This window comes from Chanos chanos, chromosome 10, assembly GCF_902362185.1.
Source record: "Chanos chanos chromosome 10, fChaCha1.1, whole genome shotgun sequence".
NCBI lineage: Eukaryota > Metazoa > Chordata > Actinopteri > Gonorynchiformes > Chanidae > Chanos > Chanos chanos.
The window spans coordinates 3,242,677-3,314,765 of NC_044504.1; the positions used below are offsets into that span (position 1 = coordinate 3,242,677).

Genomic DNA, 72,089 nt, shown 5'->3' on the forward strand with positions numbered 1-72,089 from the left:
TAATTCCTGAAATACCCCTCTGTCACTGGCCATCAGTGGCCAACATAACATGGGTGTGCAACCAGTTGCTTTCTGCTGAATCCTCATCTACAGCTGACAAACATAGCACAACTGGACGCTGTGTGAGACAGTACCTTGGGTAGATAAGATCCCCTAAAACCTTGTTCCATTTAAAAATAAAAGACCTTTTTTGCTTTAACTGGCATGACTCCTGACTTGTGGGTAGCCACATTAATCCCACTCTGAGTCATTGTGCTAATTGTCCATGGAAGTTCAATGGAAACTGCTTATAGTGAGCACGTCTGTCTGGGTATAGTAATCAGTATTAATTTTTTTTTTTCTTTTTCTTTATCTCTCATGCAGATTACCATCTAATTGAGATTTGTACATTTATTACATGATTATAAAGTAATGAAATGGACAGCATCACTATTTATGGAATTTTATGGACTCTTTCAAAATACAGTAGGCTTACAGCTGTTTCAAACGCTTTTCAAATTACAGTACCGTACAGATCAAATTACTGAACTGTGTGTAATTCAAATACACTATGATGCAGTACAATACTGTATGTAAAATATAGCTTATTGTATTTCAAATTATAATTAGGCGATAGCCTAAAATGTAAAAGTATTGTAAGTAGACTACTTGATTACTATAAGCAAATTATACAGTACTGTTCTTGTATAGGACTGATTCTGTCCCAAGCTTTTTGATCCATAAAAGCTGTTGATCAGTATGACTGTGATCAATATAAGCATTTCCACTGTATATTGATGAAAAACATACGTCTGGTTAACTGCGTCTTTGTCTGTCTGATTCCTTTCTTTTACTGATTTCAATTTTGTTTGTGTGTGTGTGTGTGTGTGTGTGTGTGCGTGTGTGTGTGTGCATGTATTGGTATCTTTCTGGGGAATGGTAAATCCCCAGTAAAATAGCATAATCTGAAAAAAGTAGGACAGCACAATCTAAAAAAAAAGCATGCTGGTCCCCACGAGGAGAACAGCGATTTTCTAAGCTATATTGTTGTCACTGATAAGACAAAAAGTGTCAAAACACTTCTTTGGTTAGGGTCAAGGTTAGGGTTAGGGATAGGTTAGTATTTTTTAGTTACAGGATAATAGGAGTCAACAGGAAGTCCCCACTAGGATATGAGTACCAATGAGTGTGTGTGTGTGTGTGTGTGTGTGTGTGTGTGTGTGTGTGTGTGTGTGTGTGTGTGTTTGGGGGGGGTGTCCGTACCTTTGGCTCATTCCTTGTTATCCTCAACTCTCTTTCCATCCACTGACCCCCTCTGCCCACAAGGTGTGAACTTTCACACTTTCCCTGTCATCACCCATTCCCTCTACTCTCAATGTGACATTGAGCAGCTCCCTGCAAACCAAAGGGCTCTCCGCTTACTGCTACAGCTCCCTGCAAACCAAAGGGCTCTCCGCTTACTGCTACAGCTCCCTGCAAACCAAAGGGCTCTCCGCTTACTGCTACAGCTCCCTGCAAACCAAAGCGCTCTCCGCTTATTGCTACAGCCTCAGCAGCCTCTCCACCTCGCCTCGCTCCAGATGAGGAGTTTTACGGCCACACACAGGGCCGGGAGGAGGTGCCCCCAGCCAAACAGACCGTGGTGGCTTCATCTGAGAAGCGGTAAATTCGGCCGGCGCCTTGGGAACGTCTCCAGACGTGGCTTCGAGGGAGGGAGAGAGGGAGAGAGGCGCTGGCCAAAACCATGGGGTCAGCAGGTAATAAAAGGCAGCCGTTTTCATGGGCCCCCACCCTGCCGCGAAGACCTCCCACTCTACTCCAAGTCATTAACTCCTCTTTATTGCCGGGGCAACGGAGCCCCCATAATCCCTCCGTGCTACCTTCACCTGACCTTCCAAGTGCCTCAGGAGAGACAGAGAGAGAGAGAGAGAGAGAGAGAGAGAGAGAGAGAGAGAGAGAGAGAGAGAGAGAGAAAGAGGGTGAAGGGTAGGGGTCTTTTGTCACGGTCGCAGTTTGACAGTGTATCAGCTTTATAGCGGCCAATCCGTGGCAAAACTTCAGCCTGACTTGGTCAAAGAGCTGGCAGTTTCCTCCTGGTGTCCTCATAATATGAATTCAGTCATGACTACACCTCAGCGTTCATGCTGTTTGCATTCTAACTCAGCTCTCTCCTCAGTGATTTGAGGGCTGTTAGGAATTAAAGGTAATTTCTCTCTTCTTCTTCCACTTTGTAAGTGAAATTTACCTGGGAGATTTGTGCATCCTTTCTGCAGAACAGCAACACACTGTAGTTCACTGACACTGACTACAGACACCTGAAATGGAGAGCTCAGGTTTACTAATATTTAGACTTAATAGTGTCTTGATTAAACAGAAATAATAATTCTGAAACGTCGAAAGACAGTAATGTTAACTAAAAAAAAAAAAAGAATTTCTCTCCATTAATAGCTCCCCACAGTTCCTGCACTTGTGTTAATTTTTCATGTGAGACTTCACCATCTTATCCTGCTTGCATCAGTCTCAGTCTCCCATGGCATGGTTTCTCAGCAAGAGCTGTCTCCACTCTGCCAGCGCGATAAAACAAGATTATAAGACCCACAGTGCCTTCAGAGGTTCACTGAGGCTCCTCCATTGGTATCAGAGACACTGCAGGGGTTTGGCCTGAAATTAAAACCCTACCAATACTTTTGAGAACATTTCAGCCTGTCAATTAAGGCAAACGTGATAATGACGTAGCTCTCTGTGGGTGGTATCTCACGTGCTATAATCGCCACACACACACACACAAAAAAGCTGTAAACAAAAAAAAAAAAAAAAAAAAGAAACTCTCAGCTCTCTTTCATGTCACAACACGGTCTCCTCACAGCGCAGACACTGTGTGATAGTCTGTGTCCATCGTGTTCTTCTAACATTTCTCTCTCTCTCTCTCTCTCTCTCTCTCTCTCTCTCTCTCTCTCCCTCCCTCCCTAACTCCCTCACACGCACACGCACACGCACACGCACACGCACACACACACACACATTCACTCATTCATTCACACTCTCCCACTCACGTTCACACACACACACACACACAAATTCATTTGCTCCCTGTGATCTCTCTCTCTCTCTCTCTCTCTCTCTCTCTCTCTCTCTCTCTCTCTCTCTCTCTCTCTCTCTCTCTCTCTCTCACTCTCACTCTCACTCACACACACACACACACATTCATTCACACTCTCACACTCACGTTCACTCACACACACACACACACACATACACACACACACACACACACACACACAAATTCATTTGCTCCCTGTGATCTCTGGCGAGACACATGTTTGAGCAGATCCTCGAGCGAGGAGGTATACGTAGACAGCCATAGGGTTGACTAGCCCGATTTGCCGGTGGCATTATTGAATTGGATGGGAGTGCTGACTCTTATATCTCTTTTACTAAAAGAATCCAGCCTCCCACGCCGACAATATCAAGCTGTAGTTACGGTTTTTCATACACGTTTTTCACAATGCTTATGTTTAATGTACAACTAGTACTCACGTTTATTTGACGATTTAATTTGATTGTGACGGCTCCGAAGTCTTGCTTGTGTGCCTGGAGGCGAATACGGTTATGACCTGTTTTTTTAAGGAAAGAGAGAAAAGAGGGAGAGGGGCACGTCATATGAATCTAAAATTTGTCGTTGGATTCCGGGGATTATTGCCTAAGTCTCTTATCATATCATAAATGGATGGATTGGTTGAAATCCGATCAAATAAAACACTCTATCAGCCAGAAAATTCTGTCCGCGGTCCATATTTGGGGCTCTGTTCTGTCAAGAGTATAATCCCTTTTTTAACACATCATTTTGTTTATATGCATTTGTGCTCACTCTCATCTTGAAGAGTTACTCCACAGAGCTACTAGTTACTAGGTTTCCGGGTATCTGCGATCAGTCAAGTACAATCTTTGGCAACCTAACATTCAAAATCGAACACTTGCATAATGTTTAGTAGGCTAAACAAAGGACTTGCTGATTCACAAAGTCTTCTTAGGAGTGTTGAAGAATGCCGTAGACTAGAGTCAAGTAGTTGCTGACAGTTGTTTCAGTCCAAACACGGCCGCAATCATCAGACAGTTTTGATAGTGTTCACCAGTGCCAGTGCTACTTGTATTTATGCGTGCGTCAAAGCTTTTAGAAAGTTTTAAGCTTTTATGGTTTTATTGTTTGTTTGTTTTGTTTTGTTTTTCAGTTCAGAGACATGAATTTAAATGTGTGTTTCGAGAGACTGCCAAATCATATCCATCAAAAATAATTATGCGTTCGCCCTCCGCGAAAAAAAGTAAAATAAAAAAAAAAAAAACTGAAAAGTATTACTGATCATACCCCCGTGCTAGGATTATGCCACTATTACGATTCAAATATCCACGTATGATCATTTCATATATTTCAGCATTGAACTGGATGAATCTGTGATATACTAAATATATTAGACAGGCAGAGGGACAGACATATGATAGATAGATCGATAGATAGACAGATAGATAGCGCCTTCAGGAAATATTGTGAAAGTTGAATGTATTTATCAGACAGAGCTCACTATATCCTCCTTTTGCTGATGTAGAACAAGCTTGATGTATTTCATATCGCATGCTCATATTGCATGAGAAATGCGCCTTTAATTGCCAAACTACTGTTATTACTTCACTGGTATTTGGCGTTGTCTCTCATAGACTGTTGCTTATATAGGCTTTCGTAAATGCCATTTTGTCATTAATGTCAGTGTTAGAGGAAAACCACTATAAGTTAATGTGTGGCTGCCTCCACCCGAAAAAAAAAAAAAAACTTTGTCAGTTGTTGTGGGTGAAAGGAACCACAGCTCCCTCTGGAGGTCAAATGAGGAATAATTTATTGTTAAGAAGATTGGGTCAGACTAGTGTTCGCAGCTGCTCAGGATCACGGCGAAGTTATTAGTTTCAGGTGTGTAGAATTTCGAGGCGTGTGATTGGTCGTTTATCATACAGTGGTTGATCTGAATTGAGATCGCTGGTGATTGATTGCTTCAGACTTAGGGTTACATGTAGTACAGTGTTGAAGTTTGGATAGCGACCCCTTAAAGCAACGTTCAAACCATAAACATTTAAATTAGGCCATGGATAAAAGCGACATTTCAGTTCTTTAGGAGGAGGGCTAAAGAGCGAGAGAAAAGATTGAGATATGTTTAAGATATCCCTCATAACAGATCCTAGATCAGTTTAGTCTTAACTGTAATGGGGATGTAATGTAAGAATCTTCAATAAACTGGGAATTGTTCTCTGCCTGGATACAGTGTACCAGTGGCTGGATAACTACACAGTGACAGACAGAGCTGTGTTTAGCAGCAGGGAAGTGGTAAAAAAAAAAAAAAAAAGAGAAAGAAATCATGGCATAATGCAGACACTTTCATACAGCTATGGTGAGTGTGAGCTCTCCACCAGACAGGCTCGTTCACTGTGGAGACGGAGACGCAGGGAACCAGCCTTCGCAGCATGTCGACATTGAGTCACCATGAACCAAATGCAGGGGCTGGACTTTCCACACGGCATCTGTCCATGCTGCATTTCTCATGAAGTGAAGTCTGTTTTTTGTTTTGTTTTGTTTTGTTTTAATTCCTGTTGTGATTATATCTGGTTTTGCAGCCTCTGTTTTTAGTTACCCTACGTATGTGTCGGGATGATGTTGCTGGTTTTGATGGTTTGAAACAATCAGAGGTTGTGGTGACACCTGTACATATGTCTGTAATAAACTTTTTGTCTGTTTGTCTGTCTGTTTGTTTTTTAGAAGGGTACGAGAAGTTGATTGCTGGGCTCCGATATTATGCCTGGAAATGATGATGTTTTTGCAAACAATAAGAAAAAATATTTGAGCATGTCTGGGTATTTTACATTTCTCTCTGTCTCCTCGCGTATATTTTAGGGAATGACAGAGAACGGTGAGGGGGAAAGAGTATTTTGAGACTCACTTTTTATATTCTGACACACGACATATTTGCAATGTTTAGAATATATTTGGTTGTCAGCACAACTGAGTTCTCCAGATCTGTTCTTGTACTTTGTGTGTGTGTGTGTGTGTGTGTGTGTGTGAGTGTGTGTGTGTGTTTCCTTAAACTTGCATATATTTTTGAATAGTTACTCACTCTTGCTTACATTGAATTTTACAGTATAGAGGTTTAGTGCTTGCATGTCTGAATGTGTGTGTGTGTGTGTGTGTGTGTGTGTGTGTGTGTGTAAGGAACTAGCTGACATATGGCAGTGATTTGGAAACACAGAAATAGAAATACACATGCACATTCCTGGGAAATCCCAGAGGACACTGGGACTGATGACGGGTTTGTTAGTGACAAACAATGATGTCACACCACAGTGACATAACCAGTACTGTTTTAGATGAATAACACACATGAACCCACACTCCTCTCCTCCTTTCAAAGGCAAAAAAATAAATGAATAAATGAATAAAAAGCAGCCAAGGAACTGTAGATTTGAGAGGTCATGATCTGACAATCTGTTTTAATCTAAAATGTACATCTTTAAGTTATACATTATAGATACATACATTATAGATAAGCTATTGAAGGCTTAAATGACAACCCTACGGGTTTGCATTACAAATATGTGTTATTCACATACATTTAAAGCTTTCCAAACAAAACATTCAAGTTACAATATCGCAGAGTGACTGAACTTGGTGCTGTGGTCAGTAAAAGGGCACTGTTTAAAAATACATAGACGTTAAAAGTTCCAGGGTTACAACCCGACAGAAGCAGGAGGATCTCAGAGGGATGTGAGGAGAGGGCCAATGAAAAAGGTTCATTATGAAGCATTTTTGGCACGTCTTCTACAACTGGAACTGAGTGTGGTTCAACACACACACACACACACACACACACACACACACAAAGACAGTCACTTGCCGCAGTCCAGAACTGATCTCTACTACCCCGGTCGGTGTTCACTGTGGCTGGCGGCTAGAACCAGCGTAGGGGGTTTGATTTATGGACAGGAGCATGGAAATAAAACGCATCACTGATTATAACAATAGATTTCTTCATTTTGTTTGTTTGTTTATTTGTTTGTTTTTTAATAAACGCAGTGTCCAGCAGTTTCGCCAAAACTCAGTGCAGAGACCAGAGAGGTGGAAAGAGGATCTTACCATGTGAAGTGAACTGGGCATGCTGTCCCTGGGGCAGCTTATGAAACAACCTCGACAAAACACACTGAGGCTTTTTCAATATGGAAAAAAAGTCTGACAGTAAAACACAGCCTATGTATTCAAGCACATGTGCACGCACACACACACACACACACACAGACACACAGACACACACAAACACGCACATACATACACACAAATGTGTACGCGCAGACACATGTACACATACACACTCTAAGGTCCTGAACAGGCAGCTGATCAGTCATTGGTTTCCATACACTCCTCTAGAGTATACTATACATCAACAGAAAAACACGAGACGACATATGAAGGCTGGACATCCCTACTGTTCAATGGCTTTCCAGATGAATATCACTGTCTGTTTGTCTCATACATGTACACACACACACGCACACACACACACACACACACACACGCACACACATGCATTGCATTGCTCTCTTTCTTCCTGCTCCGTTGCGGGCACCTGTTCCTGCCTTCTCTCCGTGGGAGCTCTTCATCTCTGTCTTCCTCGCATCTGCGTCTGATCGATGAGAGGGCACGACAGAGGTCTCCAGCCGACAGCGCTGTGTTTTATTTCCACACCCATCGCCCCAGCAACCGGAGGGGGGGGCCCCCCCCATCTCAGAAGCCTGAAGATGACACCTACAGATGGGACACAGCAGGTTATGGATGGTGTCCATTTGTCAAAGGACTCCTGACAAAGTCCCCAACTGCACACTCAACTCCCTGTGTGTGTGTGTGTGTGTGTATCTTTTGGGTAACATTGTCCCTTTAGTCAGAGCTGAATGAGTGAAGCTCAAACCTTCATCGGGTACATGTGCAGTTGCCTAAATAAACACCTGAAAATGTGTGACTTTTATTTTGACGACACCAAAGATAATTGCATAACATTTAATGAGGCCTTGGGAAATTTTTGCCCCATCAGTAGAAAATGTACAGACGTTAAGGTGTTTGTGTGAAGTTTTTAGAAACTAAATCATGTGTAATCTCTTGCATAAAGTGCTTCTGTCAAAGATGAGCTACCCCTCGCAAGAAGGTGCTCATAAAATTAAAACAAAAAACATTCACTTTCATTTTTTCTTTAACTGAGAGGTATTTATGTTTCTCAGTTTAACATGCAATTGGTAATGTTGTACTAGATGGAAATTATAACAATTTCTACTTCATATTTAGCATTGATAATGCATTGATAATGTAGTTCCCTGACAGTCCGTAAAACATTGCATTGACTCCCATTTTCAGTGTAATGTGAAAGCTCACTTTTAATTGATTCTAACGTGGTCTCATTCACAGCCACTTTAATTCAGACAAGTCCTTACTAAAAGTGTAATTTGTGGTTATAATTAATGTTTTTTTCCCATGTTTGTCAGAATTTGTGTGACCAAGTTATATGTCTGTTTCTAAAATTCCATGTCCAGAATCTTTTAAATGTGAGAGAACCATTTGAACATATAAAACTAGAACAACGGTGATAACGCACCTGTATAAGTCAGCCATTACGGTCAATATTATTTCCCCAAAAAACACAGAGCCAAATTAATGAGATATTGATGTTGCTATTCAAACATCATAGGAAATTAACTAACTTAAAACATTGCTCTGGGCAAGACCATATCAATTACATTCTGTTTACTTTTCACCGTTCAGTGGAATTATCCAGATCATGAAATTAATTGGGTTTAAAATTGTGTGTGCGTTTGTGTATGTGTGTGTGTGTGTGTGTGTGTGTGTGTAGAGTCTGCAGAATATTGTTCGGATAATTGATGGCCAGAGGGGAAGGGAGTTTGCATACTCCTGTCTGAACAGCTAATAAAGACTGAAGCATTTGACTGAAATCAAGGAACATCGTAGACCTAACGGGCCGGACTCAGAATAGAGTTCATTTTTTAAGTACTCATGAGCGCTACAAAACCCTGCGTCCACATTCCTAGACCCAACTTTTAAATCTCACATGTCTGCCTCCTTATGTATCCAACAGTTAACACGGACTAACACACAGACCACCAACGCAGACCACGAATGACTGGTAACACATTCTTTTTTTTTTAACTAGCAGTGGGTCCCACCTGTAGCCTCAGCCCTCCGATCCCTGATCAGAGAAAGTGAACTGCCAGTAGACTTTGACAAAGGTACTTAAATGCATCACTGATGCGGGATCAGTTCTTAAAGCATAGGTTTTAGTCTATCCCATTGTTTACCTAGTTCTCCACCATTTCACAGCCAGTCAGGCATTTGGAGAAAGAGTACTGATAAAGTAAGTGAGATAAGTGTGAATAAATGAGTGCAAAAAACACTGAGAGAAACAGTATATATCAGCGAGTTTTTTTTCTCACTTAGCACTGTTTCAAATTCTCTAAAGTCAGAGTAAACTACTTTTTACAAAGCACAAACTCACAGTCTCGTCATGGGTTGAGTCACAAGCCTGTTCAAATTACGGAAATCATAACTCGAGTTGAACTAGAGTCACCAGGAGTTTCACCCAAAACCAAATGGCAATTTTTCATGTAAAACCGTAGCTACGTCTCAGCATTGTTCTGGAGAAAAAGTTCAAAGCTTTTTTCATGTGTATCCCTGTACTGAACAGCATTTTAATTCTGCTCTCCGTTTCTGTCGACTTTTTCTTACGTCTTAGTTCCTTTAGGGGTTTGTTTTTTTTCAAACTTGTTTCTCAGACACCCAAGATTAGAATAAAGCCCCCCTGGCGCTGGGCCTTTAGTGTGTATGGATCAAAGTTTACAATGTGCTGTGAAAAGTAACTGTTCTCCTCAAAAAAAAAAAAAAAAAGAGCGTATCTTCATGGCACATTTCAGTTACCGCGAGCAGGTTAGGTGAAGAGACAGGCTCCAATGAAATGATGTAACACAACACACATAAAATAATAATTTAACAGCTTGAACTCTAGACTTTAAGAAGAGAGTGGGGTTATCTTCACCCTTTGCGTCAGTAAAATCACTCTGACCTATTTATTCCGTTTGATGGATGGACCCGAGTCTTCAGAGCTGCCTGATTATCTTTCCAGGAGCCAGAGACGATCAGCAGCTCATCAGATGTGGCAGGTGGCCAATAAGAGATTTGATTGGGGTTTGCCACTGCGCCGCACTGGTGCCGAAAAGTTCACATTAGCATTGTGAAGAAGCACCAAATACACCTGTTCCCTCTCTCCCTCTCCTCACAAAGGTGTGGGGAGGTGTGTGTGTGTGTGGGGGGGGGGGGGCAAACTGGCAGAGAGGAGCAGAGCATTACATTCTCTCCTCTCTGGTTTTGAAGTCTGACAGAGAAGAGGAAAAAGGAGGGCATCTGGCCAACAATTTATTTCCTGATTCTCTGAAGTTTCCTTCATATATTTTTTCCCCTCCTCCTCTTCCCTGCAAACAGAGGGAGTGTTTTTTTCTGTGCCTCGGCTCACATTTCCAAAGCCTGGCCTGTGCTTTCTGTCAAGGCTGATGGTCTAATTGCACTTCAGACAGGAGCGCTATTGACAGGTGGCTCATTAGCAAATACCGTGTTGGAGAATTGAGGCATTGCAGTATTACAACAGTTCCTCAGCATTGTTTATCACTTTATTTATTTATTTGCTTGTTTGTTTTTATTTATTTATTTATTTGACGCAAGCAGAGAGTTCAGAAACAGAGGCCCCTAATGATGTCTCCAGTTCTGTCCTTCCAGGGATGCGGTTGCCATGGACACGGAGGTGAAGGGTCATGAAGTGAAGAGAGTTGTCTGGGAGATTTACAGCTTCCTTTCTTAGCTTCAGAATGCCTGAGAACACATGGGAACTAAAAAAAATATATATATATGTATAAATATGATCGATAAAAATATGAGGTCAGGAAAAGCTAAAAGCATCCATATTATGATTTTAAAAAGTAAACTACAAAAAAAAAATATTTTGATCTTTGTTTGAGAAAATGTGTTGACATTTGAGATCATTTTGGGAAATCAAGCCGTGAGGGGGCGTGTCAAAACAAATGAGGAGTATGTCAGAATAAATGAATCTCTGCCTGACTTCTGAGAGAGATGAGAGAGTCACTCTATACACTAAGAGCGGATTCTGCATCCCGCTCCACAGGCTGAAAAGCTGTACTTGCATTTAGATGGTGGAAATTTCTCTGTTCTTATTTCCCAAATGAGTGGATTATCTCTGACTTGTTATTACTGCAGTCACATGAAGTTTTCTACCAGCTTAATTGAGCTTTGGTTTAATACAAAGCAAGGAGGTTCACAAAAGTTCTGATATTGAACAAGTTATGGAGATACAGCTGACAAACTTATTGATACCTCAGCATAACACAACACTGGCTGTCTAAACAGTATGTGTACTCTCATGAAGTGGTGAACAGAGAACATATGAAACTCTCATGAAGTGGTGAACAGAGAACATATGTAAACTCTCATGAAGTGGTGATCAGAGAACATATATAAATATGCAATCCATACACAGTAAATCTGTAAATCCTTTTATTTGAATAAAACAGCACAAGCAGAATCTTCAGAAAATGACACGCCTGCGCATCAAGGCAATACAATCTATTTTAACAAGGTCATTCTTCTCAAAATCTTGTTTTTTGGGGGATATTTTGTGACTTTTCATGTGAACTTACATGTGTGCTCTTTATAAACAAGCTCACATCATGGGCAGAGCCAATCTGATTGGACAAGAGAATCTGGGCATGTGGACAGCTCCTTCATATCAGTGACCAATGAGGAAGCAGCATGCATCTTACTGACTTTTCTTTTTTTTTTTTTTTGAATACAGGATTACAAAATATGAAGTACAACAATGCATCACAATGAAAACAAGACAAACTAACAAAATGGAAAAGACAACAACAACAATGACATCAACAACAACAACAAAAAATAGACAAAAAAAAAGCAAAGGGAAACAACAAAAAAGGAAAGGAAAAAAGAAAAAAAGAAGAAAGGAAGAAGGAAAAAAAGAAAAAAACACAGGGTTGTTGAAGCATATAAGAGGCGAAAATAACTAAATAAATAAAAGTTGAAAAGAATAGTAATGTTAAGGGTCATTTGTGGGGAGAGGGATCAGTGTTGGAGGTGGCATAGAAAAGGGGACCAGGTGTCTTCATGGGATTAAATGTTGTTTTTCAAGTTTCAAGTGTTATTGTCATTTACTAAATAACAATGTGGACATCATTATCAGAAATGAAATTCTTGGGCTCGGGGGCCAGCTCAACTTGCAAAGTGTAGCAGTTAAATAAAAATAATAATAATGAAAGAACAATAAAGGTAAATATAGGGGTAATATAGGGGTAGGGGTAATAATTTTTCAGAGATGTGGTAAGTTTCTCTAGATTTGAATGGTCTATTAGTAGGTTGAGCCAATGAGCTATGGATATCTTGGTTCTGTCTTTCCAGCTCAGTAATATGGTCTTTTTGGCAATGGTTAGCGATATTAATATGAATGATTTGAGATGTTTCGGTGTGTGTAGCGTAGAGACTTCGCCAAGTAAAGCTATGATGGGGCATAAGGGGATGCTGAGGCTAAGGATCTCAGATAGCCTGACCTCATGACCTCCGACCAAAGGTTTTGGACGTGTGGGCAGAGCCGGATGGCATGAAAGGAGCTTGCTGCTTACCGACTTGTGAATCGATCATCAACAACTTATTTGCATTTAAATGTTTTCACAACACATCACAGATTCTTACCTCAGTACACGCAGGTCTCACTGGCTGAAACTCGCCAAGCAACAATAATCCCACGTAAATGCTATTTTGGAAGAAGAAAAGTTTCAAGTGAGACAGCGAAGAGAGAGTAAAGATCCCTAGTGATAATATGCTGGCCATCAAAAGCTAGAATTCTCGTTCTATTAATACCATAATATTATAGTACTAATTCTATAATGACACATTACCCACAGTAACAACACAACAAAACTACCACAATGATGCCATACCACTGAACGCTATAATCGTTTGGTAATGATTAAAGCGCAACGCTGTGTGGTTGCTGATTGTTGTTTTTGCAGTTGGCGATAAAGAAGTCTTCCTCCTCGCTCTCTTTTCGGTAATGAATCTTCCACCGTGCTCTCTGATTCACCCCAGTCTGTTTCATAAATGCGCCCCGAGGCAAATTTCTGCACTTCTGCAGCAAAGTGACAGTAATGGCGTTTGTTTCCCCGGCATCTTGGTCATTAAAAAGGACTTAAGGGACCCTACTCCGGCAGCTCCCCTAACGATTCAGCCGCGTTGCCCAATCGTATTACAGCTATATTGATGCAGCTTATTATGCACTGTTCTCTCAGTGTGCACCCCCCCCACCCAAAAAACAGCCTTTAAAAAAACATCAACCAATAAGGGGGCCCTCCACACCACTTATGAGGATGAATCTCTGTGATTTCAGTAATTTTATATTCCTCCGTTCAAGGATCTAATGATAATCTTTTTTCTCTCTCTGTATCTACTCTATTTTTTTTTTTTTCTTTTTTTTTTAATTCCAGAAAATCTGATCATCTAATTTTCAGCTTTGAAATATATTGGAGGCCCAGCCGGCCCAGAGCTGGGTCTTATAGACTATTCTAACCCGTAATCTATGAGATACTTCCCTCAAAAGACCTTCCCCGCCTTTTGGAGGAAGGTTAGATAATGCCATTGAGCCTCAATCTAAATAAATCTCTGTAATAAGGAAGAATACCTGCCTGGCCTCGTATTAGCCTAGCCCAATACGAAGAGCCTAGCTGGAGCATTTGGGGCATGCCATCACTGCTGGGGTAGTCATCGTCTGCGATGCTAACAGACCAAAGTCGTAAGAAATTCATTTAATATCACAATTAGCCAGACACACGAACCATCCCATTGGCCCCATTTCTCATTTTTGGATGGCGGAGCCTAGCGTCTCGGTAACTCAGCTTTCCACCGATTTGAATTAAACATGGTAAGAGCATCATTTTACGGAGACCAAGATGTGCTGGGGCAGATATGTACTCCAGCTACTGTGCAATGCACACATCAGGAGCAGAGAGCTAAGACTGGGCCTAAAATATCTAAACAACCCTAAAGAGATAAGTATTACATCTGTTTTCTAATAGCCTGACGTAAAATTCAAACTTTCCGTGAGCAAACTTGGATCTTCATTTGCCTGGAGCACTGAGGTAGCCGGACAAGTTACATTTGATAATAATGATATAGTTATTTATATTATTTCACAAATATATATATTTATATTTGAAATATAAATTGTTTGGCAACAACTACTCCAGGAGGAGAAATGTGATAACAGCTATGGATAAAAAAAAAAAAAAGGAAAAGAAAAGCTTGTTTTGTGAGAGCTATTGAATCACAAAATTCAGTTTAACCTGAGCATAATCCTGACGAGAAAAAAAAATTGTCTGAGTATGTCTGAGGATCTAAATTCAGGCCATAATCTTAACATAACACCACTAACTGTTTCACTGTGTTATTGCTAAATATCATGAGCTATTCACAAGACTAAACAAGCAGTAGCTGACCTCCATACAACTTTAGTTTGATCACAAAAAAATCCCTACTGTTACCACTTCAGTGCCAAACGCATCTATTGAGAATGAGGGAACTTTACCCACCCAAAGAGTGCGTAGGCTGAGATATGGGTTTTCTTTCGCAACAAACGGTCCTTTCTACGGACTGTAATACAGCCCACGGCAGACTCCCCCGCTACTTTACCCGTTTATTCCAGCTGCAGGACATTAATCAGCACCAACAACACGATTTTATTTTTATAAATAGCTGCGCCGAATCACTGGTTGCAATAAACACAGTAAACCTCGTTACTGTAGACTAATCTGTTTTCCATAACTTCCTTCTTTTTTTTTTTAAAGCCATAAATGGTAAATGATGAAATATGGTACTATGAGCAGAAGCCCCTCAGTTTGGTAAAGCCCCTGGTGCCGATTTGTTGCCTAATGAAACCATTATCTTGACAGCACTAAAGTTGATACCAGCAAGAATTACACGTGGATTAGTGGAGAGAACATTGAGTTAGGAGCAATGGCGTAATAAGATCTCGGAATCCTGTGAATATTGATTTTTCCACTCGAAGGGAGTTCGGAAAATCAGATGAAGGCAGTAGAGACGACTACTTTTAGAGCCGAAAAATCTGTTTGTCAAAGCGTAATGCGTAATGTGGAAATAATGGTTTTAGTCGGAGCTCTGGTGGACCCCTCCACTTAAATGCGGTTAGAGAAATAAACGTTTTCCAGCACTCGCTGCCTCCCATGTACCGTCGCACTGAGGTTTTGTACAGGAACCGGGATATGCAAAATATCATTCTTCTCTTTTGAATAGCAGCTGCACTTCTGTGAATGTCTTCTATAGATAACTAAGAAATTGTTGGCCATAGACATAATAAATTGTCGTTGAGTCTATTTAAATAAGCAGTGACATCTACGTCTGATCTTGAAATACGTTGTCATGTTCACATATGGCGACAAAATAACTATTACAAAAACTGAACCTCTGCATGCATCTCCTCGATCCTGTGTTATTGTTCCGCTTCACGTCATCAGTTTTTTCATCACAGTAATTCCCCTACTACAGCAGACCGTACAGTTAATGAGAAACGCGTCAACTGGGTCAATTTTGAACTCATGATCCTGTAAGACCCACTGAGTTGGACAGGTACCGACGGAACCTGATGTTGTTTCCGACTCTGTAGAGCTAATTAGCCTGTTGCATTAGCGTTCCCTGGTTTTTGTTTGTGTGTGCTCTCTGTGTTGATCACGTATTACTTTGTGCGCGTTCTTCATCTGCTCTCGCCCACAATGCATGGAAAATCGGTAAACAAATTCTCATTATGAGATGCTAATGAGGGGAGGCGAAAAGAGAGAGAGAGAGAGAGAGAGAGAGAGAGAGAGAGAGAGAGACTCAGTGTTCCAATGCCCCCAGTACATGCTATCAGTGTTCCTGCCAAACTCCTCAGAGGTCGAGTCCCTCTCGTTCCTCCCCTCCCTTCGGCAAGAGTTTCTCAAGTGAATCACTTACTGTGACTTTTGTTTCTCTCTCTCTCTCTCTCTCTCTCACACACACACACACACACACACACTCTCTCTGTGACTACTTTTTCTCTCTCTCCTCTGTCTCCGCGGCTTTTCCTCAGCTCAATGCATCATTCATTAGACTACAGCAAGCCATTAGTGTCAAGCTTGGGAACTTGCAAATTCATTGTGACTTAACGCTTAGCATATAAAGCAGACTCTCGTTTTTCCTGGGCTAAATATCAATGACAGGCCTCGTTAGATGTGATGGACGGCGTATATAATTATGTGAACCCTTTTGCTTTGGACTATTAATGAGTTTTGCAAATAAATTCACCGCCACTAAGATTATTCCCACTCAAATAGAGGGTCTCAGGGCTGCCGTGAAAGCCCCCTACTTGACACAAAGCCCCTTGTCAAGTATGGGACGAAGAAGAGAGAAGCATTTTTGTATTTCTGACGCCACATATTTTCAGACATGTGTAGTTCATACATTTATCAAATTTTAAAGGTATATATCATAACTGTAAATTCATCACGAATCTAGCTAGCTACCTAGCTAGCAAGGTCTTCAAGCGCATATTTATGAATATTAAACATATGTTTGAAGTGATGATGGGTTTTTTTTTTGTTTGTTTTTTTGAGTTACACCATATTTAGGAAAACTTACTTATTTAACATATTGGACTTCTATTAGCCTACACATGTAGATCAACTCATTCTGCATCTATGCTGTGATACTTTTCTTTGTACTGTGGTCCATTCCCTCCAGAGTTGTATGGTACTCCAATTATTAATCCTTGGAAGATATGTGTCTTTCGCCTTTCTTTTGGCAGTAATATGTCATGGTTTTTGTGGTCAGAGACAGAGGCGTATTTTTATTTACAGTCATGCAGACTCAGAGCACTGCTGTCGCTCAGTCATGTCTAGTCCATTAAGATGCAGTACTGTTGAAGGCTATACGCATCGTCTGAATTCATCATGCTGGAAAAGGCGATGCGTGGTTTTGTTGGAAACTCGGCCAAGACCAACTGCATGTTTTTGCATTTGGGGGTATGGGTACCAGCACTGCTCATGTGTATAAATGGCCTAGATACTGTCATTCTGTGAAGAGTTTGAGACATGAAAAATTCAGTCTTCATCTTCAAGTGCTGTAGTTATTTATTTAAGATCTACTAAAATTTCTTTTTGGCTCCAAGTTGTTGCCCTCGGATAGAAAACCCACGCAGACAATCCTGCCTGCATCCAAAACAGTGTCTGTAACTCCCTACAGAGAGACCCGTCAGTATGTACTGGTTAAATAAACTTTATATCCAAGATCAATAGAAAGAAAGTAGTAAAAAAAAAAAAAAAAAAACCCAAGAGTGATAAATATCAAGCCCAAAGTCATCATCCTTTTTGTGTGTGTGTGTGCATGTGTGTGTGTGTGTGTGAGAGAGAGAGAGAGAGAGAGAGAGAGAGAGAGAAAGAGAAATGCAGGCAAGAGAAGAGAGCAAACAGTGAACAATAATAAAAAAAAAAGCAAGAATAGCAGAGAACACAAATGAGATTTGTCCAAGATTACGAAATACTATTTGTTCAGTTTTCTAGGTAAAACATCATGTGGTTGTCTGGAAACATAAAGTCAAATAATAACCCAGCTGTACATAATGAATGAGCTTTCATGGAATAGGACAGAAACTTATTCATTTTCAAAAGTTGGATAATTGTCCACTGTGGGGGTGTTTGTGTGCTGTGTGTGTGTGTGTGTGTGTGTGTGTGTGTGTGTGTGGAGGGGTGGGGTGGGTGTGCGTGAGAGAGAGGGTGTTTGTGTGCTGTGTGTGTGTGTGAGAGAGTGGGTGTTTGTGCTGTGTGTTTTTGTGTGCTGGGTGTGTGTATGTATGTAGTACTAAGTACTTGGGCGGCAGTAACAACCGCTTTATGAAAACACCTTCTCTTTAAGTAGGCTCACTGGGCCTGACTTTCAGCGTTTTCATGGATGACTCACATGTGTCAGTCAGCACCCCCTGTCTCCCTGCCCACATTCCCCTGTCTCCCCACCTACATTCACATGTCTCTCCACCTACATTCCCATGTCTCTCCGCCCACATTCCCCTGTCTCCCCACCTACATTCCCATGTCTCCCCACCTACATTCCCATGTCTCTCCGCTCACATTCCCCTGTCTCCCCACCTACATTCGCCTGTCTTCCCACCCACATTCCCATATGTTGTTATGGCAGAGGGGCACGAAACTCCAACTGTATCGTGCCCGTCTGCAAGCCAGGGATCTGTATCAGCGACCTGATGGGAGCAGTGTGAAGAATGGATTGAGTGGGTGCCCGGGGTCACATGCAACTCAACGTGCTTTGCGTGTGATGGCTTTGCTGTTGAGATCTGGGAGGCTGGGGGTGGGGAGACTGATCATTTTTGAGGCGTTGTGTGTTATGCGTATAAGTTTGTTCCTGTTGGAAGCGACTGGCATATTGAAGGAGCAGGGGGAACAATAGAGGAGAATGGGTTAGAGTGTACTATTGTAGAGCAGTAGCGGAAGGTGAGGGGCAACAGAAAGTGCGTTAAGTTGATAGAAAGTCTTTGCTGGCAGCGTTTGTGGATGTCCGTGGCGTGTTGTTCGAAGCACAGTTTCTTGTCTTGGGTGAGTCCGAGATATCTGAAACAGCCCACTATCTCAACGAATTCGTTATTGACGCAGATGGAGTTGTGGGTGGGGTTATGGGCTGTGTTGTGTGTGCTAGAGGTGGTAATTAGCAGCTCTTTTGTCTTCATTACATCCAGCTGCAGGTAATTATCCGTGCACCATTTTGTGAAGGAGGGAGGTGGAGTCTTGATGGCCTAAAACAGAGTTATTGTCATTGAGCGGTGAAAGTGTGTCAGTATCATCAGAGTATTTGAGGTATGTAGTGATAGGTAATGGGCTGACACAGTCGTTGGTGTAGAGGGTAAACAGGAAGGGGCTCAGGACACAACCATGTGGGGCTTCGGTGTTGGGGATGGTGGATGAGGATGATTCAGTGCCTACTCTAACTGTTTGTGGTCTGGTGCTGAGGAAGATGTGTACCCAGTGGATGAGAAGTGGGGAGTCGTTGAGGTGGTGGAGTTTCCTGATCATCTGCTGGTGCTGGATGGTATTGAAAGCAGAACTGAAATCGAGGAAGAGAAGTCTGGCGAAGTTACCGGATGATCCTAGGTGTTGTAGGAGGAAGTGAAGGAGGCATGTCACAGCGTCCTCTGTCCCTCTTTTGGTCTTCTAGGCAAACTGATGGGGGTCCAGTTGTGGTTTGACAATTGGAAGGATGATGTTAAGCACCAGTCTTTCCAGGCACTTCATAACTACTGAGGTGAGTGCAACTGGTCAATAGTGGTTTAGTTCCGAGGGGGCGTGGTTTCTTGGGTACTGGTATGACGATGGATGTCTTCCACAGGGTGGGTACTGAAGCAGTTCTGTAGGATTCGCTGAAGATGGAGTGCATAACAGGAGAGAGCTCAGTGGCACGTTACCTCGAGCACCTTTGCCGGGATACCATCTGGTCCTGGGGCCTTGCCCGGCTTACACTGGCTCAGCTGCGGGTGCACATCCTCCACTGTGAAGGGAGCAGAGTGTGCTGGCTCCCTGATGGGTAGGGTCTCCAGTAGTGCCTTGCATTCCTCTGAACAGTTGGTGGTGTCAAACCATGTATAGATAGTGTTAAGGTCCTTAGCAAATGAAGCGGGGTCAGTTATTGCAGTTAACTTGAGTTTTAGGTCATGTCCTGTGAGAGTTCTTACTTTTTGAAAGGCTTGTTTAGTGAGAGCAAATAGCTCTCTTAAGAAGAGTTAATAAAGAGAGACAAAACTCTTCTATCATCAGCATACAACAGCACTCCGACAGACAGACACACACACACACACACACACACACACACACACATGGAGTAGGAGGAACGTGCCAGTGTCAATAGAAGAGGAGATAGTGACCTGGAGCTTTAGAGGAAGTCCCTCGGGATGCAGCTGAAGTGCTTCAGTGCTGACCAACCACTTATCCTGTCTGCTGTGATCTGACCAACACACAGACTGACAAAGCCAGGCCTCCACACATCCACCACAGAGCAGTGGAACAAACAGTCTGGGAGCGACGGGAGTAGACGGAGATAAGCACCTCAATCACTCAACTCAGCTCTGTGTGTGTGTGAGTGGTGAGAGAGAGAGAGAGAGAGAGAGAGAGAGAGAGAGAGAGGGAGATTGACAAAGAAGGAGAGTGTAATTATTGGGTAAAATCAGAGCTCAAACTGGTATGACTGCTAATAGTTCTGACTGCCTGCCCCACATACAGGTCCTCTGGGAAAAATAACATACTCACCTGATTAAAACACTGCATGTTGCACATGTGACATACTGTACGTAAGATTATAAGATGTAAAAATCTTATTGCTTAAGTTAAGAGGTTGGGAGGCCTATTGTTACCTCTGTCAGTAAGGCTGAAATCTGAGGAATATTTAAAGTAAATCTTGAATCCTGACAAGAACCGCACCATTTCACACTAATGCATAGGTCGTGCTGCTTTCCTTGTCAGTCAACTACGTATGGTCTCTGATTGGCTGAGAAGTGCCCTTGCCCGTTTTACAGGTAAAAATCAGCATCTACTAAAGAAGTGAAAACAACAAGCAGCAGGAGTTTGACCCTCCAGTGCTGGATTCTGGCACCTCTGCACTAAAACGTACTGGTGTTCTCTATATAGTCACTCTCTGATTGGGATGGATATTTCAGTTTTAAACTTCTCATTCAAAATTTCCACTCAGGCTTTTCTTCTCATTATTTCTTTCTTCTTCTTCTTCTTCTTCTTCTTTGTGTCAATAATAGTAGCAATAGACATGGTTGTAGTGTTTAGTGATAATAATCATCGTCATGATCGTTGCTGTCATCATCATTTTGACTGAGAAGGGGGAGGGGAGCAAATTATATGCAATGTTCTAAGAAATAAATGAATAAAAAAAAAACCTAATTAAGAAACCAGCAGAAAAACGCACAATCTGATTAATGCCATTTTAAAACGTGCTGTTCAAGACAGTCCTCATTTGAAAAAGGCTAAAACAGAATAACTAAACAATAATTACCCATTAATTACGTTCCAACGGATGTGTATAAACCTGGGCTTCAAAGGTTTGGGTGTCTGTTTGATGAAGGCACAACCTGTTTTTTTGATGAGAGTGCAACCTATGTTTGCTAAGCCAAAGAATCTCTCTCTCTCTCTCTCTCTCTCTCACTTTATCCCTCCTCTGTAGCCATTAGCGACTGTTCTGACAGGTGGAGATGAGCCATTGTCCTCTAATTCAATAACAGTCTGTCGCTTGTGGCAGAGCATACTTGGGTTCTTTCAGATTACATTGACGGATCGTGACTGCATGTGGCAAAACGGATTTGCCAATCACGAGAAAATCGCTCAGGGAGGATCTGAAATGTGGTTTTCAAAAACAAATGATACTTAGACCTGGGGGGGGGGGGATTATGATAATGATGTGAGGCTAATAAAATCCGTATCTATCAAATATTCGAGCTTTCCATTATACCGTGAGCCAGTGTGATTCTCTGGGGAAGGAGGAGAAGAGGTTTTAGTCGTAAGGATAACCCCAAAAGTGACATTTAACATGAGAAATAGCCGTAATTAGTGCAGAATACCTCTTAGCAATTCTTATGAGAATGTTATGGCCCAAGAGTTCACCTCCTGTAGAAAAAAAACCCCCAAAAAACCCCAAAAAAACAGAAGTACACACACAGAACAGATTGTGTCAGTGTCTGTTGCACCAATCCAAATACTTGACTAGTTGGCAGCCTACAATGATTCTTCTGTTTAAGGTGTTTTTATGTGTGATCTACATTTATCTTTGAGAGTTGAGTATTATGTGAGGAAAGTTGGTCCCAATCTGAAAATGTCTGCGTTTAGAGTCTATTTTAAAAGAAAGCAATTATATAAATTAGATTCTATATAAAATGATATGTGTTTTTCAGTTGCAAGCAATTGGCCGAATTTGATTTGTGATGGGCGGCCATAAAGGATGTCTGCTGGTTAGGGCAGGAGAGTGGTGAGATCTGATTAGTTTTTTCCAGCCCAAGAAAATAAAAGCAACAGATGACTTCAAAACTGCATTTCAGAACTTTTCTATCTGCACAAGAATGGCTTACAGCAACTTTCTGATACTGTCTGATAGCTGAAATTTGAACTGAGTGAGAACATCTGGGCAGATCTCCTCAGACAAATCTGACAGTTGGCTTTGACGGATTCCAGTTCCATTTACACAAAAACCTACGTACGCACACAGACTGCAAGAGTTGCCCGCGGCGGTCAGAATTTGGTATCATTTGGAGAGAGAACAAGAATGGAGAGGGAAGAAGTTTTGGATGATATTTCATAGCTTTTAGATTGATAATTGTAAATGAAATTTTATATTAAAAAGAAATAAATAAAATGGATGAAAACTAACACTGCTGGACAGGTTCTATTTAACTGAAGCCCTGTGTTACTTCAGAAAGTATAAATTTTTTAAAACAAAAGATTTATGAACCATGTTGAGTGTGTGTGTGTGTGTGTGTGTGAGAGAGAGAGAGAGAGAGAGAGGGAGAGAGAGAGAGAGAGAGAAATGCAGGCAAGAGAAAAATGAAAAATGACACCCAGGACATATGCAGTCACTGAGTGGCAGAACTCATAAATAATTCTGTGTGATCTCCAGAGGGAAAGGGAGGGAATTGCAGGTGCCATACTGTAAAATGAGCCAGAGAGAAACAGCCATCTCACATTTCTCTGATGATATGCGCTTGTCAGGCCCGGCCTCCGATTGACGGGTGATTAATCTGTTGTGGATGTTACCCGAATGCCGCCCATCTCACCACACGCAACAAAGCACATCGCTCCAAAGACTCATTTGACCAGAATCCACGCCAACTAGCATTCTGTGATATGTCGCCGGGTCCCCAGATTTAACGGAGCGTGGGCTTCAAAAAGAAAAAAAAAAAAGAAGAAGAAGAAACCCAACTCAAGTCTCACATTCACGACACCATAAAAACTTTGACACTAAGTTCAACTTGATCAACTTCAGCGTCTCAAGGTAGGATATTTCTTCTCCTTTGAAATTATATTTCTCTGTGGGGTTTGCGTTAACTTATTACTTTCTCCCTCTCTCTCTATCTCTTTCTCTCTCTCTCTCTCTTTCTCTCTCTACCTGTCTTTCTCTTTTGCTCTCTTTAAAGATATGGGAGAGACAGAGGATTCGACTGGGTTTTTCCTGACAGAGCTCCCAGATGTCTAATGTGGAACGTGTTCTCAGAATATAGCTAGTGACAGGACTGCTGGGAATCAAAAGCGAACTGCTCATCTATTGACGTGGTTGGAATCTAAAGGCAGGGATTTTGTAGGGGTTAAGAATAGATTTTCTTTTCATCACAGCTGCTGAGACCTCTACATACTTATATTTAAACCTGCTAGAATCCTCCTTTGTATTCCGCATGAAATGAGGGAGTGAGAATAAACCAGAGGGGTGGGACATTCACCCATTTTAATTCTTAAAGAACTTTTTTTCCCTTTCTTTTCTTTTCTTTTTCTTTTTCTTTTTTTTTTAAGATCACGGAGCTGTTAGTCATTTTACAGGCTAGGTGGACTTTAACCTGGTGAAGCAAAATTCTTTAATAGAGAAACACGTTTAACATGATATAAAAAGAGAACCTCAAAGATTTGTTTAATGACCGATAAGACACGTGAGATAGTAAAAGTATATGAATACAAAAAATTTATGACTTAAATGAACTTTTGTCGTGCGGTGAAGAGTGAAAACACATGGAGAGAAATATCCCTGGGCTGTTAATGTCATGGTGGCAGTTTTAAAACCTTAGCTAAGTCTCTTCTTTATGGTAGTTTGTAAAAAAGGTTTAAATGTAGGACTGAGACTACTTAGGGACTATCGTGTATCAAGGTACTTGCATACATTCTTTCATGTACTAGTTAATACAAACAACTAATAACCCACCCTTAATAACCAGGTTTCTACTACTGGCCTTAAATGAAATACCATACAAAGATTTCAGTCTGAGGGATTTTTCACAGAACCTCACTGACCCCGCTTTGAGGCTCACTGAGACAGACAGCTCCTAAAACAATTTGCCACAATTCTGCGAACACATAACCATTTCAACGTCGTCTAGGGTAGGGCGTGGTGACAGAACACACCGTGTGACCCCACAGGGAGTGTTCTTCCCTCTCCCTCCTCCTCATGATGCTTGCACCCAGAGGACCTCCTCCAGTAAGAGCAGGCCTCTATCCATTGGCCAGGAGACGGAAGAGGAGATACACATCTCCTGCTCGAAATGTGCAGTCAGCCGGAGAAAGCCACATCAGCAACTTCACACCGGCCCATTAGTGTCTGGGTCTATCAGGAAGCTGCTCATCGCAGAGCAAACCATGTTGCCTTGGAGACAGACCCATAAGGATTACCATTACTTAAGACTGACAAGGGACCACCAAGACCACCAGCGTCCACAAGGAAGTTCTGATTCCTTGATCCACTAAATGTCACTTCTTAAAGAGAGCTCTTGACCTCTTAGAAATTTAAAAACATCACTTATAAATAGCAACCCACGTAGCTCAACCTTCAATTCCATTTTTGCTGTTTTGCACTCATACAGTGGTGTTAAGCTACCATTTCAGTGGCATCCATCATTAACAAAATTTCTTTGTCCGCTGAATGATGATTTTCCATGTTACAGTCACTTGTAAGCGCTTCAAAGAAGAATGACTCTGTCATTTCCGGTGGTGTTAAAGAGTACTCAAATATTACGCTTCAGTGAAAGTAAAGATGCAAACATAAAAGAATGATTCTAGTAAAAGTACAAGTCAGCCATTAAAAAAACAATGACTTGAGTTTAAGTGTTGAAGACATATCAGTCTTTTAACATACTCAAGTTTCCAGAAGTTCAAGACTTAAAAAAAAAAAAAAAAAAAAAAACTATGCACCTTAACGATGCAACTAATCAAACTCGACCAAAACAGGACATTCAAGTATTCATGGGAAATCCTCGTAAGCACCATTTCACCTGTCCCACAATAAACAGTAGACACTTCATCCTGTATGAATCGTTTGTGCACCAACAAATGCAAGCATTCTTTCCCTTAAATACTCCCAGGAATGGTCGTCTGCGCTAGTACTATTGGTGGCTAAAGCCACTATTCCACTGAGGTTGACGAACTTGAAACCAAGAAATTCCGGAACAGTCCAGCGCAGGAACTATTTCGTCAGATACATTGATTGTCGACGAGGACTATAAGCTACGTGTGAGCGAGGTAAAACAAAATAAACATAAACTAAAAAAACAATGGCTTACAACTGACCGTGAAAATTAACAAGTGGCCGTGACAGGCAACAGAAATGTATTGGAGAAAAAAAGCATATTATTTCTTCGTAGATGTGGAAAGAAAATGAACGCTGCTCTTACTGTTGACGCTTGGAGTGCAAATCCACCAGTATACAATTAAGGTACCTTTACTTCGTGATTTACCACTCATGACCGATTCCTCACAGTTCGGCAGATGCTGTAAAAACATAATTAGATATGTGCGTGTCTCTGTGATGGGGAGGGACGTCCAAGGTGCTGAATTCAGCAAAGTAAAGCCTCCAAGGATAAAGAATCTTCCTCTGACCTCTGTCACACAAAACGGATATCCAGACCTGATTGTATTTGACTGTACAGTACAGTGAAGCAAATTTGTTATTGCGTTAGAACCAAAGGCACGTTTTTAGCATCTCTCTGTTCTGTTACCATCATCACCAACAGCGAAAAGTTTAAGGAGATGACTGTCCGGGATGGGATGGGATAAGACTGGATAAAAAAAAAAAAAAAGTGAATTTTGCTTTGAGCCCAGGAGCATGGTGAAAATACACACAAGCAATGACACCACCTGGACCCTGCTTAGAGCAGGTGATTTTTACCAACTAAAAACAGACTGATTAGAGAGAATGGAAAACAGTTTGAGTTTTTAGGCTTAATACAAGTAGCTGCTGGCTTAGTGCAAGGAGTCAAAATGCAGTTGTTTTGTCAAAATGAAAACATGTGTGATGCCCATTGGTAATGCTTATAATCTCACCGACCGTTAACTGAGTGAATGTCAGAGACCAAAAAGGATTTAGTGATGGCGACAAGAGTGAACAGTTCTGTACATGGAAAGATGCAGAAATCTGTCATGGGTAAGACCCTTACACTCTAAATGAAAAAACACGTACAATGCACCAAGAAATGGCTTATAAGGTCATACATTTGTATGGAAAACAGCATGTAAGTAGAACATATACACATTTCACAGAGGACTTTTTAAGGAAATCATACCTGAACTGAAAATAAGACATACATACGAATTTAATAGGTTGAGCACACCATGGATGATTGTAGACTTACCTTTGTCCCCATTGTGTATGGTTTCTCGATAATTATTTGGTAGTTTGTGAAGTGTGCTTGAAACCAACACTAGGTGGCAGCACTAATGGCTATTCAATAAGATAGCTGGACTGCCCAAAAACAGAGAATCAGTTGCCCTAGTGGAGCAAGTCATATGTGCTCCACTCCCAAAATGCAAATTAACAGAAGTTTAAATCTTATTCAAACTCACTGTGAGTGCCCCTGAGATTATACAATTTGTACTAACTGCAGTCAGTGTTAATATCCAATGACTTTTAAATATTTTATTATGGATCAGATATGACGTTCATCTACATATTGTTCAGAAAAACATTTTAAAGCGAGATGACTGAAGCCTAATGGGTTTAATGACATTTATTCCAAGCTGTCCACAGTTTAGACCTGTATGGTTGGCTGGCAAGAAGCCAACTCTTATTCAAGACATTTCATTTTGAATATCATCTAAAGGGAAATAAAATGTGGAGGTTGGAGACTCTGCAAGTTTATGACAACAGGATTAGTGGCCTGATAAAAAAGACTGCGGTAATCTAAGAAACTGTTATTTGCAAAGGGACAAAGGAACACAAAGGGTGTCCCTCCACACTGACAGTAATCTGTCTGGCAAGGAAGGGGTTACTGCGTGTGTTAACGTGCCAACAGTAGTTCATCACGAGATTTTGTTGAAGTCATGTTTTATGCTGACCCACACACATGTGAAAAGCATAATAACATTCTTTTTTGTTTGTTTGTTTGTTTACGGTTCCAGTTCCGTATGTTGCTGAATACTGATTTCATCGGTACGTTATGTTATTTTAGCAGTATGGCATATTATTTATTTGGCCTGCATTTACTATATTTATTGGCTGGTTTTGAAAACCGAGTTTCTGTGAAGGGAGGGAGGGAATTTTGGGGGTGTCTGTGGGGGATTTTTTTTCCCTCTCCTTTTCCACCTCACTAATCTCCTGGAGGCGTTCCTGTCTGATCCAGGCCACTGAGGAGGAGTGGGAATCTGCCATTCTGGAGCTTGGTTGGTTTTGGAAGCTGCTATTTTCAATGTGCTTTGTAAAACATGAACCTATCATTTCTGTATTTTGCAGCAACAAAATGATTGTAATAGAAAAAAACATTTTTATATGTTTCCAGTGTCTGTAAACTTCTCGTTATGACATAATTTCAGCTCATTTTAATTAAATGTTAGTTGGCATAATCACCGTATTAAAGGCGTGATGTTGCTGTGATATGTTACCGGCGCCTTTGTCAGGGCACAAAAGAAAGTTATTACCATAAGGTACTGAAAGGTCTTTAGAAAACACTTATAGAGCATGGTAAAGAAAAAAAAAAGTCTACAGATGCAAATCTGTGCGTGTAGACTTGTGTGTGTAGACACACGCACACACACACACACACACACAACGGCATGGCGATCGCCCGAGAAAGAATGACATGACCCTGAAGTGACCAAAATATGCCCTGAGTCAGTCCACACAAATCTGTGACATGACTTCAGTATTGTTATCCATCAATGCAAGTCCCTGGAATCTGTGTGTGTGTGTGTGTGTGTGAGAGAGAGAGAGAGAGAGAGTCTGTAACTTGCCACATTCTGTAGAATTTTTTTCTTTCTTTCTTTCTTTCTTTCTTTCTTTCTTTTGTTTAGTCTATTATGATGTAGTGCTTTAGACAGTGAAAGACTGTTCCCCACTGTGAGCAGCACATACACCAGTGTGTATACAGGAGTCATGATTTCTCCCCAGACAAGCTGATATTGATGTTCAGACATTTTACAGGCAGCCTTTGTGTATTCACACACTAACTCAAGTAAACCCTGCCAAAAATGTGAAAATAGGCAATTGCCAGTAATAGTAATAATAATGATGTATGAAAACGCTTTTATAAACTTGGACTTGAAAGACAAAATTTTCCCATTCTGACACAGTTATGTTTGAGGAAGCTTTCTTTCTATTCCCTGTCAACAATTACATAAGTAGACCACTTCTCTTTTCACAGACCTGGGATCAGCGAACATTTCCTGCAAGCATTGATCCAGCAGATTGCAGTTTTGGCTCAGACCACGGGTTTCCGTGGACACGAGACACGACGCTTCCTTTGCCTCTGCCTCAGCATGATTGAAAGGAAATGAAAAATCTATTCACCCTCATTACATTCGTTTAAAGGCACCTAATGTGTAAAACTTGTCATTCTTGCTGTCCTCCAAGTTGACGATGACTGCTTTCAACGGAGGACACAATGCATTTCCAGAGCAGAGCCGTAGGAGCTTACAACCTCATAAAATACTGCAAAGCATGCACCCACACACATACACACACACACGCACACAGGCTCACACACACACACACACACACACACACACACACACACACACACGCACACAGGCACACACATACACACACACACAGGCACACACATACACACACACACACGCGCACACACACACACACGCACACACACACACCGAGATATGAGTGGGATACACTGTAACACTTGTACTGTTCTATCTTATTCTGGGAAAATAACAATGTCTTATGTAATATTTGACCTTAAGGAGTGCTACTGATTACTGTGCTCATTTGGTGTAACAAGCGGTAAAGTGGTCCATTTTGAGCCTTCTTAAAATACTCAAGTATCAGTAAGATATTCAGCTAGGGTCCTCTTGCTCTCTTTTCATAATTACACATTCCAGTTCATTCAGATTTAGTCCAACCTGTTTTTATGATCAGATTAGTCAAAAGGTCAAACTGCCTCTTAATTAATCATGGAATGCTTTCACAGTCATTTTTCTTAAGATGCTGAAAATTTCAGTTTCATTATAATAATGGTCGCTTGAATTCAGACGGTAATTGGGGAAATAATGAGGTTAGTAGATTTTGTTTTAAAAAACAATAGCAGATTGTTTACATTGACAGCAGAAAGGCTATCTTGTGAGGGTTAACTGAATAATCCTGACAGCTCATTACCTTCTACCTAAGTACAGTCCACTTTTCCCACAAAGAAAAGTAGGTATAAGAGCATCGCACATACAGTTTCTCACTGGTATTATTGTTATCATTATTATCATTATTATTATTATTGTCATTATTATTATTATTATCTGCTCTTTCATCATGACCCTTTCCTTGGGTTGGTTGTTGTTCTTCTGGATCTTGGAGTTCCTTCCGGTTCTCTGAGAGAGGCTCCAGGAACTGGTGAGGGATGTATCCACTTCCAAGCGGTGCTGCTTTCACAAGGGCCGCTGCCTTGTGTGCTCCTGGCAAGCATCTCAGGTGTTTGGAGCCGTTGTGGGGAATGGCTGCCCAGGGCTCCTTATGACTGCTGGGATGACATGGGCCTTCACATTCCAGATATTCCACATAATGTTATAATAGTTTTATTATTATTATCCTTATTATTATTATTATTGTTATTGTTGTTGTGAAAAGCAAAGCTGTATTTCCTGAATATGACTGCAATGGATACGCCAGATTTCCAGTGAAATGACTAATAAAACACAGAAACTGGAATAGGTTTGCGGTCAGCGAAGACACACACACATACACATACAGTCCTTGAATAAATTACATTGGTCATGACACATTTCTTTGCAGAAGAAGAAGAAGAAGAAGAAGAAGAAGAAGAAGAAGAAGAAGTACTTTATTTGTCACACACACACACTGAGCAGTGAGCAGTGAAATGGAGCTTCTGCATTTAACCCATCCTAACACCAGTGAGCACACACTAGAGACACACACTATGAGCTAGGAGCAGTGGGCACCCGCCGGCGTCGACGCCCGGGACCAACTCCAGGTCTTTTTGCCAGTGCCTTGGTCATGGTCGCTAACAGGAGTACTAATCCTAGCATGCGTGTCTTTGGAAACCGGAGCACTAACCACTGCGCCACCGTGCCAACCATCACGGTTAATATTTAAGTTGAAGCCAGTATTTACAAAAAATAAAAGATTATTTACAGTACAAATGCAACTGCAATGTCACAATGTCAAACTGAAAGATGCAGGGAATAGTTTATATGTGTTGTTAGCATTTAGAAAACAGACCTTTGGGACATATTCTCCTACTTATTTTCTTAGGGTTATAAGGTAGAGAAGATAAGAATGAGTGAATGTTCTTGTTTTCAAGTCACCCAGGAAAGGACGTGATTCCCAGGGCCTGGCCTTGACATTGTCTGTGACTCAGGTACATTCTGTTCTTTTTTGGGTTTTTGTTTTTTTTTTGTTTGTTTTTTTTTCATGTGCCCTTTACCAAAGTCAGCCACCCATCAGATCACCCTGTTCCCAACACTTTACAGGCCAACAGCTGTGGCTGTCTCATAGTAATGATAGGAGCAGATTTTCCACAGTACTCAAGGCAATGAATGTTGTTTACTTCTAGTTACATTTACACATTGCAGTTTCATAAAAGAAGAATTAGAAAACACACATTTAACAGCCATTTTTGAACAGGTATACAATGACATGACTTAAGGTGTTCCAACTGTTCCAAAACTATGTACAATTGTGTAAAAAAAAAAGTACCGTGACTTACAACACCTATGGGGTTGGTAAATCAGAACATTTTACAGGAACAGAGGGAAGGACGTTGATTTCGATACAGTATTACTCAGATACAGGGCAATGTCCTGGTGAGATACGTCATGACTTCTTCTTCGCATTTGCAAGCGACATGCGGTCAGTACGTATATTGCGCTGGGTGTTTATATGAGGGAGGATCGCACAGACCACTAGGTACGTAACTTCGTTTAGTGAATACCATTTCCGCATTCGCATTGGTTCTCCTCTGCGTCGCTGGTTCACTGAGCGGAGTGAATTTTTTAGTACCGAGCGAAGAGGAGATGCACACGGCACTCGAGTGAGGTAACTATATAAAAAACCCGATTTGTTTTCATACACTCCCACAACATGGAACCGAGCAGCTTTCACTACATGCAGATGTGGTTGGCTACGATTATGGATTTGTTTTGCTGAAGAAATTAAAGAGAGTTTAGATTTTGGAACGTTAAATTGTGTGGCTTGCTACCTTCTCAGCTTATCAGACATTTTCTCGTCTGCTATTGGTCTTCAAGCTAGCTAACTTAGCTAATGTTAACGAGCTAGTTTGGAGATCTTCCTGTAGCATAGGTTTAGCTAACTACCTAAAGTAGACTCTTGAAGTAGTTGAAGCGGGGTTTTGAATATTAAAGTCATCCAATTCCGAACGGCTGAAAATTAGATAAGCTTAATATTTTTTTTAAGCGTACATGGTCAGGTGGTAGACAGGCAGAAGGAGGTACAGGAAGATTGTGGAAGAATAACTTAGCAAAATTAGCTAGCGAATCGTTCAGCAACTTTAGATGTGTCGTGTAATGTTTCTTTGACTAGAAAATTCCCTGATGCAGTTTTAGTGAAACATAACAGGGGTCTATGATAGTGAGTGGATTTTAGCTAGATCTGCCTGTCTTTACAACGTAAATTAGCAAATCGTTAACAATAGCTAGCGACTGGGCAGCTTTAAGCCGCTAATTTTCAGAATTCATTTTGTAAATACAGGTTGGTCGAACACACGGAGTAATATAGCTAATCGCGCTGATTTGCTCTCCTTGCCGTTTTTTCAGATTTTTTTCTTAACCGGATGATAAACTAAAGCTTTTGTTTCCCCGAATAAAACATTTTCATATCCACACCACGTGCGTCTTCTCTAATCTCAGGTTATGAGCACAAACATTTTGGTTATGAGTGATTTTTTTTTTCGATGTCTTGGCGGAAGATAGATTAGAATGCCAATCTTAAACACAATTTGAATAACGCTTTATGGTAAATAGAGGACTGTTTACAAAAGAATCTTCTCAACGTAATTTGTTAAACCATCATCGTTTAGACTGGGAAAGAGGAAGCGTAGACTGGGCCCATGGCGGACGTAAATATATCACGTTAACACTAAATCCATAGCCGCCTCTAGCTGAGAGATTACTGATATCCTAATTAAATTAACTGCGTGTAGCTCGCAAGAGTATATGGTTGTGACGCAGGTGACTATCTCCCGTCGTCTTGTAGGGTTAACTGTGACAAACATGCCCGACTCATTCGTCAGTTATGTTTTTTCCCCCCTGAATCATTTGTGGGTTCTAATGTTCGGTTAAACTGGTTTATCAAAGATGGCTTTGAATGTGGTGTAAATGCATGGGTACAGTACGGTAGGTTAAATAGCACGGGACCAGTTCAGTGTTTGGCGCCATAAAATGCAGCATGTTCACTGGAGTGTGACGTAGAACGTCATCCGAGTCCCCACTGCAGTACCGTCCTCGAGACCTGTAGCCGATTTTTCGGCTTGACCGAAGCCCTTAATGTTTTCTATTCTTTTCAGTGTCACGAAGTCAAGGAGATTAATTGCTAAAAAACGAAAATGCGGCATTACGTACCTTTTGGCAACACGAACGTTGAACTAACAGAACTGAATATAGTTTCTTTTGGCAGTACAGTAATAAAATTGTGAACAATCCTGTTTGATATTTTGAAACGATTTGAAAATAGAGAACCCTAGTAGAAAGAACAACACCATAACAATATGGATTCGTTGATACGTTGCTTGTCTTAAATGTGTCGCATTACACATATATTTCATTTTACTTTCCCCCATTCTTCAAGATATTTAAATATTTGACGGTTGTTGATTTTATCATTGTTTGCTTTTTAAAACAGCTTTGTTTAAAAAAAAAGTGTGGCACTTATTGTCTGTATGTTATGCATTTTCAAATTGGGTTTGTTACATAAACAAGGAATAAAGTAATAGAAATCCAATTTTGAGTCTGAGCAGAATAGGTAAGCAGTGCAAGTAAGCGGTTTCGCTTTGACAACGGGGAACATGTGACATGCATACACAGATGAATACAGTGGAGACCATAGTCTGGCTCCGCGATACAATACAAATACTGTGTTCTATGGAATTCTAAGCCCAATTTAAGATTAAGTCTTGAGCAGTGGAATTACAGAGATAATAAGTTTTGGATGGGATTTTGTTAGCCATTAAGTCTGATTAAAAACGTATACAAATTCTTAATGAATCCCTCAACAATCCATATAGCCACATGTGTCACCGTTATGATGTAACAATAGTATGTGTTTCACTTTATTGCACCATACCATACACACACACACACGTATATATGTATGTGTGTATATATGTGTGTGTGTGTGTGTGTGTGTGTATATATGCATATATATACACACACACACACACACACACACACACATGCGTATATAAATTCTCCAAAGACTGTGTTTGTACTTGTGTGTGACAGTGAGTGTTTTCAAGTGCCTGTCATGAAATCCGTGGGCTTCCAGCTCCTCACAGATCTTTCCACGTGAAGTATCCGCCATGGTGCGCAAGGGTATGAACGTGTGTGCGAGCATGTTTTTACTCAAAGCACGAATGCTGAGAACATACATCAAAGGCCTAGTCAAGATGGAACAGTCTTACTGGGATTAGAAGGGGGTTGGGGGGGGGGGGGGGGGGGGGGGGGGGGGGGGGGGTTCAGGCGCGGCTACGTCCTTAACTCTGAATGTCAGACAAAGACTGTGAATAGGAAAAGAGCATTGTCCCAGAGAAGACCAAGGGCCAGACACAGTCCGCATCTTTAAAGTGAAGCTGTTGAGCAAAAATGAATGATCTGTATCTTCGAAAAAAAGGTGCAGCCCATGGGGCCAGACGGAGGAAGCAGAAAGCACATTGATCTCATATTATACTAAAAAATGTTTCTGCAAGCCTCCTTTCCATGTTCACTCTAGATGAGGTACACTCTTCCTTTAACCTGTCCTTGAGATCTGTGTTCTCAAAAAGCCAAGCTCGTTCTGCCAGTGAGAAAAACAAAAAAAAAATGAACAGAGCGTTAATCTTCAGTAGGCCTGTAATCATGTGGAGTAAGCGTGGTCTTTGAGAGTAGAAAAGCTTAAAGCAAGGCTTCATTTACACAGAATCACATTAGCCCTCCTTGTCTTTTGTTTAGTTTTATGCTCTTCTTTGTTTGGCTTTTGATATTGAATTGATTTGGCTAATGAAAACACCTCTAAGTAGCTCATATCTCTTAAGTAATTTTGAAACAATAGACATGTGTTGTGCTCTTTTCTTTTCTGACACCTAGTTGTTTTCACAGACCCATATGCTTTAGTGTGTGTGTGTGTGTGTGTGTGTGTGTGTGTGTGTGGGAGAGAGAGCGCGAGCGCAAGAGTTCACTTACGCTGCCTTGCCTTTGATGATCCTGGGAGGCAGCTGAGTACAAATCAGTTAAGACAGTTAATTAGACTGTATTAAAAGTAAATGATTGAGTAAAAATGTCCTGCAGCAAACAGCTAATATTTCAGCTCAGTGTGACGTAAATGGTTAATCTAGATACTCCACCGCTGAGTGATGTTGCCCAAGCCAGACTGTTATCCTTCCTGAGGAAAAGAGCGTTGTGAAAACCCTCGTCGTGGGAGTTGCTCATCATTTTTGATTCAAGTTTACATCACAATGGAGAAAGGTGCTCATCACTGTGTAGAAGAAAACGGCCTTGTTTTATGAAGTCGTCTGTGGCGTTCTGAAATTAAGCTGGTTTCGACTCTGTTTTGTGCTCTGATTAAGGCTGGTTTTCTTTTTCATCAGTGTCTCTTCCTAATATTCTACTTTTTCTTCATTTGTCAGTGACGGCTGTGTGCCTGTCAGCTTCCCCTAGTTCCAAACGACCCAAAACCAACTGTAGTGAGACAGTAGTGCTGTTCCAGGGTCAGTTTTGGAACCTTAAACTACATAGTTAAAAGCATGAGTGATGACCAGCAGTGATGTTAACTGAAGACTGACTGTTTGGGTTTCCCAGATGCTCTCAGTGCACAAATGCCTTGAACTTTTTCCTCTTGATAGCCCACAGCGGCTGATTAGTGCAGCTTCTGCCCTCCACCCACCCCCCCCCCCCACTCACACACTCTCACACACTCAGTCTACAACCCCTCCCTGGTATTTAAATGACCAGTCTTAAAAGGTTGAAGTGGTCGAACCTTGTACCATGTTTCTGTAGAGGAGGATTAACACAGGACAGACTGTCGGGCTGCTTCCTACAAGCCTGTCTTGCCCCTTCACATCTTACAATAAAGAGGTAAGACACGCTGCCTTGAGACTCTACTTAAGCTTCTTCTCTTTTTGGAGGTTATCTCTTGACGAGCTACTGTTTACTTGGAAACAATAACTCATTTGGCAGTTTGTTCCGTTCTCTGCTCCTTGGCGTGCGGGTTTCCAGATCGCGCTGTGGGCTGAGTGTGTGGAAAGTCAGTCTGACTGGCGTTTATAAATGAATCATTCAAGTCAGGAAAGGAAATGACGTCATGGGTCTCTGCTTGTGTTATCAGAGTTATGACTGTAAGATGTGCATGGTGTGTTGTGGTGTCACATTGTGTTTAGTTCCTTATTAGGCCTTTTCCATTTTTTGGTCTGGCTTTGTTAATCTTACTGATGAAGAAGCTGAGTAAGCTTAGGTCGCCTGTCTGCTCGTGATGACTGTCTGAGTACTTCCAGGTTATTTCAGTCTGTTTTGATGTTGACAAATGCTTCAGTTGTTGCCCGTCAGATGTAGGTGATTTATTTTGTGTATGATGCTACCGCTCTGAAGAAAGAAAGACAGAGCGGTAAGACATCGGCAGGTTGTATCAGATCAGACCCGGAGGTGAGCTGTCTGCAGACTGCGGTAAGGATAGGATGGTTAGACCAGAGTGTGGTGATACATGATGAGATCAGAGAGACAGGCCCTGCTGTCGCTGTCACTTTGCTTTCGGTCTGATCCGGAATGATCACAGAAGAAACAAAAGTAGAAGTTTCTAGATTTTCCTTCTTTGGCTCCATTTACGGCTTGGATGGAGTCACTATGTGTGTGGGTGCAGAGTACTTCAAACTATAGAACACCAGTTTTGCTTTTTTTAAAAAATTTTTTAAAAAAGCTAGATATTTGATGGTCAGGTCTACATGTCAGCTTTGGTTACAGACGCGTCTGTCCTTAATTGTTTTGTTTGGTTTTTTTTGCCGGCATGCAGCTGGACCTGCCTTTACGAGGCTTTCTCTGGGGTTGTCTGTTTGCATTCCAGGAGGGTTTCTTTGGATGGATTATTTGGGCGTCGGAGATCACGAGCCATGAGAACCACACCCAGAACCACGCCCAGTCTTTAATGTCTGTAGTATTAACTGACTGTACTGTGTAACTGACTGTACAGACTGTAACTGTGCTGTAAGTTTTTTTTTTTCATTTGAAACCATCACATAGAGTAAAACTACTAGTTTAGATGATGTACCCGTGTGGGGTTTGCTTTGGTTCTCTGTATTACACCAACCTATAGGGCCCAAAGCTTATCAAACACAACATGTTAAACTGCCCAGTGCTGTGTGTTAAAAGTGAAGCCCTCTTCAGGAAGATCTCCCCTGTAGCACAGATGGGAGGTGATGGTTTAATGATGTACATAGGCCGGGGCCTGTGCTCGTTGCAGTGAATAAGTTGATAACCGGAACAGGCAAGCAGACAGGATGATATTGATGCAGATGAACGTGCCTCAGAATAAACAGGCGTGACGAGCAGCGTAGATTTGTCTGTAAAAGTCAGGCGTCGACTCGTTGGCGTGTTACATAAGAAAACCAACTCTGCAGAAAGGGCCGTGGTCATCAGAGCGATCGCGAGGACCAAACGAACAAACCGCAGTGAAGCGTGAGGAAGGATCGGTCTTATGAGTTTGAAAAGCGTTAGATTATGGTTATGCACTGAAATGACATAAATCAGCCTGCCCTCCCTGTGTGTGACAGAAATGACTCTGTCTGTGGTGGCCCCAAAGTGTGGCCGAAGTCAGAGGACTGGGTCATTGTCAGTAGTCTTACTTTGTTGATTATTTTATTCCTTTTTACTTAAACGCTTTCAGCGCTGGAGCGTTTTTGCCTTTTTTTTTTTTTTTTTTCTTTCTGGTAACATGTCTCCCACTCATTCTTGCTTTGCAGCATTTCCAGATTTGCAGCAGCCACTGTGAAACGTATGCACACACACCCCCGCCCCTACCCCCCCCCCCCCCCCCCCCCCCCCCCCCCCCCTCCATCTGCTGTACGGCGTTTCCATGTGTTCACATGCATCTGCTCTTGTCCTCATCCGCAGGGCCTGTCCTGACATACATTCAGACATCAGTATACTGACAGTCACGTCCAGTGTCACACTTACACGCTGTGCCCAGGTGCCGAGGACTTGGGCTCGCACTGACTTGCCATTAGATGAAAATTTGTGAGTGACTTTGGAGCAGTGTAAATTGGCTTGCATGCCTATCTGTGAACGCGTCTTGTCTGCTCGAGTCTCTTCCTGGGTGCGTTAGGTAGAAGTTACTGATGCTGTGCATGAATTATAACTCTAAACATTTACACTTTTTATACTTTTATACGGCAGTTTGGCATTGCTCTATAGGCTGGAAATGTACCCCGTTTAGATGTTATATTTAAGTTCAGTAGTTCCCTGGCTAATCCAAATGTAACCAGACATACTGTGATGAATATTTTGGGTGTAGACACAGCTTTCTAGAATTTCCAATTCCGTTTTTTCCTTCATCAGTGAAATCTGAGGTTTTCTGTGTCCCGCTGTGTTCAGCCAAATTTAACGCACGCTCAAATCACTTGTGGTAAACTATTTGTAAATAATTGCATTTCGTATTTGTGTCATTTGGGGAAAATTCAAGAACTTCACGCACTAGAACAATCTTCTAAAACAGGTTGATTTTTTTTTTTCTTTTTCTTTTTAATGATGACAGCTTCTTGTGAACCAAGAGTTGATAGCCATCAGCCGGGTCACAGGAAACGCCCTCCGTTACTTCTAGCACAAACACGCACTGTGGTTCCGATGAGAAATTGGTGGCTCCACGTTGGTTTCCACCCAGATTCCAGATTCCTTGTTCTCCTGGTTGAGTGTGGGGGAGTAATGGAATGCACTGACAGTGGACTCACGCATGACTGGAGGAGTGATTTGGCTGGGGAAGGCAGCAGGGACGGGCCAAGGCTCGTGAGAGTCATATGAGAGGGCTTTAGGGCTCCCTGCTCTCACCCCCCCCCCCCCACCCCCCACCCCTCCACCCCACTCCTCCACCCCACCCCGACCGTTGTCTGTCCATCCTGTCTCAGGTTGGAGGATGAGCAGCTCCAGGAGGACTTTGATTCTTGCCTTGCTTATACTACAAGTATGTGCCTCTGTCAAGGCCTGTGAACACACTCCGCGGCGCTAGGCATGCTGAGCCGTGCTACGTTACGTAAAAAAAAAACACCCCTGAGCCGCTTCTCTGGACATTTCACACCACTGTTATATGGGAACATGATTTATAACACACATGTGGCGAAAATGGCTAATCATTCCTGGTGCTTAGCGCTTGTTGGTGCTTGTTGTTTGTTCCTGGTGCTTGTTGTTTGTTCATGTTCACTGTTGAACGTACGAATTAGAGTACGAATTATGACTGCTGTAATACTGCACAATGAAGACATTTTTGGTAAGTAGCCAACATGGAGGAACTATGACCGTGAAGAGGTTTAGTGAACGTTAATGTTGTAATCTGTTTCTGCTTTCAGCTCAGAGTGTGAGAGGAAAAAGGCGGGAAAGAAAGAGAAAAAAAAAAGAGCCCATTGGATCAGGACCAGGGTCAAAGTGGCATGCCCCATCAGTACGGTACGCCATCCTTTCACTCACTCCCTCCCCTCAAACACACAGAGCTTAAGTCTCTCAAGAGTTGTAACAAAAGCGCTGAGTAAATGTACAAGACACTGTTCTTAAATCTGCTCTTGGAATGTTTAATTATTTACACCAATTTCGTGGGTTTTTCTTTTTTTTTTTGTCTCTAGAAAAGTAAACACCCGAAGGTTTAGGCGAGAGGTAAGCCATCAGTGGCTCCAGAGTGGATTTGTAGCGATGTGAACCCATACTAATACAATGATTGGAGCTTCTAACAAATGTGATTGTATGTCAGCGCATTACAGCAGTTAGATATCAGTAATCATAAACAGACTTCCTCTCTTCTGAGACATAGTTTCTTTTAATAATGCCCACTTCTTTTTAACCTCAATCCCACTCTTACGTTTGTAATTTGTCCCATTTTAGCTTTATTAGTCATCGAGCTGACAGCAGCTCAGGTGGATATTCCACTTTTATGAGAACGGATAAAATGGAATTTCTCTCTGGAATTTCCTGTGGCAGCAGAGCCTTGATTACACATGTTGGGCATTCCCAGGGCATACCTGGAGACATTCCCAGTCAAACTTTGTCATTCCCAGAGTGAAGGACTAGTGCCTGAAACTGTTTCAGCCCAACAACATGGCAAACAAGCTAAAACTAAAAGAGGAGGGAACCAAAAAAGGTTCCTCTAAATCAGTCTAATGAGTGATCACTGTTATGTAAAGACCGGCGGAAAAAGCATTGGTTCTCAAGAGATGCATCAGCGTGGAACTCTGATTCTACGCGTGCCTGAGCTTTGTAGTTGTAAGGTATGTAGTTTATTGTAGTATTTAAATTCTATATCCCCTTAAAAATAGCGGTTTTGAGGTTGCAGTGACGCGGCGTTGCATAGAAGACTGATTATATATAGACAGCCGTAGGCACTCTGGCTTTCAAAACATCCTCTGTGTTTACACAGAAAGCTGGTCTTTTTGTTCACGGTGGAATGGGAGAAGTAGCCTGCGGATGCAGGGAGTGATCGTTGCATCTGCTACAGTTGCCATAGCTACGCAACAAAACAAGGCCAAAAAGAAGGCCAAAAAAACCTTTTTCAGGTCATTGGGGGGTGGGGTGGGGGTTCCTTAAGAAAATTCACTAGTCATGATACAGACCTCAGTCTCACAGTGTCTCTGTCATTAGGGAGGACAGTGTGACAGGTCAGTGTCTCCGTCATTAGGGAGGACAGTGTGACAGGTCAGTGTCTCCGTCATTAGGGAGGACAGTGTGACAGGTCAGTGTCTCCGTCATTAGGGAGGACAGTGTGACAGGTCAGTGTCTCCGTCATTAGGGAGGACAGTGTGACAGGTCAGTGTCTCCGTCATTAGGGAGGACAGTATGACAGGTCAGTGTCTCCGTCATTAGGGAGGACAATGTGACAGGTCAGTGTCTCTGTCATTAGGGAGGACAGTGTGACAGGTCAGTGTCTCCGTCATTAGGGAGGACAGTATGACAGGTCAGTGTCTCCGTCATTAGGGAGGACAGTATGACAGGTCAGTGTCTCCGTCATTAGGGAGGACAGTATGACAGGTCAGTGTCTCTGTCATTAGGGAGGACAGTATGACAGGTCAGTGTCTCCGTCATTAGGGAGGACAGTGTGACAGGTCAGTGTCTCCGTCATTAGGGAGGACAGTGTGACAGGTCAGTGTCTCCGTCATTAGGGAGGACAGTATGACAGGTCAGTGTCTCCGTCATTAGGGAGGACAGTGTGATAGACCAGTGTCTCCGTCATTAGGGAGGACAGTGTGATAGACCAGTGTCTCCGTCATTAGGGAGGACAGTATGACAGGTCAGTGTCTCCGTCATTAGGGAGGACAGTATGACAGGTCAGTGTCTCCATCATTAGGGAGGACAGTATGACAGGTCAGTGTCTCCGTCATTAGGGAGGACAGTGTGACAGGTCAGTGTCTCTGTCATTAGGGAGGACAGTGTGACAGGTCAGTGTCTCCGTCATTAGGGAGGACAGTATAACAGGTCAGTGTCTCCGTCATTAGGGAGGACAGTGTGATAGACCAGCGTCTATGAGTAACCATTCTCATCACAGTGACATGCTCATCACAGCAAAATCGTCACAGAGACGCAAAATCAACCCGTTCTTAGGTGTTCATATGAAAAAAAAAAAACATTGTTAAGAAAAATTAAAAATTAAAGAGATCAAGCTATTTATTCACAGATCGAGATGGAACTGTACGTACAGTGAGAATCTTGGCGGCTGAAATGTCTCATGATATTTGGGGTGGTAAAAAAAAAATGCATGACTTCTTCTTCTTTTCTAAAATTCTTTTCAGCAGGATGACGCTCCTGTTTTGTAAGTTCATAAAACCAACAAAGAGATTATTGAGTTGTAGTCCCAGCATCTTGTTTGCGAAAAGAGATGATCCTTAAAATAGGAATCCGCCCGCTCTCTCTCTCTCTCTCTCTCTCTCTCTCTCTCCGTCCTATCTCCGCTAGGGTGCATAGGTCAACCAAGACTCATGTTTATAAACAGTGTGTCGTCAGGCGCTCTGAGGAAAAGGACTTGTAGACACGTTAATGTTTGAAACCGAAACAGAGGCCACTGTCACGCTTCATCGTCTAACTCAATTTCATACACAACTCGGGGAGCAGACTCAGAACTGTGAGTACTTGAATCGGTTTATTTAAAACAAGGGAAAGCAACATGTGGAGGGAGTCCTGCTCTACTGTGTAGAATTAGGAGTATTTTCTGTAATAAATCTGTGTGGCTTGATCTGTTGAATGGCAAGTGAGCAGCTCTCTCTTTTCTGTCACATTTTAGATTTTAACTCGTTGCATTTTTAAAACCTGAAATGGGACTGAGGCGTGTTTATTCTCATGAGTTCTTAAATTTCATGACTTTTTTTTTTTTGTTTTTTTTCAATTCACGAAAATTCCTTTCTCTCTCTCTTATTATTGCTGCAGAGAGCCATGTGCGCTTGCAGCCTTGTGATAGTTTCCAAAAATCTGATCCTTTCCCCTGTTCAGCACTTGTGTCTTGTTTAGGGGTTAGTTGAGCTCCGTTATCAAGTATGCAGCATTAATGCGTTGGGGCTTTTTAACAGCCCTCGTTAAGTCAGAGCGAGAAAAGCTAATCTGTGACGAGCCTTTGTGTTATCTCAAATTAAAAGGCCAGTAGTGCTTTTAAGGTTTAAAGTCCCTAATAATACAGGGCTTGTTAGCTTCCCATCTGGATGTCCTGTGATTATTTTTTTGCAACATGTGATGTGCCTGTGCTTTCTTTTAAAAAGCGTTTGACCCACAGGCCTCAGTCTAACACTAAGGCACTGATTTGGTCTCCGGGCTCTTTTAAACGTTTTTTTTTTACCCTCTTTCTTTATGGGCTTTCACTGTTATGGTGTCGTAGTGCCCTGGTGAAACCAAAACACTGTGGACATACAAGACATGATCGTGTTTGAAAACGTCATTAAAAATAGTGGATTCAAGTTTAGCTCCTGATTAAGCCGTGGGTTTGCTTATAGGCAGAGTTTCAGTTACTGGTGAAAGACTTGTGCAATTTGCCTTTGAAATGTTGCTGTGGTTGGATCTTCAGTTGCAGGCGAGGTTTCTCATAACATTATTTATTTATTTATTTGTTTGTTTGTTTGTTTATTTTCCATTCCAAGTTTTCGGTCTGTTGAAGGGCTTTCATACATTGCCCATTCCTTCTCTTCACGCCATGACACTCTCTGGGTTTGAAGGTTCTCAGAGACTTAAGGCTATTTCAGTTTGAGTCTCTCTCTCTCTCTCTCTCTCTCTCTCTCTCAGAGGCCAGAGGCTCTCTCTGTCTGTACACTGAACTCTCTCTCTCTCTCTCTGTCTCTGTCACTCTCTCTCTGACTAGCGCTTCCTGCGTGCTGGGGAACGGCTTGGTGTTCATTACTTCTCTAGCGTCTTGGGTGATGCTGCATTGCTCTGGCTTTAATCTGTCTTGCACTCCTGACTGTAGGAGTCTTGAGTCTTGGCTTCCTTTTCTCATTAACCCTTTTTTTCAGTTCTGCCTCCCCCAGACACCTAGCCCTTCATTTTCCTTCATAAGGACCTTTATGGTTGGAATTCACTTCTGTAGACCCACAATTAAACTCTCTCTCTCTCTCTCTCTCTCTCTCTCTCTCTCCCTCTCTCCATCTCTCCATCCCTCCTTTATGACACAGTTTTCTGATTTTTTGTTTTTCAGCCCTGTTTCAACTGTCTGTTAAAAACTTGACATTTTGAATATTATGTATTAATGGGCATATTTTTTTTCAGTGTGATTTATTCATAACAACATTATTTAGTTATTATGTGTGATCACAAAGAACACAAAGACTTTCTTTACCAAATGGAGAAAAAACAAAACCTTCTTTAAAGAGCAGATGCGGATTCAGTCGACCATATTCTCTCGGAAGAGAAACATCTAAAGTTGTATAGAAAGTGTACAGTTGTATAGAACTGTCATTATGGGTAAATGTGATCAGAACAGTTTGATAAATCCAGGGCAGGGGGAAGACTAAATTAAGTGCTGATTCACTGTCCATGTTGCCCATATAACTTTTTAATGTCCGCGTTATGCGAAATCCCTCTTCATGGATATCAGCGTTTGTAATATATTATTATTATTATTATTATTATTATTATTATTATTATAATTTACGAGTTGTCAGATTTTATGTTCCTGTGAGGTACATAAGTTTTGGGGGGGTTTTTTTGTTTGTTTTTTCTCACCAAATTGACTTTGTCCCTCTCTCCCTGGTGCGTTTTAGCACACTGCTAAAATTAGCACCCCGCTGTGACTTCTTGCATGATTGGAATTGGCCCATTACACAAGCGATTAGCCTAATTCATTTACCACATCCAGAAATGGTTTGGTTAGGGTTTTTTTTGTTCTCATTTTTTCTAATACTCAAGCTTTTCCAGTGTATCTAACCACTCCATTCTGGAGCCTTTGTTCTCTCTCACACTGCTGAATACATATATAGAAACGGACGATCATTATAACCGATTTTTTTCAGTCTTTTTATTTGTCATGCACATTACCATCTAATTGAGATTTGTATATAGTATAAAGTAATGAAACGGACAGCATCACTATTTATGGAATTTCACGGACTTACAGCTTACAGCTGTTTCAAACGCTTTTCAAATTACAGTACCGTACACATTAAATTACTGAATTGTGTATAATTCAAATACACAATAATACAGTACAGTACTGTACATAAAATATAGCTTATTGTAGTTCAAATTATAATTAGTCTATAGCCTAAAACATAAGAGCATTGTGTAGTTTACAAAATACTGTAACGTCAGTGGTGCAAATACAGGGTAAGCCACGGCTTGGCCGGGGTTTCAGTGCCTTTCACTGCCGAACTGGTAGCAGAGTTTGAAATCAAACTTATCAGTAAAATATTCTTAGGAACACCCAAGTTTCGCTGCTGCATCTGGTTGGCTCGTTTTTGGCAGTTTGTATCAAGGTGAGATGAGTCTAATGCATGTCACCGAGAGAAAACGACTTTCTTTTTCCCGCCGTCATTTCTGCGCACGCAGCGTTAGCCTCGAGTGGCTAGCCAGAGGCAGACGGGTTGGCGTGAGAAGTAGGCCTATCAAAGTAAAGTTTAAAAAAAAAAAAAAAGATTACCGTATATCGTCATGTATAAAAAGACCCAGAATGAACACTGTAAGCGGACTACTTGATTACTATAAGCGAATTATACAGCACTGTTCTTGTATAGGAATGATTCTGTCCTAAGCTTTTTGATCCATAAAAGCGGTTGATCACTATGACCGTGATCACCATAAGCGGTTTCCACTGTATATACACAAGTGCTCTTGTCCCTGTGGTCAGACACTGAGCCTTCTCTGCAGCCTGTGCTCAGTGAGTCGTGATGCTAATGTATTCCTGCCCTTAGGCCTCAGTCAGGCGGCCTCATGATTATCCTTAACATGTCTGTGCAACTGTTTCATTCAAGATCCCATCAGCCTTGCCCCCTGTGAGGAAAGCACGTGCAGGCCTACCACTTGACTGAAGTTATGTTACTGCTCCCGGCCTTGGCGTGGAAAAAAAAAGAAAGAAAAAACGTACCGTCCTTTGTCTGCAGCCCTCTGTAGTCGAGTTGTAGTTTTGCTGTATAAGATGAACTCTTGTTTGCCACGACTGATACAAATCAAATTTTTATTGGGGGTTTGATGTTGGAACTGGATTGGTAGAGAATTCCCTTTGATTTCCTGGGCTGGGGTGTTTTTAGTGATTTGATGTGGTACGTTCTCATCTCGTTCTCGGGTTTGTTTATTTCACAGTGGTACCAAGAAGAGGAGAGGATGAGAGTCCAAGTGCACACCAAGTTCTGTTTCATCTGTTTGTTCACACTCCTCCTCCATCAGTGCAGTCATTGTCACAGTGACAACCATCACCAACACCACGCCGACCATTCTCACAACGACCCCGACGAAGTCCACAGACACGCCCACAGCGACCTGCAGATTTCCCAGGAGCCCTACACGGGGCCCTCGGCCCGACAGACGCCCGGTAACCATGAAGACCCCGCCAAGAACGAGCAGCGTTACTACATTCAGCAGCTGTTCCGGCGCTACGGGCAGCAGGATCGGCTTGACTTCAGGGGCTTCCAGAGCCTGCTGATGAGCCTGGGGCTGGGGGAGGTGCGGACGGTGGAGATGGAGCACGAGGACCACGACCACGTGTCTCACCTGGATCTGCTGGAGGTGCAGGAAGGACATCACTCGCACTCGCCTGGCCACCCGCATCCGGACCATCCTCATCCTCATCATCATCATCCTCATTCCCACCACAACCATAATCCTGATGGTGACACGTCGACTTCCCGGGTATCTCAGTCGCCCTGCAGCCCGACGACAGACAGCGGACCACTGGATCCTCACGACGCAGAGCGTGGTCACGAAAAGGACGGTGACCACGCGCACGACCACACACATGACGACCACAACCACGATCACAATCAGACCCAAGGCCTTGACGTAGACCACGCTCACCCACATAGCCATGACGACGAGCACAGTCACGAACGTGCTGTCAATCACACACGAGACCACGACGGCAATGATCTCAACCCAGAGACCGCGCCACAAATCGAACGGACGCACGCCCATGGTCACGAAGACCACGGCAGCGAAGGACACCATCACGATCATCAAAACCAACATCCCCGTAAACATCCACACCACCATCACCAGCATCACCAACACACTCAAAACATCACACAGACACCCTCAGCACAACCCACAGAGGCATCAGAGCCTACTACAGAGACCTCTGCCTCAACGCAGCCGCCAACAGCAAGGCCTAAGAGGAACAGGAAACCCAACAGAGGCAGACCACAGCAAGGCCGGAACAGGGTCCCTGAGGCCTCCAAACCTCCTCCTAGTGTTTCAGAAGAGGACAGGGACCATGAACACGGTCACGACCATGAACACGACCATGAACACGGTCACGGTCGCGGTCATGGTCAGAGCCCCGTGAAGAAGGGGAAGAGAGAGGTGCCGGAGGAAACCTTGACCCCCGCTTTCACTAACTTGGCTGTGCATGTGGATCACGCAGTTCACCAACACGAGGAGGTAGGCTCGTCCATACCTCTGTCAACCCTATCCGAGTTTTTCTGATAGTTATCATTCAGAACACAAGTGTCGCGTTACTTCATTGATTGAAATTGCACACACCCTACTGTTCATGGTCAATAGCTTGGGGTAGTTGAAATTCACTCACTGTGAGCTCATGAACTCCTCAAAGTTGATTCTGAGGGAAGGCCATGAGCTGAAACCCAGCCAGTGGTCTTTGAGGCACATACTGTAGTGTCAGTGCTTTGCACCCAATCAATTTTACCGTGGTTCAGTTTCAGTTTCAGGGTTTAAAATTCATAGAGTGATGTTGCTGAAGCATGGGCTGACAGAGAGTTCCCTGAGATAGCTGATACTGTTTCTACTCGTAAGACTGCATAATCATCCTGAATCAAACTGCATACAGAGAATGTGGGCAGAGCCAGTATGTCATCGGTCTGTTAATTACAGATGCTTTGACGGTTTGAGGATGGTAACGAAACAGAACATTGTCTGTGACTTTTTGTGGGTCAGGTTTTTTTTGTTGAGGAAAAGAAAAATAAAAGGATGCAGCCCCTCCAGGTTCATGTTCAAACTGAGCAGTTAGCCTTACACATTCACCTACACATTCAACAGGGAAACAAAACGTCAGGGAAACACAGAGAAGAGTGTTAAGTAACCATTTGTAGTTGTGTGTGTATGTATGTATATGTATATATATATATATATATATATATATATATATATATATATATATATATATCTTTCTCCAGGCCTTGAATGTGTCATAAGCTCAAAAGGGGTGTGGTCAAAAGTGAGGTGACTAGAAGGACCATTGAGAAAGGATTTCTCTTTAATTCTTCTTTCTTTCTTTCTTGATTTCTTTCTTTCTTTCCTTCCTCTAACCATGGATTTCCTCCTCTTCCTAGTGTCTGAACCTGACACAGCTGCTAAACTACTATGGCCTGAGTGCGGACTCGCTCATCTCGCCGGTCCAGTTTACCTACCTGTGCCCAGCTCTGCTCTACCAGATCGACAGCCGTCTGTGCATTCGTCACCAGCATCACGTCAGCGTGAAGGAGACTGATGAACAGGCTCCAAACACAGGTAGAGACACGGCACCAAAACACAGCACCACAGACTCAGGGAGGCCCAGAGAGATTTTTACTGTATTTTGTCGTTTGGTCTGGGTTTTTCAGTCCGACTAAGGGTTTTTCTCTTTTTAACTTTCTGTTTCGTGTAGAAAGAGAGAAGAGAAGAAAAAAACACTCTTACAGCTTTAGTGAGAGCACTTTGGTGAGACTGCAGCTCCCATGATACTGTGCGATAAGTGCTTGATTTTGTGCCAGGTTTCATTGTTGCGAAAGTTAGTGATTCAGCTAGCAGTGACAACATTCTGACTGCCAGCTCATCTCTTCTCAAATAAGACACAGACACCATGTCGGGAATTGATATAAAATCCCAACATGGTATGTTTTGTCTAGATATGTGTATTATCTGAGAAAAGATATAGTGATATAGACAACATAGCGATTGCTGGACATACATAACGCTCAAATAATGTACTCGGTTGCCATACTGGGTATGGAACTGAATGTTTTCCTCGCTCCTGTGATGGAGTATCTGGCCATTTGGAAAATAGGAGCCCAGCGGAACCCAACTAGAACTCTGCATTCTAGAAACAACAAACTAAAACGATACATTCTACTGTTCCACTGGGCACTGTCTGACTGCAGGTAAAGCAGCTGAATCACTCCTCAGGTTGTGCCAGCGTTGGTGAGAATCATTTGGCCATCAGGTTCAGCCACGCCCAGACCTGTGTACAGACAAGCCAAAGCATGTGTGAATATGGTAAACAGTTCCACCTTTGAGAGTTAACACAGCATGCCTGCAGATCAAGCATGACTGTGTCGACACCACTCATTAGAGACCTGTAACCTATCTGGACAGGTGCTTAACTTAAAAATTGATTAGATCTCTTATGGCTGTTTCACCAAACTGTTTCGAAAAGGCATGAGTTTGAAATGCCCGAGGGTAGGTATTGTAGATTGCAAAAGTGACAGTTTGTATCAAACTATCCAGTCATCAAAGCTGCCAATTGTAATAAAGCCATAAAACGACTTTGACCTTGGACAAGCACAACGGCACTGACAAACACACGGTGCGATACAGCCCGGGTTTATTGTCCTTTTTTTTTTTTTTTTTTACGAGGGAGACTTGACTCGCGCTTCACTCCTCACAGTGCTGTTTCAGCGTCGTGGAGGGCATCCGGCGTGTCGTACGTCTGAGCCTGGCGCGGTGACCTTTGACCGGCGTGAGGTGGACTCTCCGCCTCTTCAGCGCACCAGCAGAGTTAGGAATCTTAAACAAATCCGCTCCGGCGCTTTCTTAATTGTTGAATAATGACGGGAGTGAAAGCCGACCGGAGGCCCCGTTCCTTTTGCCGCGGTTCTCGCTGCCTCAGAATTAAAGATGAGATGCGGCGAGGTGTGGAACACGCGGCGATAATTATGTTTCGCGGTGCGGTTCGAAGCGGTACATCTCCCGAGGTGAATTTGAAACATTGAGTTGAGGAAATTCTCCTTGAAGCCAGGCCGTTACCCTAGTGTTTTCCTGCTCTCCCTCTTCTCAAAGTCCCGGCAGTAAATGATAAATTGACCATGACGGTGATGGAAAAAGTTATGGAGCATAGCAACCCCTTCTGAGCACATTTACTTTATAAGTGTCTTTGCATTAGTTCACTTTGCATGGGTAGGTGTACTCCTTGTAGTGCATTTATGTCTTTGTGGCCTTAATGTATATGTGTGTCTTTGTGTCATTAGTGTCCCAGCATACACTGTTGCTTAGTTACCTTGGCTCTGTCCTCCTGTCTCATCGTGCTGAAGTAGAGACGGGCTAAAATAGGTCAGTAAGGTCATGTCTGAGTTAAAGGATTCCTGTAGGGGTAAGGTTAGACCAGGTCACGACCTCTGGCTCGTCAGATACGGGTCCGACCTTTTCCACGGCACTGTTTGACTGACGCAGGACAACTGAGCACAAACGAGTATAACTCTTACAAACAGTGACATTAAATGGTTAAAATTCTTGTTCTAGCTCTTTCTCGTGAAAGAAAGTGACCACTGTCTTCTATTTACAGCATGGAAAACATTAACCAGGATGTCACGCATTACGACTGAGCGATTACCACATGCATTACTGGCATCCAGTACTGCCTGTCCCCCACACCTCGCTTTTTTTTTAAGGATTTGAGTTAAAAGTCTGTGTTAAGCATTTTACCTTGATGCGATTACGTAACTAAAGCATGGGAGTTCCAGGTTGGATGAGACCTGGGGAGTCATGAGTAACCTTTCAGTGACGGGTTTGACTTTGACGCAGTACACGTGTCAGAATCCGTGTAGAAGACCTTTTATGTGAGAGTCGACCTCCTCTCTGAGATTCTCCACCACAAACCATGAAAACGCCATCTCAAGTCTGAAAAGTCCGGAAAAAAAAATCTGTAAAGTCTGAATTTCCACAGACAGTTTGACCTCAGTTTAAATGAGGTACTCTCCTTCTCAGTCCTGGTATGTGAGGTCAGAATAACCCTTTTAATTAGACCGACGTTACACTGGAGGTCATGTGACGTCTTTGCCCTCCTCTAGTCCGTTATTGAATATAAATGGAAATGGAATGAATCGAATACATATCAGAGTGTATTTCACACACATTTGAATGAATGAATGAATGAATGTGCATTTATTGAATCACTACACACTGATCTGGCTGAAAGTATGAGTTGGTAAGTCAGCTCCATACTTGTCGTTGGGCTTCACTGCAATGAGAGGGTGTGGCACACACACACACACACACACCTGTTGAATATTCTTGACGTCCTCTCAGGCTCTGACGGTTAATGGCTTGAGTGCTTTATCCCATTTTCTCAGTGAGAGAGGCAGCGCTGGGTCTTTTTTCTGTTGCTTTCTCTAGGGGAGGGAGGGGGAGAGAAAAAAAAAAAAGAAATAAAGTAGTGTTTCAGAAACCGATTCGGTGGGCGCCGGCCTGATGAGCCTAATTGCTGTAGAAGTAATTAGTGCGTTCTGCTTGTCTTAAAGGGTCTTTTTTTTCCCTCTTGTGAGAAGCCTGTCTCTTCTGTGAGCACACTTAGCATTCTTAGAGTTTTCTTAATGACTCCTAATCTGCCACCTGTAAAATGCTGAGAAGAAAGCGGTTTGCTTGTTCTCCAGTTTGGGGTTTGGGGTGGTTTGTACGTATAATTTATTTCAGTGGTGAAATGAAGAGGTGTGTGTGTTGTGCCCCCCCCCCACCCCCCTACCCCCCTACCCCCCTGAGCTCTATGCAATGTAGTCACAACTCTGGTGATTCTCATGTAGCGCTTGCATGAAAGCCGTGCTCTGATTGGAGAGGTTAGAGGACTTTGAACACACGCTGCCTCTCTCTCAGTCTACTACAGTTCAGCCAATCGAGTGACTAGGTAGGGTGATCTGGCAACCTGTCACATGACCCAGGCCCCTCCCACTCAGCCTGAGCACAGTACTCTTTACATCTTGGGTTTGAATGGGATTCATGGCATTCGTGTGTGTGTACATATATGGTTGAATTTCTTAGCTTTCATGAAGGTCTTGATTTATTTCACTAACCTTTCACTTTCATTAAAAAGAGTATATGGATATGTACACACACACACACACACACACATCTATATCTATATATATGTATGGAGGGAGGGAGAGATACTCTTTTTAATGAAAGTGAAAGGTTAGTGGAATCAATCAAGACTTTCTAAAAAGCTGAGAAATTCAGTCATACAGTTTAGGAGGTTGTTTCTGTGTTAGACTTTATGGTCAATATGTTATGAAGCTGCACTTCAAATAAAGGGGAAAATCATTTATACAGTTTATTGCATTATACAGTTATTATACAATATATTATGCTATTAAACTGACCTCAGAAAGGACGTTTAATCACTTTGTGGGAGTACTCTCCATCTGTGAAGGAAGAGCGCTGTAAGAAGCCCCTGCTTGGGGGCGCTGGGGATTTGGGTCTCATTTCCTGTTAACCGTCGTAAATGCCCATCTCTTTCCATCTGAGGTTGACGTGTAGTGGAGCTGGCTTTCTCTATGCCATCAACATGTGATTTTTTTTTTACTCAAGAATAGAATCGAGTGTCTCTCTATGGCAGCACTCAACACACTTCCTCTCTCTCTCTCTCTCTCTCTCTCTCTCTGTCTCTCTCTCTCTCTCTCTCTCTCTCTCTGTCTCTCTCTCTCTCTGTCTCTCTCTCTCTCTCTGTCTCTCTCTCTCTCTGTCTCTCTCTCTCTCTCTCTCTGTCTCTCTCTCTCTCTCTCTCTGTCTCTCTCTCTCTCTGTCTCTCTCTCTCTCTCTCTCTCTCTCTCTCTCTCTCTCTCTCTGTCTGTCTCTCATATTCTCTCATTCTAGTGTGGATCTGGGTGTGGGGCTTTGTGTCCATCACCATTATCAGCCTGTTGTCTCTGCTGGGCGTGGTACTGGTGCCCATCCTCAACCAGTCCTGTTTCAAGTTCCTCCTCACCTTCCTGGTGGCCCTGGCCGTGGGAACACTCAGTGGAGACGCCCTGCTCCACCTGCTCCCTCACGTAAGTACGGTTCTATGACCGGAGAACCAGCCGAGCCCAACCCTGTGGGTAGAACCGAACGATTAGACAGGGTTACCACTCAAGTCCCCTGCCCTTCCCATGCAGTGAGGAATGAACATCTAGGTCCTTTTACACCCGCCGAACGGCAGGTGTTAACCAGCCTAAATCAAATGCCAAATCCAATTACTTATCCATTCATGCGGAATACAGGCAAAGTCAGACAGCAGATAGTGGGTAGCATACAAACCTGCCTCGCCAAATCACATCTTCAGTCTTAGAATACCGCACCTCTCTTCATCCTGCAGCTTACCACAGCTCAGAAGGAGATCTGTACCCCAAGCCTCAAAGTCAAACATATTTCAAATCAAGCAGTCGTTCAGTAGGCTACTGGAGTAGTAGGGATTTCAGTACGTTTATCATTGATTTCAGTGTGTTTATTGCCTGCCTCCCCCTCTCGTTTAAGACCACCACTTTCCTGTTCACCTTTTAGTCTCAGGGAGGCCATGACCACGGAGCTGAGGGGCACAGTCATGAAGGTGAAGACCTGCTGTCAGAGTTTGACGCGGTATGGAAGGGTCTGACCGCGCTGGGGGGAATCTACCTCCTCTTTATCGTGGAACACTGCATCGGCATGGTCAAACACTACAGAGACCAAGGGGTGAGGAGACTCCAAAAACTCAGCTTTTACCCTCGTTAACCATCACTAATTAAACAGCGCATTATACAGCAAATACTGCAGTTCGAGGACTTTACCCATTTTGAACAAATAAGTTCTGAGTGGAGTAAAGACTGAAAACAGGGAGGAAAAGGACGAAATAAGACAGAGCCACCAGAAAAATCAGAGGTTTAAAAGTGGTCAGTGTTTCCTAATTTATTTATTTATTTATTTTTATTTATTCTCAACCACCTTTTTCCTGTCTGGTGCTCCACAGGGATCGTTCTTTAAGAGGAAGAAGAGGGGAGAGGAGGGGAAGATTGGGAGGAAGCTGTCAGACCACAGGTTGAACAGGCGTTCTGACGCTGAGTGGTTACACCTGAAACCGCTAACAGAAGGTACAGACGCCAGGGCTCTCTCCACTCTACTCACACTGACCTGAAGTCTTTCTCACGTCACGTTTTCACTCTCTCCACTCTACTCACACTGACCTGAAGTCTTTCTCACATCACATTTTCCCTCTCTCCACTCTACTCACACTGACCAGAAGTCTTTCTCACGTCACATTTTCACTCTCTCCACTCTACTCACACTGACCTGAAGTCTTTCTCACGTCACATTTTCACTCTCTCCACTCTACTCACACTGACCAGAAGTCTTTCTCACGTCACATTTTCACTCTCTCCACTCTACTCACACTGACCAGAAGTCTTTCTCACGTCACACTTTCACTCTCTCCACTCTACTCACACTGACCAGAAGTCTTTCTCACGTCACATTTTCACTGTCCCCACTCTACTCACACTGACCAGAAGTCTTTCTCACGTCACATTTTCACTCTCTCCACTCTACTCACACTGACCAGAAGTCTTTCTCACGTCACATTTTCACTCTCTCCACTCTACTCACACTGACCAGAAGTCTTTCTCACGTCACATTTTCACTCTCTCCACTCTACTCACACTGACCAGAAGTCTTTCTCACGTCACATTTTCACTCTCTCCACTCTACTCACACTGACCTGAAGTCTCTCTCACGTCACATTTTCACTCTCTCCACTCTACTCACACTGACCAGAAGTCTTTCTCACGTCACATTTTCACTCTCTCCACTCTACTCACACTGACCAGAAGTCTTTCTCACGTCACATTTTCACTGTCCCCACTCTACTCACACTGACCAGTTCTGAAGTCTGAAGTTTCACTTTCTCCTGCATATTCATTTTCGCAGTGTGTGTGACCCATATGTAACATAAGTGTAAACCGCCCCTTTACGTCGAAAAGCCCCAAATGCAAAAACAAACAACAGGAACAACAACAACAACAACAACTTCTGTCTGGACAGAAGTGTCAGATCCACTATCCCATCGTCGTGGCTACAGACATGCCAGATTTCTGCTTTAGTGTTTAAGGTGATAGCTCTTGGTTACTCCTGACTGAAAAGGGGAAAAAAGACCCAAAGTTGTAGGTATAGTGCTCTGTGCAACTATTGATGCATCTGTTCTCAGGTCTTTGTTGTCACCAGTCCTGCTGAAGACACAGTTACAGACAGACAAGAAAGACAACCAAAGCCAAAAAAAAAAAACCCTTCTTCTGTGGCTGACAATTCCAGTTTGATAAATTTTGATTTGTACTGGTCGTACACAAGTTGTGTACCTATGAATCCAGTGTCTTACCTCAGATCTGGCACAAATCACAAAATCAGAACTGAAAAGTTGTCACTTCCTATTTTTGTGGCTGATTGCATTGTGTTAAAACCACCCAGTCTGTCTGTGTCATGTGAGGACGGTGCAGTCTAAACTGGGTCACTTTTAACTGCAGTGTGACTGTGCTTTAACCTTTACAGGAATCTAGAGCAGTTCAGAGCTCATTTACACGTATGGACAAATGGAACCTATCAGGAATATTGTAGTGCTCAATAGATTTACCTCCATATATATATATTTTGGCTTTTCCATATGACATTTCTGACATGTTTTGCGTTGGCTGTGTTTTTGAGTGGAGTTGAAACACTGACTGTGTGTATTTCAGGGGGTTTGTGTGTGTGTGTGTGTGTGACTAATCAAACTGTTAATCTGTTCACAGGCCCTGATAACTCAGCAGTGTCTGGGCACAATGACACCCAGCTGACAGACCTCCAGCCACCAGACTCGCCCAGTAAGACCCCACTGGCCATCACAGACACCAAACAGGGCCAGCAGGGGGCGACGAGTCCCGCCAGGAAGGGCAGCAAGAAGGAGGACGGGAGGAAGCGCGGGCACGGCCACTCTCACGGCCACGGGCACTCCCATCACGGGCACTGCCACTCTGACCAAGAAATGAAGGATGCTGGGATAGCCAGCATCGCCTGGATGGTCATTATGGGAGACGGCATGCACAACTTCAGCGACGGCCTCGCCATCGGTGAGTCGGCCCCTGTCGTTACCGCGGTTACCCGAAAAGACGTTATGTGGCCGTGGTAATTTACGTAAAATATAAAGCTGATGACAAAATTAATTTACGAAATATCACGTGCTTACTTTACCCCAAAATATTTTTTTTCTTTGTATTTATTTTTATTGCGGTGAAAGTTGTATAGTTTGGTTCATCATTAAAAAAAAAAACAAAAAACAAACAAACAAAAAAAACCAGCATCAGTTACACTTGTAGAAATGTTATTTTGCTGTAGACGATACGGGTGTTAAAATTCACCTTCCCTGTTTTTTTTTTTTTTTACGATGCCAGAGTGCTCGTCTGTTTCAGTTCACAGGAGCTATTCCAAAGATTCTATTCAGAGACGCTTTTTAACCAAAGCCATGGGGAAAAAAAACAGAACTGTATGGGCTGAAGGACTGAGAGAACAGATCAATAACTGAGTCATAAATGTTTTTTTGTTTTTTTTTCTCTTCCCCTCCGTCAGGTGCGGCTTTCAGTGCCAACATCACAGGGGGCATCAGCACTTCGGTGGCTGTGTTCTGCCACGAGCTGCCCCATGAGCTGGGTAAGTGGAGGTGTTCTCGGCCTCGACGTGACCGTAGGGGGGCGGGGAGAGAGAGAGAGAACAAGGAGTACCCAGCGTTCCCCTGCATATTTAAGCAGCTCCAGTAGCTTGTTTAGCAAGCCGTTTAGAGGAGGACTTTATTTTTTGTTGTTGTTTGGGGTTTTTTTTGCATATAAGGCAGGGAGAAATGAAAGTTGAGAAAAGCAGGGGTTTGTCTCAGACCGAGGTGGGGTGCAGCTGCTTAAAGTTATAAAAAAAAAAAGACCCGAGTGTTGGAAACGTGAGCAGATCTGTCGAGTGGGACAGGACGTGAAGAGGATATGCGTTAAACTGGGAGTGGGCAGCTGGGGCCAGCGCTCTGTTACCGCGTTTACTCCGTTAGCTTTACCGCGAGCAACGACTTTTTATGTCTGCCGTCGTCTCTTCTGTCCAGTATCGATCAGTCTGCAGACCTCTAGAGAGAGAGAGAGAGCAGCGGACAGCAGAGGAAAAGATTTCCATTCATCTCTCTGTCCACTCTCTGCTCTTTCCCCCGCTTTCATGTTTTTGAACAAATGGATAAAATAAAACATCAATCTTAACACCGTGATGCCCAGCCGTGGCAACGTTAGAGCCGACAGTAGGAAAAACCCAAACTCTTCAGTCTCAACATGTCGATTAGAGTGAACAAAACTTTTAAAACTTTTGCTCAAACCGGCCTGAAAGATGTACTTGACGAAAATTACGTACAACTTAATGAGGATCACAATTTGAAATCACTTCAGTTTAAAATCATTATCTGTCTCAAACCAAGAGCTCAGATGTCATAATGGCTCCATTTAGATTCGACGAGCTGTGTTACATTCGGTCTGTCGCTTTATCTTCCGTGGGCGCGACGGCTTTCTCCCAGCGGGCAGCGTTCATCAAGCCAGCGTCGAGTCAGAATCCGCTCAGCCTCCCAGCACGGCGCTGGTGAGACGCAGAAATCACCTGGGCCATTAGCACCTCGCGCTTTGGTTTATTACCTGTGATGTGGTGCGCTAATTGCCTTTCATGACACACAATGCCAGCAGGACCAGAGTGGAGAGATGTGAACAGGTAGAGAAATACAGTCTGGTTGAGCGATCCTGCCTCTCCCAGTGCTACACTGCTGGGCTGGAAGTTCTGAACTAACATATTTGTAACGATCATCAGGGCATGAGGACGCAGGACACAGCGCAGGCAGAATGTAGGTTGGCCTTACTACATTCGGATGCTCTGTGGTCTGCTCTTCACCGTTTTGGTAGCAATGACACCCGTTTCCCAGGAGGGCCTGAACGTTCCACGTTGACACTCGTTGGCTCAGAGCAGGCGACTGACGCGGTCAAAATGTCACAAACATTTCAGCCAAATAAACATTTCAAGAGTATCGGAAATGGTTTTTTTTTTTTTTCATTGCTGTACGCAGCTGGACCAATCTGCCTCGTTATAATCAGAACCCTCACCAGAACGTTCTAGATGTTAGCCCGTCAGGCTGGTAGTGTATTCTGGCGGTGCCTCTCTCCTCGTTCTCGCTCACGTTCGCCGACCGAACAGGAAGCTGTGTGTGACGTGTGGGTTTAAAGGCCGACGGTTGACGCGTGTCTTGTTGTGTGTCTTGTCCAGGAGACTTTGCGGTGCTGCTAAAGGCTGGCATGTCGGTGAAGCAGGCCATTGTGTATAACCTTCTCTCCGCCCTCATGGCCTACGTGGGCATGTTGATTGGCACGGCCGTGGGACAGTACACGCACAACGTCACCAGCTGGATATTCGCCATTACAGCTGGCATGTTCCTGTACGTGGCTTTGGTCGACATGGTAAGTCAATGTCTTTTAAAACCAAGCTTCAAGTCTCTCAGTCACCATCAACCTTTAATCAAACAGTTATTTTCATGACTCGTGTTTATCACCAAAGGTCTGCGTTTGACTTTAGACCTCCGACAGACGTCTGTACCTTTTGGCAAATTCGTGGTCCGGCTCCCCCTGGAGGACAAATAAAGATCACGCAGTTAATTTTTTTGGTTTTCCTTTTTCCTGTGAGGCCTGTGCTGAGCTGTGTGTGGTTTGTCTCTCCAGCTGCCGGAGATGCTCCACGGAGACAGCGAGGAGCACAAGCGCTCCCACATGGGTCACTTCATCCTGCAGAACGTGGGCATGCTCACCGGCTTCGCCATAATGCTGCTCATCGCCATATTCGAGGATCAAATCGTGATCGAATTTGGCTTTTGAGAAAACTGAGAGAAACTGGGACCTGTGGGGGGTTGGGGGCGGGGGGTTGTTTCATTATCTGGGCTTTGTCATGGCGCACACATACTGTACAGTCGGGGCTTTTTACGTGGCTTTTGTCATATTAGTGGTCGTGTCTCGCGCAGCATGACTCAACCGTTCTCGCTCATCTCTCATGGTCGTCAGTATTGCCCATCTCAGACGGTATCTGCCACTTCTAACGGACACGCAGGTGAACACCTTTACACATTCACGGCCTTTTTTTTCTTTCTTTTTTTTTAAACCTTCTGGCATCTCTAGCTCTCCATCTTCTTTGTTTCCCATGAAAATGGTGACTGTAGAAACACAGATTAAGGGCAGTTGACAGTGACACACCAGCTTGACTCCCTCTGTTGCCTGCCGTATCATCCAGTGCAACTATGAGTTGGCTGTCTTAGAGAGAGAGACTGTCCTCTGTCTGTGAAGGCTTCCTCAGTGAAGTCAGTCTTCATCAGTGCATTGGAAACTCTTTTTTTATATATGTAAAACTCTGAAGTGTAGACCCTGAAGTCCTCTTTATGTCAGTGTGCCGGGATCAGGCCTTTCCTGTCGCTTTAACGCCAGCCTCGGTACCATCGGCTCAGTGTGAGGGACGATTGTGCCGACAGCCGGACGCCTCTCGAGCGCTAACAGCAGAGGACAGTCTCTCTCTGAGAGACAGAGCGTCACATTAACACACAAGTCTACCCTCCCCCCCCGTTCACTGTCCTCCTCTAGACTGTCACTAACACACAAGTCTACCCTCCCCCCCTGTTCACTGTCCTCCTCTAGACTGTCACATTAACACACAAGTCTACCCTCCCCCCTGTTCACTGTCCTCCTCTAGACTGTCACATTAACACACAAGTCTACCCTCCCCCCTGTTCACTGTCCTCCTCTAGACTGTCACATTAACACACAAGTCTACCCTCCCCCCTGTTCACTGTCCTCCTCTAGACTGTCACATTAACACACAAGTCTACCCTCCCCCCGTTCACTGTCCTCCTCTAGACTGTCACATTAACACACAAGTCTACCCTCCCCCCCTGTTCACTGTCCTCCTCTAGACTGTCACTAACACACAAGTCTACCCTCCCCCCTGTTCACTGTCCTCCTCTAGACTGTCACATTAACACACAAGTCTACCCTCCCCCCGTTCACTGTCCTCCTCTAGACTGTCACTAACACACAAGTCTACCCTCCCCCTGTTCACTCTAGACTGTCAGCGACCTCACCAGAGGTTCTCGCCCTGCCATTAGTGGTACATTTGCGTGTCCGTTTGGTCATTCATTGCAAACTGTGTGTCCTGATGTGATCTGTCTAGTGTTGTGTTATCATTGGAGTGCCATGTCCCAGCCTCTGAGCTCCAACAATACAGCAGTTTCCCCCAGTGCCGCTGTCTCCACCACTAAAGGTCCTCAGGAGGTTCCCCCTCCTGTGTCTGAAACCTGTGGCAGCCATTCTGTGCCAAGTCTCAAACTGGCCAATGATCTTCTCTGAGATAGTGAAATATTTTTGACATGTAAGCTGCAGTTTGTTTGTTTCTTTGTTTTTGTTTTTTTTGTTTGTTTTTTTTTGTCGTCCGTTCGTCATCATGGTGTTAGTAAATCTGCTTCAGTAAGTCTGCGTTTTAAACTGAGACTAAACATTCTTAACATAGAAGCTCTGCACTACCATCACTGCCTAACGTTAAAGTCATTATTGAGTTGGTCTGTAGTTAGGTTTTCGGTTAGGATTATTTTTTTATATATCATATCATATCTGGTCCACTCTTTTGAGTGTGAGTTGAATTAAGATACATGACAGTGTTACGAAATGTGTATGTAAGTACAGCCTTAGGGAAACTCTCCTGGCAGGTCTGACCAGGTCAAATTCCTCTGTAAAAGTACAGTATGGAAGATGGAGATGAAGCATCTTGGCCATTGCTCTCAAATGAACTAGAATACAAAGCCCCATCAGTGCACGGTGAAGAAGATATTTATTTATAAAATTGCAGGTAGTTTATCAATCAGCATCTTCAGAGCCGATAATGGCCTGTATCTGCAGTACCAGCAAACAACTGAAGTCTTACGCGTTGTTTTATTTATGTTCATGTCACTCATTCAGACTCTTTTTTTTTTTGTAAGCGTTTTGATTTTGTTTCCTCTCTCCTAGCCTGCCTCACAGACTTCCATGTTACTGCTGTGGGATACTGAATCGTGCGTTACTGCCTAATTCATCTGGAAAAAAAAAAAAAAAAATCAAATTGATCTTTTGCCTGAAAGCTCCTCTACTTTGAGAGGTCTTGTTAATTTGACGTTGATCCGTGTGAAATCAGACGTCGAGAAGAGATTTGGGAAGGATGGTTCAACCAAAGCGTGTTTTAAGTTACCTCACCTGCTGTGGATAAGCGGAGCGTGTTAGTAATCCCTCGTTTTCAGTCGTTTCGGCAAGAAAACACAAACGCCAGGGCGAACGTTGTTCCGCACGGATTACGCGATAAGGCTGAGAGGGGCGGGGGGGGGGGGTCGCTAAAGCGTTTACCAAAATTTCGGCAGATCGGCTCCACGCAGCTACACATCAAGTGTACATGAAGCAAACTTTTTTTTTTTGTCCTCGAAGGCTTAGACATTTCTAAATGAATGAAGTAGCCCTGCATCTTCATAAGGTGACTTAATAGATTAACTGCACTGGTTGCAAGACAAGCACTGCTCAGTCAAACAGACCACAAGAACGCTTTTCCATTCGAAGTATGCGTGTTCTGTAATTGTCCAGTGCGGATTCTTAACATTTCAGGGTGTATATGTATATATATATATGTAATCATTATTTGCTATGTAAGTAAATTAGAAGTTAAACATGAACACGTAGACATTCTAAGAAACCATGCATATTAACCAGGGTGGATCCCAACATCCAACGCTACAAATTCCAAATGGGTTTTTTTTTTTTTTTTTTTTAGCAAAGGCATTGTGAGTAAATGACCGCCTTTTGCCAATACAGGTGACTTGAAACAAAGACCTTTGGTATTCTGGTCAACTGTCCTTCAGATCAAACAAACCTGTCTCCGTATTATGTTTGGAATAATATTTATGACAATCTTTGACCCCTGTGAAGCAAAACCATCCAAGCAGTTGATGAATATATTCAGTTAATATTGGATTTATGATAAAATTTGCACTTGTGTTGATGATGTAGTTCTGGTGATCAAAACCATGGGACATCTGCTCTTAATTTCTGCTTAATTTTATTCCCAAAATGAAGTCTTTTCTTTTCTTTGTTTTTTTTTTTCTTTGTCAATGCTCCAAATCCTTGACATTCGCATCGCTAAATGTGACAGACATCATTTCAGCCATGCCAGACGGAGGCCGTTGGGCTGAGGTAGTGAGTGTGAGTGTGTGTGTGTGTGTGTGTGAGTGTGAGTGTGTGTGTGTGTGTGTGTGTGAAGTGACTGCAGTGGTAGTCACCTCCAGACATTCCTTGGCTGGGTGTTTTGGCTGCTAGTGTACCTGGCCGGATTGGGAGCGGAGCACATTAATGTGTGTGATCACCGATTATTCTGTCACCGTGTGACATCCGTGGTCTCGTCCTCTTGGGTGGAAAACATCGTCCAGCACATTCGGTTTTTGTCTAATGTACGTCATTTTGAACAAATCATGCATGAGGCATGAGGTTAATGGAACAAAGAGAAACATTTTTTTTGTTGTTTTTGATGAGATTATTATTATTATTATTATTTTTTGTTAAATAAGAGAAAGAAAGTGTTTGGTGAACATTTTGTTGGCGTGTATCTTCTCTTCAACAGAATGCATGTGAGGCTAATGAGGTATTCTTTGGGGCCAGTGCTGACGTCGGAGTTGGTTTCTCCTTATTTGAAAATCCATTAGATTTAGTTAGGTTATCTTCTTCTCTGTTTGAGAGTCGTAACACGCGCCCCTCATGTTTTTCTAATTGTCAGAGATGCATTTTGTCTGAATAACAGCCAGAGCTTTTCTGAATTATTTTAAAAGGATCAAGAGCACACGTTTTTGTCGAGTTTTAAAATGCTTCTGTCCCTATGAGCTAACCAAAAAAAAGCAAGAAACCACGCCCCGTTATATAACCAATCATAAGCCACAAAAACTGACACTGAATCAACCAGCTTCCCATTTAAAGTCCATGAAACATTTCAGCCTCCACCTCTCAGTATGTGGATCGTCCAGAACCCTGAGAAGAGGCCGTCAGAACAGTTTGACCAAACAAAGTTTGTTTTTACCCCAAAGGATACTTCTTTGCTCTCCCAGTCTTTACGGTTCCCCTTTTCTTTTCTTTTTTTTTTGTTGTTGTTATTGTTGTTTACAAAAACTGGATGTATAACTGTGTTCACTGCATTGGCCATCATTGCTAATTGTCTGTGCATTTCGCTGTCAGGAACGGAAAATAAAGTCTGCAAAGTGACTCTCGCGTCTGATAAGTTCTCTAAATACACAAGGACCTACCGAAATAAAAGAAACACCTACAGAAAATGTGTCAGTGTGCTGTGGCCTGGATTATATACAAATGTCCTACAGGTCTGTTGCTGGGATATCATTCTGCACCAGAAACTCCATCATTTAGTGTTTTTCTCCGAGAAAATCCAAAAAAAGAAACAGTGCACCTGTGACAATTTTTAAGCGTTAAAACTGGGTTGAAGCCAGGCAGATGACGAGGTGTCAGCATACACTCTACACCGCTGTCAACAGTGTTCTGTGGGCGGGAACACTGTCGTCTCAGAAAAGAGGCTCCTCCCATCAGGCTGGAGATGCATTGCCCTGACAGGTGATCATTCACAATGGCTTTGGGCTTACTGACCTTGTCCACTAAGGCCTTGAGTCGACTGAAACCACTCCCAAACTGAGCCAGGCTTTTTGAAACACTAGAACCTAAGTCAAGTCAAGTGAAGTCACTTTTATTTATATAGCACATTTAAAAACAACAGAATGGGGGTTGACCCAAAGTGTTCTCCAGTGGCGGCACCTGATGGTCTTTCCATCAGACTGCCAATATGACACCGTCTAAGCCGCCGTTCACTGTGAGACATTGGGAAGTTGAGCAGTTACAACACCGCTGAAGCGCCTACTAAAGGCACTCCTCAGCCAGACCCAGGTGAGGGAACCTGTCTGGCTTTTTTTTTTGTCAAATACCATCCCAAACATGATAGGCTGTTAACTGCATAATGTACTGCACATCTGACCTGAAGTGCCTGCTCTCTGTTAACTCCCCATCCCTCCTTTTCCTCAAGCGGTTTCCCGCTTTCCTCTGGAGGTTACGTTCATGTGTCGCCCTCAGCGCGGCCTGCTGCTGAGTCCCAGCCTCCTCTTAAAGATCAGGACATCAGTGACACAGCTGTGTGGCATTTTTTCACCAGTTCCCCTCACAGCTCTGTCTCACAGGCAAAACCCACAGACTGTGGGTCTTCATTATACAGGCAGGCTGTTTACTAAAACGCAAAGATAAATACTGTGACAAGATTGATTTCAAATCATTTCGTTTTAATGAGTCGATTTTTAATCTCTCAAAAATAGAATTCCGAAAAGCGGCAAAGGTCATTTATCTTGTGTCTGAAACATCATAAAAATGTTCTCAAAGATTAAAGTGCGATCTCGTCTGCTTTGTGAAGTTTTTGCCTCTTCTAATCGCCTACATTACTAAAACTGTTCAATGTATTTGAAGTGTATTTCACCCCTCCTACCTCTCACTAAGGCACATTTTGTGAATTTCAATGTTATGAAAAGCTTTATTGAAACATTTTTCAGTCAGACATGCAGGGAGAAACGGCCCGGAGAAGAGAAACCCTCTTGCGGTACAGCGACAAACAGAACCGGGTGTAATGAAGGAGGGGTCCAGCCCGGAGAGGTTACGAGTCCAGCTGACACAGCAGCGCCACGCCGCGCCGGATCCAGTGCTCCGCCGGCACGTCGGAGTTGAGCGTCATGGCGATGACGTAGTTGGTGGAGTGACCGGTGGTGGAGAGGGTCCCGCGGCGCTCGCTGGTTTTGTAGACGGGGGAGAGATAACACTGACGCTCGGGGATCTCCTGCCTCTTTATGGGCTTCAGCCAAATCTGCAGCCAGGGCCAGAGAGAAGGGGGAGGGGGAGGGAGAGGATCTGAATTCTGTGGCTTTTCATTTATCAAAGTCACTCTGACTCACGGGGTGTAGCTGCTTGTTAAAAAACTCCCATTAAGGGATATCATTTTGTCTTTTTCTTTTTCTTCCTTTTTTTTTTTTTTTTTTTTAAAGTCAAACATCAAAAGCTCTGTTACCACACGTTTCTTTGAGGCATGGCGTGTAAAAGCAAAAGAGAGAGCCAAAGTTACAAAGCGACAAACTCCAGACATTAGGAGGAACTTACAGCAAGAGTAAGAGCAGGTGCGGAGAAATCTCCTGAACAGAAGGAGCGTTAAAAGGAAAGAGGGAAAAGTGATTAAAAGTGGAGAAAAGAGGAAGGGTTGATTGAGTCGTCTAAAAGCGAGAGCAGATGAGAGATGCCGGCAGTCTAATGGAGAGAACAGGGATGAGTAATGCTCTTTATGAATAATATGATTTCAGATCTAATGTAATCAGAGGGGCCGGGGTACATAGTTTCACAGTCATCAAACGGTAAACAATGGCCCAGGTGATAAACAGAACCGGGTCCTCAGGAAACCTGTCTGCACTGAAACGACACTACAAAAAAAAAAAAAAAAGAAAGAAAGAAAACGAAAAGCTAAACCCACAGAATTATGCGAGTTATGGGAAGAACTGAACTCATTTGAATTAAATAAACAAAAAAATCCAGTGATGAATTTGCATTTCAAAGTTCTGGTAAGTCTCCACCATGCACAATAAACATATTTCATAAATAAGTTCTGCTCTTGTCAAAAGTCTTGGCGTTAAATTGCCCTGAAATGTCTGAATATTAAATAGCAACTTGTGCATAATTTATAGTCATCACATCAAATGTGTAAGGCAAAAACAAAAACAAAAACAAAAGATGTATCATTCAATCAGTCGTGTTTTGTCTCCTGACTCCATGTGAACCTGCCAGCAGCACTCTGTTTCAGTACCTCATCCAAACCACTAGTCATATATCACATGTATCTGTAATTACCACTCCTACTCTCCTCAAGATCAAACAAATCAGAGGAAATCAACTTTTGTGGTCTGTAAAATTGGTTTGCTTCACAAAAACGAAAAAACCTGTCCTACGACAGGACATCCAAACAGCCTGAGAGGGATGAGAAATGGTGGGATTTCTCTTTCGGATGCTCTGTGTTAGTCAGGGAGGCTTAAGGGGCCTTTTAAACATTGTGTTGAGATGAAAAGAGCTGCCTGGAGTGGAGCCTGTGATTCAGAATGTAGACGTAGCTAATCTCACAGAAAATTAATACAGAAATATAGACACTGAGATTCTCCCTCCAAACAGGTGCCGCACGGAAAAGGAGCACAACTGGGTTTCAGTGCGAGTGATATCACATCCATGGGGCCAAAACTATGAGACGTGCACTCGCCACAGATAAAGCAGGAGCAGATGTCTAACCAATGACACCACCAGTCTTAAATGCATACTTTCTTCACACATCCATTCTACACATCAAATCTTTATGAATTTTAAAGGCTTTGGTAAATCTGTTCCCCATCTGTCTCCAGAGAAGGCTACAAGTGGAGCTGAAAGCCTCAGAGCTGAGGGTTCTTTTTCCTTCATATTTTAGTTATGAAGCCACGCAGACAGAAGTCTTGTGAAAGGACTTCTCACTGATATGATGAGTTGTTCTCATTTCAGGAGCTTGTTCGAACCAGTCTTTGTTTGGAGCGTTTATATTACACGTCAAACAGGAGAGATTTAACACATTTAAATGTTATTTTGCAACCATCTTTTGATTTCTTTCTTCTATCGCAATAGCACGTCAGTTCTGGGGTTGACGCTGAAGTGGGGTCAGACTGGCAATCACGTACACACACACACACATTGTTAATGGGTACACTGAGACAACATACAGATGTGGTTTGTGAGTAACAGGGGGACAGGGGGACAGAACTCACCACTGGCATGGTGTCATGGAGGACTTTGGGGTAGGACTCTGCCAAGAGTTTAGTCTTCCTGTCCCAGCGTGCTCCATCCAAAAACAGACCATAGATATAAACACCTGACCCAGAGACAGAGAGAGAGAGAGAGACAGAGAGAGAGAAAGAGACAGACAGACAGAGAGAGAGAAAGAGAGAGAGAAAGAGAAAGAGAGAGAGAGAGAGAGTGGGGGATGTGAAAGAGAGAGAGAAAGACAGACAGAGACAGAGAGAGAGAGAGAAAGACAGACAGAGACAGAGAGAGAGAGAGAAAGACAGACAGAGACAGAGAGAGAGACACACAGAGAAAGAGAGCGAAAGAGTCAGAGAGACAGAGACAGAGAGAGAGAGAGAGAGAGAGAGAGAGAGAGACAGACAGACAGACAGACAGACAGAGACAGAGAGAGAGACACACAGAGAAAGAGAGCGAAAGAGTCAGAGAGACAGAGACAGAGAGAGAGAGAGAGAGACAGACAGACAGACAGAGACAGAGAGAGAGACACACAGAGAAAGAGAGCAAAAGAGTCAGAGAGACAGAGAGAGAGAGAGAGAGAGACAGACAGACAGACAGACAGACAGAGACAGAGAGAGAGAGCAACAGAGAGAGAGAGAGTAGGGGATGTGAAACAGAGAAAAGCCATTTTCAGATTCAGAGCTGCTCATCATGCTTGTCTACACTAAGACAAAAAAACACCAGTTCTCTCACAGATGTTCTCTTCCTGTATCGAGCCATAATACAAACAGGAGCTTATTCAATTGTGCACCAGCTAAAAGAGCTCTGGGAACTGCTCCTTCTGACAAACATCATGCCAACATTTCACCCTCTGTCGCTCAAACTCCGCCGTCTTTTGTCTAATAAACACGACGGGGGGGGGGGGGGGGGGGGGGGGCACTGTGAGAGGCAGTCGGTCTGCCGCGCCCCCCCCCCCTCTCGGGCCGGGCTCATCACGCACTGATGAAAGAGCAGTGGGAGTCTGATGTAAAAGAGGACTTTATACCACTGCCTTTGATTGATAGCCTCTGAACACAGTCAGGGGCTGATGGAGCTCAGTGGAGGCTTCTCTCTCTCGTTCTCTCACTCTCTCTCTCTCTCCCTGTCTCTCTCTGACACACACTCTCTCTCACCATCCTCGGGAGGTTTTTTGTACTCTTTGTCATCCATGACTTCGTAGTCGAAGCCTAACAGGTCGATGGGGATGGTATGTTTACGGGCGTAGTTCTGTTGGCCGCCTGTAAGAAAAGCCTGAGTGAAGAAGAAGCCAGACATCCAAAAAACTGCCGGCGTTCCACTGTCATACCAGGCCTGTGTGCGAGAGAAACACACACACACACACACACACACACACACACACACACACACACGTACACACATCAACACAACTGACATTTTCTCATATACAGATATATAAATAAAATGCAGGACTGTAGGAGATGTGTTTGTAATAGGACAGGGTCACTCACAGCACAGGGGTGGGTGTTTATATAAATGCACACCAATGTGTGTGTGTGTGTGTGTGTCTGAGCAGCTAAACATGTGCACACACAAACACACACACACACACATCCATATTTCTTGCTGTGAATCACATGATATTGCTATGTTCAGTGTTATACTCGTGCGTTGTGCAGAGTTCACAAAGCGTAAGGGACAGTCACAAGGCGAGAATGGGAATCTCCTGCTGTCTTGCTTGTCCCACCCTCAAGGCCACTCTAGCATCACTCCACTATGAACCGTGGGATGACTTTGTTAAAAGCAATGCCAGCAGGAGCTCTGCCCACAACGCAGATGATTTCATAGCGCGATATGAGAGGGCTGGCTCGTGGCCAGCTAGGTGCGGTCACCTGTAAAAACGCGAGTCTTTCTAAGAAGTCTCGGACGTAGGCTCCCAGGGGTTTGAGGCTGGGGTAAGATTTCTTCATCCACATGCCAGGAATACGACCCTTCAGAATACTGTTCACCACCTCCTCCAGCTCAGCTGACATCACCACCAGACCCTACCAGTGTAGAGAAATGAGTTTAGTATGTAACATACACGCACACGCGCACACACACACATACACACATACACACATGCACACACACACACACACACACACGCTTCTTCTTACAGTATTAGGATTTTCGTGAACTTGTCACATCGTTTCTTGAACATGATAATCAGATAAGGATGTGGTGGGTGCAACACTGGACTTGTCTGCTCTACACTGAACCTCAGCCAGAGAACTGATAGAGAGAGCAGGGAGAGAGCAGGAGAGGCTGCATTATGAGCACGCCCGGTTTGGACCACAGGCCCTGGATTTCAGCGTAGGGGGCGCAGCATGGGGTGGGGGCAGTCGAAAGGAAAGACAGAAAGAGGCAGAGATGAGTGACAGAGGAGAAAGAACGAGAGAGATGAGAAGTAGGAGGACAGAAGTGGGATAGAGAGAGCGTAAGAAAGAGAAGAGAAAGGACAGTGAGAGTTAGAGGAATAAAAGAGGAGAGAGAGAGAGACGTGCATGTGTGAGTGAACTGAGAGGTGCCTGGGAGCAGGAGTCAGGCGGAGATTAGAGGATTAGGGTGGGCTTCAGCGCTGGGCTGTGGAAATGAAAGCCGCTCTCTCTGATCGGGACGCAGCAGGTGGGGCTCTCCAAATCCAGAGAAGGATGGAGTCTAAGTGGGATTGGGCCTGTCACTCACACATGAGGGACTATTTCTGGGGCGGTGGGTGGGGGACTCATCCTGATTGGGTGCAGAGGCATTTAGGGGATACGCAGATACGCAGCTCTGAATCTGAACCATCATACGGGCCTCCCAGTCAGGCCTCCGGTCGGCCAGAACCCAGCTTTGCAGAGTCCTTACTTCAATGACATGTAAAATTGCATGTTCTTTTTTTCAAAGAGATATTTGTATGGACTAACATATCATTAACAGACGAGAGACAGAGAGGAGAACTGTGTATGAAATGCTTTCCAGAATAAGACTGACTTGATTGCCAAATCATGACACGCATGAAGGGTTGTTGTTTTGGCCCAGGCTGTGGTAACAGACAGCAGGTTGATGGCAGGGCCCGCTGTGATAAATGGGCGATGCCAGAGGAGTTGCTCACTGTGGATACATTTAAAGACGGACTGTACTGCGCTGGACCGGACCGGACCGGACTGCACTGGACCGGACTGTACTGCACTGGACCGGACTCGACTAGACTGCACTGGGTGCACTGGTGATGATGGGTGTGATGGGCCCCACCCTCAAAATGATCATCTTACCTCAAGCAATTCAACAGAATTTTTGAAATATGTCTGTACGCCCAATACAATAAATTTGCAAGCGGCTGCATGTTAATCTGGGCCTATTAGCCTAATGAGGTGGTCTAAAAAAGAACCCTGTGGTTGGCAGGTGTTTTATCCAATAATTATTAGTCTGTTTCAGCTGTGGGTACCTGCCAAAATGAATAAATGAATAAAAATGGGGGTGAAAATAAAATTACAGGTCTCTGTCAGCCCCTCAAATCAAACACCCATTTGCCTCTTATTAATGCAGTTCAGGTTAGTCTTTTCAACAGCAAAACCCACATCACAGAAGTGTTTCCTTAAATTAGGTCTTTCAAAGCAAATGTGTTCAGCAGGTGTTTCAATGATACAAACCAAAACAGGGTGGAAAAAAATCTAGAGGTCAGAGGTCAAAGTTCAGACGAGGCCCTTAATGCTCTTTGGTGAAGCTAGCAGACGAGGATGTTGTCTCAGATACATAAGGAAACACTCAGCAGAGAAAAGCATTTAAATGACAAGCCTTGGAGCTAGAGGAGAGCGCGCTAGCCCCTTCCTGCCGAGTCATGGCGTATGAATATTGATAAGCATTACATGTTCTTTGAGAGTTCAAACAAAAGCCTCCACACACAGAGAGAGTGGCTCTGTAAGGCCTCGAGTGGTGTGTTTTTCTTCCTGAAGCTGGGTGCATTTGGATCCCATTAAGACTGGTATGAGTAATACAGTTGGCTGGAGCAGATGGATGAACATAAGTGCGTGTGCACACACGCAGACCGAGTGTGGCAGTCAGATACCTAGCATGTGAGATACCTATGGTCTTCTCACTTAAGACTCACAGAGGGTCACGGTCTGGGCTGACGCCCATCTCCCCTTAATCTTAACTCACTCAGTTCACATGGGTTCACACAGTCATGAACGGTTCCCACTCCTGTTCCACTCTGAACGGGTCTTTGAACACACCTGTGTTTCTGACCCGGCCCAGCAGTGAGCCTGTGGGTTCTGCTCTCACCTTAATGGCCTTCTGGATGTTGATGCAGGAGTCTCGGACGGTCTGGAGGAGCTTGTTGAAGCGGCCCATCTCCTGGACCAGTACCGTGTTCATGCTCTGGTTGTAGCTGGTGGGGAACTTGCGCATGGCCGCCTCCGTGTCAAAGTCCCGCGGAAGCTTGCTCAGGACGTCGGCCGCCACCTCGTAGACCATGTCGTCGGAGGATTTGGCATCGCCCCCTGACGAGCGGGACTGAACACGAGGGTCACAGTCAGATGTGTTGGGATGAACTCACATCACTTTAACCTCAGCAACCATTATTCTATGGTAAAACAGTTTCCTACACACATAATATGCATCATACATTTAAAGCCCTACAATCGGGTTTTTCTGAAGGACTTTGTGACATTGTGACAGAACAGAATATGGTACATAATTTTAGCTCTGCCAAATGTAGTGTTACAGTACACACTCCTGTCAGAGACTGATACACTGCCTCCTCTCACTTCTCTCTGTTTGGTCTCACTTTTTTCTGGGCCATTTTTGTCAAACTGCCAGCTCACAACTGCCTCTCTTCTACATTTCTCTTACCACTTGAAATTCAGCGTTAGCGACTTGAAGCTCTCTCCTTCTGTTTCTTGTTTACTATAAATAACTGACCTTGGAGTTGAAGTCCTCGACTATGCAGTCACAACCCTTTATGAATTTACTCAGTGATCTCTTTTCCTGAATTTTAAGTACTATCCTCTACTTAATACTGGATGTCCCTCACGTCTGTGTCTGATCCTCCACTTACTGTTAGCTCTCCCTAAAAACACACACACACACACACACACACACACACACACACACACACACACACACACATACACACACAAAAACAAGCGTTGATCAGGAGTAGATCAATACATGTGTAGGTTTGGCCCTGACTTTTGCCCATTTGTTGTGGCTTATTGCAGTGTGACTCTACACTGTCCTGGGATAGCTTTGCCCCAATTCCATGGCAGTAGATAATCATTAGACAGCACAGGGGGTCCGGTAAGGATGACAGATAGCTGGGAGAGCACTCTCGGGGCGGCCTGTGGAGCTCATGCAGATAAATGGGGTTGAGGGAATGGCTGCAGACCAAAATTCATCGCCGAGCAACTTATTAATCTTCGTTAACCAGATAAATATGATTCAAGAGCTTAGCCTCACTAAGTTTTAATTGCATCTTCTTTAATTCGAATCAGTACACACAATTTCTTTCTTTTTTTTTTTTTTTTCTTACAGTTTAATCATTTTAAATATTAAAGGTTTATGAACAATCTCATGTAGGGCAGCAGTAGAATGAGCTTGGTTTTGCATTCTCATTGTCTTACTCTTAACCGGTTAGTCAATGTTCTTACAGAAATACATTTCCACCGCACAGTTAATCTTAATCTGCGAGGGTTACAGCCGAGCGCTACGTCCTGGCAATTACGTTTGTCTGTGTGTGGAAATGTGCACTGCATGCGGTCTGTTTACAGTTTGCATTAAAAA

At 43.2% G+C, this 72,089-nt stretch overlaps 2 protein-coding genes and 1 long non-coding RNA gene across 3 annotated transcripts in view; 2 read left to right on the forward strand and 1 right to left on the reverse strand.

Moving 5' to 3' along the window:
* The first annotated feature begins 25,374 nt into the window (after positions 1 to 25,374).
* LOC115823261 (uncharacterized) lies at positions 25,375 to 28,878 on the forward strand. The gene is made up of 3 exons (XR_004025630.1): positions 25,375 to 25,440; positions 25,563 to 25,633; positions 28,554 to 28,878. It is a non-coding gene; the product is annotated as an uncharacterized LOC115823261 (long non-coding RNA).
* A 2,499-nt stretch (positions 28,879 to 31,377) lies between these two features.
* slc39a10 (solute carrier family 39 member 10) lies at positions 31,378 to 58,277 on the forward strand. The gene is made up of 11 exons (XM_030786847.1): positions 31,378 to 31,411; positions 39,129 to 39,225; positions 45,535 to 46,827; positions 47,736 to 47,913; positions 52,243 to 52,418; positions 52,909 to 53,076; positions 53,351 to 53,471; positions 55,158 to 55,475; positions 55,972 to 56,052; positions 57,676 to 57,866; positions 58,125 to 58,277. Exons 3-11 carry the CDS (start codon positions 45,556 to 45,558, stop codon positions 58,275 to 58,277), a joined length of 2,658 nt encoding a protein of 885 aa, XP_030642707.1. The 5' UTR covers positions 31,378 to 31,411; positions 39,129 to 39,225; positions 45,535 to 45,555.
* A 5,869-nt stretch (positions 58,278 to 64,146) lies between these two features.
* The window catches only part of dnah7 (dynein, axonemal, heavy chain 7), a 69,671-nt gene continuing 61,728 nt past the window's right edge, over positions 64,147 to 72,089 (reverse strand). Inside the window, exons 60-64 of the mRNA XM_030786563.1 lie at positions 70,590 to 70,820; positions 68,177 to 68,329; positions 67,460 to 67,637; positions 66,314 to 66,417; positions 64,147 to 64,353 (exon numbers count right to left, since the gene is read on the reverse strand). Of these exons, the coding sequence (XP_030642423.1) occupies positions 64,147 to 64,353; positions 66,314 to 66,417; positions 67,460 to 67,637; positions 68,177 to 68,329; positions 70,590 to 70,820 (873 nt within the window). The remainder of the gene's footprint in view (positions 64,354 to 66,313; positions 66,418 to 67,459; positions 67,638 to 68,176; positions 68,330 to 70,589; positions 70,821 to 72,089) is intronic.

Excerpts from the sequence above, each read along its gene's own strand:
- slc39a10 (XM_030786847.1), top strand. The coding sequence starts at position 45,556 with ATGAGAGTCCAAGTGCACACCAAGTTCTGTTTCATCTGTTTGTTCACA. Across the intron at positions 46,828-47,735 it reads CAGTTCACCAACACGAGGAG|TGTCTGAACCTGACACAGCT; the intron begins GTAGGCTCGTCC and ends TCCTCTTCCTAG. Across the intron at positions 53,077-53,350 it reads AACACTACAGAGACCAAGGG|GGATCGTTCTTTAAGAGGAA; the intron begins GTGAGGAGACTC and ends GGTGCTCCACAG.